This window comes from Schistocerca piceifrons, chromosome 7 (genome assembly GCF_021461385.2).
Source record: "Schistocerca piceifrons isolate TAMUIC-IGC-003096 chromosome 7, iqSchPice1.1, whole genome shotgun sequence".
NCBI lineage: Eukaryota > Metazoa > Arthropoda > Insecta > Orthoptera > Acrididae > Schistocerca > Schistocerca piceifrons.
Window position 1 is genome coordinate 601,678,829 of NC_060144.1, and position 72,089 is coordinate 601,750,917.

Below are 72,089 nucleotides of genomic sequence, written 5' to 3' on the forward strand. Positions count from 1 at the left end.
CGCAATTTCCGTGTGAATTCGTCAATGTTTAAGAGTGAGGGATGCAGTAAAGAACGATTAGTGTATCGGAAATGTGATTGTCGTATCCCAAATGAAAATCCTGTCGTTTCCATAGAAACGTTACTCGATTTAGAAGGAAATGTCTTAGAACACATAGTACTCGTATTTCATAGCGACGGAATTTCCGTGTGAATTCGTCAATGTTTGGGAGTGAGGGATGCAGTAAAGAAGGATTAGTGGATCGGAAATGTGATTGTCGTATCCCAAACGAAAATCCTGTCGTTTCCATAGAAACGTTACTCGATTTAGAAGGAAATGTCTTAGAACACATAGTACTCGTATTTCATAGCGATGCAATTTCCGTGTGAGTTCGTCAATGTGTGGGCGTGAGGGAAGCAGTAAAGGAGGATTAGTGGATCGGAAATGAGATTGTCGTATGCCAAAAGAAAATCCTGTCGTTTCCATAGAAACGTTACTCGATTTGGAAGGAAATGTCTTAGAACACATAGTACTCGTATTTCATAGCGACGGAATTTCCGTGTGAATTCGTCAATGTTTGGGAGTGAGGGATGCAGTAAAGAAGGATTAGTGGATCGGAAATGTGATTGTCGTATCCCAAAAGAAAATCCTGTCGTTTCCATAGAAACGTTACTCGATTTAGAAGGAATTGACTTAGAACACATAGTAGTCGTATTTCATAGCGACGGAATTTCCGTGTGAATTCGTCAATGTTTGGGAGTGAGGGATGCAGTAAAGAAGGATAAGTGGATCGGAAACGTGATTGTCGTATCCCAAAAGAAAATCCTGTCGTTTCCATAGAATCGTTACTCGATTTAGAAGGAAATGTCTTAGAACACATAGTACTCGTATTTCATAGGGACGCAATATCCGTGTGAATTCGTCAATGTGTGGGAGTGAGGGATGCAGTAAAGAAGGATTAGTGGATCGGAAATGAGATTGTCGTATCCCAAAGGAAAATCCTGTCGATTCCATAGAAACGTTACTCGATTTAGAAGGAAATGTCTTAGAACACATAGTACTCGTATTTCATAACGACGCAATTTCCGTGTGAATTCGTCAATGTTTAAGAGTGAGGGATGCAGTAAAGAACGATTAGTGTATCGGAAATGTGATTGTCGTATCCCAAAAGAAAATCCTGTCGTTTCCATAGAAACGTTACTCGATTTAGAAGGAAATGTCTTAGAACACATAGTACTCGTATTTCATAGCGACGGAATTTCCGTGTGAATTCGTCAATGTTTGGGAGTGAGGGATGCAGTAAAGAAGGATTAGTGGATCGGAAATGTGATTGTCGTATCCCAAAAGAAAATCCTGTCGTTTCCATAGAAACGTTACTCGATTTAGAAGGAAATGTCTTAGAACACATAGTACTCGTATTTCATAGCGATGCAATTTCCGTGTGAGTTCGTCAATGTGTGGGCGTGAGGGAAGCAGTAAAGAAGGATTAGTGGATCGGAAATGAGATTGTCGTATGCCAAAAGTAAATCCTGTCGTTTCCATAGAAACGTTACTCGATTTAGAAGGAAATGTCTTAGAACACATAGTACTCGTATTTCATAGCGACGGAATTTCCGTGTGAATTCGTCAATGTTTGGGAGTGAGGGATGCAGTAAAGAAGGATTAGTGGATCGGAAATGTGATTGTCGTATCCCAAAAGAAAATCCTGTCGTTTCCATAGAAACGTTACTCGATTTAGAAGGAAATGTCTTAGAACATATAGTACTCGTATTTCATAGCGACGCAATTTCCGTGTGAATTCGTCAATGTTTGGGAGTGAGGGATGCAGTAAAGTACGATTAGTGGATCGGAAATGTGATTGTCGTATCCCAAAAGAAATTTGTGTCGTTTCCATAGAAACGTTACTCGATTTAGAAGGAAATGTCTTAGAACACATAGTACTCGTATTTCATAGCGACGTAATTTCCGTGTGAATTCGTCAATGTTTGGGAGTGAGGGATGCAGTAAAGAAGGATTAGTGGATCGGAAATGAGATTGTCGTATCCCAAAAGAGAATCCTGTCGATTCCATAGAAACGTTACTCGATTTAGAAGGAAATGTCTTAGAACACATAGTACTCGTATATCATAGCGACGGAATTTCCGTGTGAATTCTAAAATGTTTGGGAGTGAGGGATGCAGTAAAGAAGGATTAGTGGATCGGAAATGTGATTGTCGTATCCCAAAAAAAAATCCTGTCGTTTCCATAGAAACGTTACTCGATTTAGAAGGAAATGTCTTAGAACACATAGTACTCGTATTTCATAGCGACGCAATTTCCGTGTGAATTCGTCAATGTGTGGGAGTGAGGGATGCAGTAAAGAAGGATTAGTGGATCGGAAATGAGATTGTCGTATCCCAGAAGAAAATCCTGTCGTTTCCATAGAAACGTCACTCGATTTAGAAGGAAATGTCTTAGAACACATAGTACTCGTATTTCATAGCGACGGAATTTCCGTGTGAATTCGTCAATGTTTGGGAGTGAGGGATGCAGTAAAGAAGGATTAGTGGATCGGAAATGAGATTGTCGTATCCCAAACGAAAATCCTGTCGTTTCCATTGAAACGTTACTCGATTTAGAAGGAAATGTCTTAGAACACATAGTACTCGTATTTCATAGCGACGGAATTTCCGTGTGAATTCGTCAATGTTTGGGAGTGAGGGATGCAGTAAAGAAGGATTAGTGGATCGGAAACGTGATTGTCGTATCCCAAAAGAAAATCCTGTCGTTTTCATAGAATCGTTACTCGATTTAGAAGGAAATGTCTTAGAACACATAGTACTCTTATTTCATAGGGACGCAATTTCCGTGTGAATTCGTCAATGTGTGGGAGTGAGGGATGCAGTAAAGAAGGATTAGTGGATCGGAAATGAGATTGTCGTATCCCAAAGGAAAATCCTGTCGTTTCCATAGAAACGTTACTCGATTTAGAAGGAAATGTCTTAGAACACATAGTACTCGTATTTCATAGCGACGCAATTTCCGTGTGAATTCGTCAATGTTTGAGAGTGAGGGATGCAGTAAAGAACGATTAGTGTATCGGAAATGTGATTGTCGTATCCCAAAAGAAAATCCTGTCGTTTTCATAGATACGTTACTCGATTTAGAAGGAAATGTCTTAGAACACATAGTACTCGTATTTCATAGCGACGGAATTTCCGTGTGAATTCGTTAATGTTTGGGAGTGAGGGATGCAGTAAAGAAGGATTAGTGGATCGGAAATGTGATTGCCGTATCCCAAAAGAAAATCCTTTCGTTTCCATAGAAACGTTACTCGATTTAGAAGGAAATGTCTTAGAACACATAGTACTCGTATTTCATAGCGACGCAATTTCCGTGTGAATTCGTCAATGTGTAGGAGTGAGGGATGCAGTAAAGAAGGATTAGTGGATCGGAAATGAGATTGTCGTACCCCAAAAGAAAATCCTGTCGTTTCCATAGAAACGTTACTCGATTCAGAAGGAAATGTCTTAGAACACATAGTACTCGTATTTCATAGCAACGGAATTTCCGTGTGAATTCGTCAATGTTTGGGAGTGAGGGATGGAGTAAAGAAGGATTAGTGGATCGGAAATGTGATTGTCGTATCCCAAAAGAAAATCCTGTCGTTTCCATAGAAACGTTACTCGATTTAGAAGGAAATGTCTTAGAACACATAGTACTCGTATTTCATAGCGACGCAATTTCCGTGTGAATTCGTCAATGGGGGGGGTGTGAGGGATGCAGTAAACAAAGATTAGTGGTTCGGAAATGAGATTGTCGTTTCCCAAAAGAAAATCCTGTCGTTTCCATAGAAACGTTACTCGATTTAGAAGGAAATGTCTTAGAACACATAGTACTCGTATTTCATAGCGACGCAATTTCCGTGTGAATTCGTCAATGAGTGGGAGTGAGGGATGCAGTAAAGAAGGATTAGTTTATCGGAACTGAGATTGTCGTATCCCAAAAGAAAATCCTGTCGTTTCCATAGAATCGTTACTCGATTTAGAAGGAGAAGTCATAGAACCCATAGTACTCGTATTTCATAGCGACGCAATTTCCGTGTGAATTCGTCAATGAGTTGGAGTGAGGGATGCAGTAAAGAAGGATTAGTGGATCGGAAATGAGATTGTCGTATCCCAAAAGAAAATCCTGTCGTTTCCATAGAAACGTTACTCGATTTAGAAGGAGAAGTCATAGAACCCATAGTACTCGTATTTCATAGCGACGCAATTTCCGTGTGAATTCGTCAATGAGTTGGAGTGAGGGACGCAGTAAAGAAGGATTAGTGGATCGGAAATGAGATTGTCGTATCCCAAAAGAAAATCCTGTCGTTTCCATAGAAACGTTACTCGATTTAGAAGGAAATGTCTTAGAACACATAGTACTCGTATTTCATAGCGACGCAATTTCCGTGTGAATTCGTCAATGTGTGGGAGTGAGGGATGCAGTAAAGAAGGATTAGTGGATCGGAAATGAGATTGTCGTATCCCAAACGAAATTCCTGTCGTTTCCATAGAAACGTTACTCGATTTAGAAGGAATTGTCTTAGAACACATAGTAGTCGTATTTCATAGCGACGGAATTTCCGTGTGAATTCGTCAATGTTTGGGAGTGAGGGATGCAGTAAAGAAGGATTAGTGGATCGGAAACGTGATTGTCGTATCCCAAAAGAAAATCCTGTCGTTTCCGTAGAATCGTTACTCGATTTAGAAGGAAATGTCTTAGAACACATAGTACTCGTATTTCATAGGGACGCAATATCCGTGTGAATTCGTCAATGTGTGGGAGTGAGGGATGCAGTAAAGAAGGATTAGTGGATCGGAAACGAGATTGTCGTATCCCAAAGGAAAATCCTGTCGATTCCATAGAAACGTTACTCGATTTAGAAGGAAATGTCTTAGAACACATAGTACTCGTATTTCATAGCGACGCAATTTCCATGTGAATTCGTCAATGTTTAAGAGTGAGGGATGCAGTAAAGTACGATTAGTGTATCGAAATGTGATTGTCGTATCCCAAAAGAAAACCCTGTCGTTTCCATAGAAACGTTACTCGATTTAGAAGGAAATGTCTTAGAACACATAGTACTCGTATTTCATAGCGACGGAATGTCCGTGTGAATTCGTCAATGTTTGGGAGTGAGGGATGCAGTAATGAAGGATTAGTGGATCGGAAATGTGATTGTCGTATCCCAAAAGAAAATCCTGTCGTTTCCATAGAAACGTTACTCGATTTAGAAGGAAATGTCTTAGAACACATAGTACTCGTATTTCATAGCGATGCAATTTCCGTGTGAGTTCGTCAATGTGTGGGCGTGAGGGAAGCAGTAAAGAAGGATTAGTGGATCGGAAATGAGATTGTCGTATGCCAAAAGAAAATCCTGTCGTTTCCATAGAAATGTTACTCGATTTAGAAGGAAATGTCTTAGAACACATGGTACTCGTATTTCATAGCGACGGAATTTCCGTGTGAATTCGTCAATGTTTGGGTGTGAGGGATGCAGTAAAGAAGGATTAGTGGATCGGAAATGTGATTGTCGTATCCCAAAAGAAAATCCTGTCGTTTCCATAGAAACGTTACTCGATTTAGAAGGAAATGTCTTAGAACATATAGTACTCGTATTTCATAGCGACGCAATTTCCGTGTGAATTCGTCAATGTTTGGGAGTGAGGGATGCAGTAAAGAACGATTAGTGGATCGGAAATGTGATTGTCGTATCCGAAAAGAAATTTGTGTCGTTTCCATAGAAACGTTACTCGATTTAGAAGGAAATGTCTTAGAACACATAGTACTCGTATTTCATAGCGACGTAATTTCCGTGTGAATTCGTCAATGTTTGGGAGTGAGGGATGCAGTAAAGAAGGATTAGTGGATCGGAAATGAGATTGTCGTATCCCAAAAGAGAATCCTGTCGATTCCATAGAAACGTTACTCGATTTAGAAGGAAATGTCTTAGAACACATAGTACTCGTATATCATAGCGACGGAATTCCCGTGTGAATTCTAAAATGTTTGGGAGTGAGGGATGCAGTAAAGAAGGATTAGTGGATCGGAAATGTGATTGTCGTATCCCAAAAAAAAAATCCTGTCGTTTCCATAGAAACGTTACTCGATTTAGAAGGAAATGTCTTAGAACACATAGTACTCGTATTTCATAGCGACGCAATTTCCGTGTGAATTCGTCAATGTGTGGGAGTGAGGGATGCAGTAAAGAAGGATTAGTGGATCGGAAATGAGATTGTCGTATCCCAAAAGAAATTCCTGTTGTTTCCATAGAAACGTTACTCGATTTAGAAGGAAATGTCTTAGAACACATAGTTCTCGTATTTCATAGCGACGCAATTTCCGTGTGAATTCGTCAATGTGTGGGAGTGAGGGATGCAGTAAAGAAGGATTAGTGGATCGGAAATGAGATTGTCGTATCCCAGAAGAAAATCCTGTCGTTTCCATAGAAACGTTACTCGATTTAGAAGGAAATGTCTTAGAACACATAGTACTCGTATTTCATAGCGACGCAATTTCCGTGTGTATTCGTCAATGGGGGGGGTGTGAGGGATGCAGTAAAGAAGGATTAGTGGTTCGGAAATGAGATTGTCGTTTCCCAAAAGAAAATCCTGTCGTTTCCATAGAAACGTTACTCGATTTAGAAGGAAATGTCTTAGAACACATAGTACTCGTATTTCATAGCGACGGAATTTCCGTGTGAATTCGTCAATGAGTGGGAGTGAGTGATGCAGTAAAGAAGGATTAGTTTATCGGAACTGAGATTGTCGTATCCCAAAAGAAAATCCTGTCGTTTCCATAGAATCGTTACTCGATTTAGAAGGAGAAGTCATAGAACCCATAGTACTCGTATTTCATAGCGACGCAATTTCCGTGTGAATTCGTCAATGAGTTGGAGTGAGGGATGCAGTAAAGAAGGATTAGTGGATCGGAAATGAGATTGTCGTATCCCAAAAGAAAATCCTGTCGTTTCCATAGAAACGTTACTCGATTTAGAAGGAGAAGTCATAGAACCCATAGTACTCGTATTTCATAGCGACGCAATTTCCGTGTGAATTCGTCAATGAGTTGGAGTGAGGGACGCAGTAAAGAAGGATTAGTGGATCGGAAATGAGATTGTCGTATCCCAAAAGAAAATCCTGTCGTTTCCATAGAAACGTTACTCGATTTAGAAGGAAATGTCTTAGAACACATAGGACTCGTATTTCATAGCGACGCTATTTCCGTGTGAATTCGTCAATGTGTGGGAGTGAGGGAAGCAGTAAAGAAGGATTAGTGGATCGGAAATGAGATTGTCGTATCCCAAACGAAATTCCTGTCGTTTCCATAGAAACGTTAGTCGATTTAGAAGGAATTGTCTTAGAACACATAGTAGTCGTATTTCATAGCGACGGAATTTCCGTGTGAATTCGTCAATGTTTGGGAGTGAGGGATGCAGTAAAGAAGGATTAGTGGATCGGAAACGTGATTGTCGTATCCCAAAAGAAAATCCTGTCGTTTCCGTAGAATCGTTACTCGATTTAGAAGGAAATGTCTTAGAACACATAGTACTCGTATTTCATAGGGACGCAATATCCGTGTGAATTCGTCAATGTGTGGGAGTGAGGGATGCAGTAAAGAAGGATTAGTGGATCGGAAATGAGATTGTCGTATCCCAAAGGAAAATCCTGTCGATTCCATAGAAACGTTACTCGATTTAGAAGGAAATGTCTTAGAACACATAGTACTCGTATTTCATAGCGACGCAATTTCCGTGTGAATTCGTCAATGTTTAAGAGTGAGGGATGCAGTAAAGTACGATTAGTGTATCGGAAATGTGATTGTCGTATCCCAAAAGAAAATCCTGTCGTTTCAATAGAAACGTTACTCGATTTAGAAGGAAATGTCTTAGAACACATAGTACTCGTATTTCATAGCGACGGAATGTCCGTGTGAATTCGTCAATGTTTGGGAGTGAGGGATGCAGTAATGAAGGATTAGTGGATCGGAAATGTGATTGTCGTATCCCAAAAGAAAATCCTGTCGTTTCCATAGAAACGTTACTCGATTTAGAAGGAAATGTCTTAGAACACATAGTACTCGTATTTCATAGCGATGCAATTTCCGTGTGAGTTCGTCAATGTGTGGGCGTGAGGGAAGCAGTAAAGAAGGATTAGTGGATCGGAAATGAGATTGTCGTATGCCAAAAGAAAATCCTGTCGTTTCCATAGAAATGTTACTCGATTTAGAAGGAAATGTCTTAGAACACATGGTACTCGTATTTCATAGCGACGGAATTTCCGTGTGAATTCGTCAATGTTTGGGAGTGAGGGATGCAGTAAAGAAGGATTAGTGGATCGGAAATGTGATTGTCGTATCCCAAAAGAAAATCCTGTCGTTTCCATAGAAACGTTACTCGATTTAGAAGGAAATGTCTTAGAACATATAGTACTCGTATTTCATAGCGACGCAATTTCCGTGTGAATTCGTCAATGTTTGGGAGTGAGGGATGCAGTAAAGAACGATTAGTGGATCGGAAATGTGATTGTCGTATCCCAAAAGAAATTTGTGTCGTTTCCATAGAAACGTTACTCGATTTAGAAGGAAATGTCTTAGAACACATAGTACTCGTATTTCATAGCGACGTAATTTCCGTGTGAATTCGTCAATGTTTGGGAGTGAGGGATGCAGTAAAGAAGGATTAGTGGATCGGAAATGAGATTGTCGTATCCCAAAAGAGAATCCTGTCGATTCCATAGAAACGTTACTCGATTTAGAAGGAAATGTCTTAGAACACATAGTACTCGTATATCATAGCGACGGAATTTCCGTGTGAATTCTAAAATGTTTGGGAGTGAGGGATGCAGTAAAGAAGGATTAGTGGATCGGAAATGTGATTGTCGTATCCCAAAAAAAAATCCTGTCGTTTCCATAGAAACGTTACTCGATTTAGAAGGAAATGTCTTAGAACACATAGTACTCGTATTTCATAGCGACGCAATTTCCGTGTGAATTCGTCAATGTGTGGGAGTGAGGGATGCAGTAAAGAAGGATTAGTGGATCGGAAATGAGATTGTCGTATCCCAAAAGAAATTCCTGTTGTTTCCATAGAAACGTTACTCGATTTAGAAGGAAATGTCTTAGAACACATAGTTCTCGTATTTCATAGCGACGCAATTTCCGTGTGAATTCGTCAATGTGTGGGAGTGAGGGATGCAGTAAAGAAGGATTAGTGGATCGGAAATGAGATTGTCGTATCCCAGAAGAAAATCCTGTCGTTTCCATAGAAACGTTACTCGATTTAGAAGGAAATGTCTTAGAACACATAGTACTCGTATTTCATGGCGACGGAATTTCCGTGTGAATTCGTCAATGTTTGGGAGTGAGGGATGCAGTAAAGAAAGATTAGTGTATCGGATATGTGATTGCCGTATCCCAAATGAAAATCCTGTCGTTTCCATAGAAACGTTACTCGATTTAGAAGGAAATGTCTTAGAACACATAGTACTCGTATTTCATAGCGATGCAATTTCCGTGTGAGTTCGTCAATGTGTGGGCGTGAGGGAAGCAGTAAGGAAGGATTAGTGGATCGGAAATGAGATTGTCGTATGCCAAAAGAAAATCCTGTCGTTTCCATAGAAACGTTACTCGATTTAGAAGGAAATGTCTTAGAACACATAGTACTCGTATTTCATAGCGACGGAATTTCCGAGTGAATTCGTCAATGTTTGGGAGTGAGGGATGCAGTAAAGAAGGATTAGTGGATCGGAAATGTGATTGTCGTATCCCAAAAGAAAATCCTGTCGTTTCCATAAAAACGTTACTCGATTTAGAAGGAAATGTCTTAGAACATATAGTACTCGTATTTCATAGCGACGCAATTTCCGTGTGAATTCGTCAATGTTTGGGAGTGAGGGATGCAGTAAAGAACGATTAGTGGATCGGAAATGTGATTGTCGTATCCCAAAAGAAATTTGTGTCGTTTCCATAGAAACGTTACTCGATTTAGAAGGAAATGTCTTAGAACACATAGTACTCGTATTTCATAGCGACGCAATTTCCGTGTGAATTCCTCAATGTTTGGGAATGAGGGATACAGTAAAGAAAGATTAGTGGATCGGAAATGTGATTGTCGTATCCCAAAAGAAAATTCTGTCGTTTCCATAGAAACGTTACTCGATTTAGAAGGAAATGTCTTAGAACACATAGTACTCGTATTTCATAGCGACGGAAGTTCCGTGTGAATTCGTCAATGTTTGGGAGTGAGGGATGCAGTAAAGAAGGATTAGTGGATCGGAAATGAGATTGTCGTATCCCAAAAGAGAATCCTGTCGATTCCATAGAAACGTTACTCGATTTAGAAGGAAATGTCTTAGAACACATAGTACTCGTATATCATAGCGACGGAATTTCCGTGTGAATTCTAAAATGTTTGGGAGTGAGGGATGCAGTAAAGAAGGATTAGTGGATCGGAAATGTGATTGTCGTATCCCAAAAAAAAATCCTGTCGTTTCCATAGAAACGTTACTCGATTTAGAAGGAAATGTCTTAGAACACATAGTACTCGTATTTCATAGCGACGCAATTTCCGTGTGAATTCGTCAATGTGTGGGAGTGAGGGATGCAGTAAAGAAGGATTAGTGGATCGGAAATGAGATTGTCGTATCCCAAAAGAAAATCCTGTTGTTTCCATAGAAACGTTACTCGATTTAGAAGGAAATGTCTTAGAACACATAGTTCTCGTATTTCATAGCGACGCAATTTCCGTGTGAATTCGTCAATGTGTGGGAGTGAGGGATGCAGTAAAGAAGGATTAGTGGATCGGACATGAAATTGTCGTATCCCAGAAGAAAATCCTGTCGTTTCCAAAGAAACGTTACTCGATTTAGAAGGAAATGTCTTAGAACACATAGTACTCGTATTTCATAGCGACGGAATTTCCGTGTGAATTCGTCAATGTTTAGGAGTGAGGGTTGCAGTAAAGAAAGATTAGTGGATCGGAAATGTGATTGCCGTATCCCAAATGAAAATCCTGTCGTTTCCATAGAAACGTTACTCGATTTAGAAGGAAATGTCTTAGAACACATAGTACTCGTATTTCATAGCGACGCAATTTCCGTGTGAATTCCTCAATGTTTGGGAGTGAGGGATACAGTAAAGAAGGATTAGTGGATCGGAAATGTGATTGTCGTATCCCAAAAGAAAATCCTGACGTTTCCATAGAAACGTTACTCGATTTAGATGGAAATGTCTTAGAACACATAGTACTCGTATTTCATAGCGACGGAAGTTCCGTGTGAATTCGTCAATGTTTGGGAGTGAGGGATGCAGGAAAGAAGGACTAGTGGATCGGAAATGTGATTGTCGTATCCCAAAAGAAAATCCTGTCGTTTCATTAGAAACGTTACTCGAATTAGAAGGAAATGTCTTAGAACACATAGTACTCGTATCTCATAGCGACGGAATTTCCGTGTGAATTCGTCAATGTTTGGGAGTGAGGGATGCAGTAAAGAAGGATTAGTGGATCGGAAATGTGATTGTCGTATCCCAAAAGAAAATCCTGTCGTTTCCATAGAAACGTTACTCGATTTAGAAGGAAATGTCTTAGAACACATAGTACTCGTATTTCATAGCGACGGATTTTCCGTGTGAATTCGTCAATGTTTGGGTATGAGGGATGCAGTAAAGAAGGATTAGTGGATCGGAAATGTGATTGTCGTATCCAAAAAGAAAATCCTGTCGTTTCCATAGAAACGTTACTCGATTTAGAAGGAAATGTCTTAGAACACATAGTACTCGTATTTCATAGCGACGCAATTTCCGTGTGAGTTCGTCAATGTGTGGGAGTGGGGGATGCAGTAAAGAAGGATTAGTGGATCGGAAGTGAGATTGTCGTATCCCAAAAGAAAATCCTGTCGTTTCCATAGAAACGTTACTCGATTTAGAAGGACATGTCTTAGAACACATAGTACTCGTATTTCATAGCGACGCAATTTCCGTGTGAATTCGTCAATGTGTGGGAGTGAGGGATGCAGTAAAGAAGGATTAGTGGATCGGAAATGAGATTGTCGTATCCCAAACGAAAATCCTGTCGTTTCCATAGAAACGTTACTCGATTTAGAAGGAAATGTCGTAGAACACATAGTAGTCGTATTTCATAGCGACGGAATTTCCGTGTGAATTCGTCAATGTTTGGGAGTGAGGGATGCAGTAAAGAAGGATTAGTGGATCGGAAACGTGATTGTCGTATCCCAAAAGATAATCCTGTCGTTTCCATAGAAACGTTACTCGATTTAGAAATAAATGTCTTAGAACACATAGTACTCGTATTTCATAGGGACGGAATTTCCGTGTGAGTTCGTCAATGTTTGGGAGTGAGGGATGCAGTAAAGAAGGATTAGTGGATCGGAAATGTGATTGTCGTATCCTAAAGGAAAATCCTGTCGTTTCCATAGAAACGTTACTCGATTTAGAAGGAAATGTCTTAGAACAGATAGTACTCGTATTTCATAGCGACGCAATTTCCGTGTGAATTCGTCAATGTGTGGGAGTGAGGGATGCAGTAAAGAAGGATTAGTGGATCGGAAATGAGATTGTCGTATCCCAAAAGAAAATCCTGTCGTTTCCATAGAAACGTTACTCGATTTAGAAGGAAATGTCTTAGAACACATAGTACTCGTATTTCATAGCGACGTAATTTCCGTGTGAATTCGTCAATGTTTGGGAGTGAGGGATGCAGTAAAGAAGGATTAGTGGATCGGAAATGAGATTGTCGTATCTCAAAAGAGAATCCTGTCGATTCCATAGAAACGTTACTCGATTTAGAAGGAAATGTCTTAGAACACATAGTACTCGTATTTCATAGCGACGCAATTTCCGTGTGAATTCGTCAATGTGTGGGAGTGAGGGATGCAGTAAAGAAGGATTAGTGGATCGGAAATGAGATTGTCGTATCCCAAAAGAGAATCCTGTTGTTTCCATAGAAACGTTACTCGATTTAGAAGGAAATGTCTTAGAACACATAGTTCTCGTATTCCATAGCGACGCAATTTCCGTGTGAATTCGTCAATGTGTGGGAGTGAGGGATGCAGTAAAGAAGGATTAGTGGATCGGACATGAAATTGTCGTATCCCAGAAGAAAATCCTGTCGTTTCCAAAGAAACGTTACTCGATTTAGAAGGAAATGTCTTAGAACACATAGTACTCGTATTTCATAGCGACGGAATTTCCGTGTGAATTCGTCAATGTTTAGGAGTGAGGGATGCAGTAAAGAAAGATTAGTGGATCGGAAATGTGATTGCCGTATCCCAAATGAAAATCCTGTCGTTTCCATAGAAACGTTACTCGATTTAGAAGGAAATGTCTTAGAACACATCGTACTCGTATTTCATAGCGACGCAATTTCCGTGTGAATTCCTCAATGTTTGGGAGTGAGGGATACAGTAAAGAAGGATTAGTGGATCGGAAATGTGATTGTCGTATCCCAAAAGAAAATCCTGTCGTTTCCATAGAAACGTTACTCGATTTAGAAGGAAATGTCTTAGAACACATAGTACTCGCATTTCATAGCGACGGAAGTTCCGTGTGAATTCGTCAATGTTTGGGAGTGAGGGATGCAGGAAAGAAGGATTAGTGGATCGGAAATGTGATTGTCGTATCCCAAAAGAAAATCCTGTCGTTTCATTAGAAACGTTACTCGAATTAGAAGGAAATGTCTTAGAACACATAGTACTCGTATCTCATAGCGACGGAATTTCCGTGTGAATTCGTCAATGTTTGGGAGTGAGGGATGCAGTAAAGAAGGATTAGTGGATCGGAAATGTGATTGTCGTATCCCAAAAGAAAATCCTGTCGTTTCCATAGAAACGTTACTCGATTTAGAAGGAAATGTCTTAGAACACATAGTACTCGTATTTCATAGCGACGGATTTTCCGTGTGAATTCGTCAATGTTTGGGTATGAGGGATGCAGTAAAGAAGGATTAGTGGATCGGAAATGTGATTGTCGTATCCAAAAAGAAAATCCTGTCGTTTCCATGGAAACGTTACTCGATTTAGAAGGAAATGTCTTAGAACACATAGTACTCGTATTTCATAGCGACGCAATTTCCGTGTGAGTTCGTCAATGTGTGGGAGTGGGGGATGCAGTAAAGAAGGATTAGTGGATCGGAAGTGAGATTGTCGTATCCCAAAAGAAAATCCTGTCGTTTCCATAGAAACGTTACTCGATTTAGAAGGAAATGTCTTAGAACACATAGTACTCGTATTTCATAGCGACGGATTTTCCGTGTGAATTCGTCAATGTTTGGGTATGAGGGATGCAGTAAAGAAGGATTAGTGGATCGGAAATGTGATTGTCGTATCCCAAAAAGAATCCTGTCGTTTCCATAGAAACGTTACTCAATTTAGAAGGAAATGTCTTAGAGCACATAGGACTCGTATTTCAAAGCGACGGAATTTCCGTGTGAATTCGTCAATGAGTTGGAGTGAGGGATGCAGTAAAGATGGATTAGTGGATCGGAAATGAGATTCTCGTATCCCAAAAGAAAATCCTGTCGTTTCCATAGAAACGTTACTCGATTTAGAAGGACATGTCTTAGAACACATAGTACTCGTATTTCATAGCGACGCAATTTCCGTGTGAATTCGTCAATGTGTGGGAGTGAGGGATGCAGTAAAGAAGGATTAGTGGATCGGAAATGAGATTGTCGTATCCCAAACGAAAATCCTGTCGTTTCCATAGAAACGTTACTCGATTTAGAAGGAAATGTCGTAGAACACATAGTAGTCGTATTTCATAGCGACGAAATTTCCGTGTGAATTCGTCAATGTTTGGGAGTGAGGGATGCAGTAAAGAAGGATTAGTGGATCGGAAACGTGATTGTCGTATCCCAAAAGATAATCCTGTCGTTTCCATAGAAACGTTACTCGATTTAGAAATTAATGTCTTAGAACACATAGTACTCGTATTTCATAGGGACGGAATTTCCGTGTGAGTTCGTCAATGTTTGGGAGTGAGGGATGCAGTAAAGAAGGATTAGTGGATCGGAAATGTGATTGTCGTATCCTAAGGGAAAATCCTGTCGTTTCCATAGAAACGTTACTCGATTTAGAAGGAAATGTCTTAGAACAGATAGTACTCGTATTTCATAGCGACGCAATTTCCGTGTGAATTCGTCAATGTGTGGGAGTGAGGGATGCAGTAAAGAAGGATTAGTGGATCGGAAATGAGATTGTCGTATCCCACAAGAAAATCCTGTCGTTTCCATAGAAACGTTACTCGATTTAGAAGGAAATGTCTCAGAACACATAGTACTCGTATTTCATAGCGACGGAATTTCCGTGTGAATTCGTCAATGTTTGGGAGTGAGGGATGCAGTAAAGAAGGATTAGTGGATCGGAAATGTGATTGTCGTATCCCAAAAAGAATCCTGTCGTTTCCATAGAAACGTTACTCAATTTAGAAGGAAATGACTTAGAACACATAGGACTCGTATTTCATAGCGACGGAATTTCCGTGTGAATTCGTCAATGTGTGGGAGTGAGGGATGCAGTAAAGAAGGATTAGTGGATCGGAAATGAGATTGTCGTATCCCAAAAGAAAATCCTGTCGTTTCCATAGAAACATTACTCGATTTAGAAGGAGAAGTCATAGAACCCATAGTACTCGTATTTCATAGCGACGCAATTTCCGTGTGAATTCGGCAATGAGTTGGAGTGAGGGATGCAGTAAAGATGGATTAGTGGATCGGAAATGAGATTGTCGTATCCCAAAAGAAAATCCTGTCGTTTCCATAGAAACGTTACTCGATTTAGAAGGAAATGTCTTAGAACACATAGTACTCGTATTTCATAGCGACGCAATTTCCGTGTGAATTCGTCAATATGTGGGAGTGAGGGATGCAGTAAAGAAGGATTAGTGGATCGGAAATGAGATTGTCGTATCCCAAACGAAAATCCTGTCGTTTCCATAGAAATGTTACTCGATTTAGAAGGAAATGTCTTAGAACGCATAGTAGTCGTATTTCATAGCGACGGAATTTCCGTGTGAATTCGTCAGTGTTTGGGAGTGAGGGATGCAGTAAAGAAGGATTAGTGGATCGGAAACGTGATTGTCGTATCCCAAAAGAAAATCCTGTCGTTTCCATAGAATCGTTACTCGATTTAGAAGGAAATGTCTTAGAACACATAGTACTCGTATTTCATAGGGACGCAATTTCCGTGTCAATTCGTCAATGTGTGGGAGTGAGGGATGCAGTAAAGAAGGATTAGTGGATCGGAAATGAGATTGTCCTATCCCAAAGGAAAATCCTGTCGTTTCCATAGAAACGTTACTCGATTTAGAAGGAAATGTCTTAGAACACATAGTACTCGTATTTCATAGCGACGCAATTTCCGTGTGAATTCGTCAATGTTTGGGAGTGAGGGATGCAGTAAAGAAGGATTAGTGGATCGGAAATGTGATTGTCGTATCCCAAAAGAAAATCCTGTCGTTTCCATAGAAACGTTACTCGATTTAGAAGGAAATGTCTTAGAACACATAGTACTCGTATTTCATAGCGACGGAAGTTCCGTGTGAATTCGTCAATGTTTGGGAGTGAGGGATGCAGGAAAGAAGGATTAGTGGATCGGAAATGTGATTGTCGTATCCCAAAAGAAAATCCTGTCGTTTCATTAGAAACGTTACTCGAATTAGAAGGAAATGTCTTAGAACACATAGTACTCGTATCTCGTAGCGACGGAATTTCCGTGTGAATTCGTCAATGTTTGGGAGTGAGGGATGCAGTAAAGAAGGATTAGTGGATCGGAAATGTGATTGTCGTATCCCAAAAGAAAATCCTGTCGTTTCCATAGAAACGTTACTCGATTTAGAAGGAAATGTCTTAGAACACATAGTACTCGTATTTCATAGCGACGGATTTTCCGTGTGAATTCGTCAATGTTTGGGTATGAGGGATGCAGTAAAGAAGGATTAGTGGATCGGAAATGTGATTGTCGTATCCAAAAAGAAAATCCTGTCGTTTCCATAGAAACGTTACTCGATTTAGAAGGAAATGTCTTAGAACACATAGTACTCGTATTTCATAGCGACGCAATTTCCGTGTGAGTTCGTCAATGTGTGGGAGTGGGGGATGCAGTAAAGAAGGATTAGTGGATCGGAAGTGAGATTGTCGTATCCCAAAAGAAAATCCTGTCGTTTCCATAGAAACGTTACTCGATTTAGAAGGAAATGTCTTAGAACACATAGTACTCGTATTTCATAGCGACGGATTTTCCGTGTGAATTCGTCAATGTTTGGGTATGAGGGATGCAGTAAAGAAGGATTAGTGGACCGGAAATGTGATTGTCGTATCCCAAAAAGAATCCTGTCGTTTCCATAGAAACGTTACTCAATTTAGAAGGAAATGTCTTAGAACACATAGGACTCGTATTTCACAGCGACGGAATTTCCGTGTGAATTCGTCAATGAGTTGGAGTGAGGGATGCAGTAAAGATGGATTAGTGGATCGGAAATGAGATTCTCGTATCCCAAAAGAAAATCCTGTCGTTTCCATAGAAACGTTACTCGATTTAGAAGGACATGTCTTAGAACACATAGTACTCGTATTTCATAGCGACGCAATTTCCGTGTGAATTCGTCAATGTGTGGGAGTGAGGGATGCAGTAAAGAAGGATTAGTGGATCGGAAATGAGATTGTCGTATCCCAAACGAAAATCCTGTCGTTTCCATAGAAACGTTACTCGATTTAGAAGGAATTGTCGTAGAACACATAGTAGTCGTATTTCATAGCGACGGAATTTCCGTGTGAATTCGTCAATGTTTGGGAGTGAGGGATGCAGTAAAGAAGGATTAGTGGATCGGAAACGTGATTGTCGTATCCCAAAAGAAAATCCTGTCGTTTCCATAGAAACGTTACTCGATTTAGAAATAAATGTCTTAGAACACATAGTACTCGTATTTCATAGGGACGGAATTTCCGTGTGAATTCGTCAATGTTTGGGAGTGAGGGATGCAGTAAAGAAGGATTAGTGGATCGGAAATGAGATTGTCGTATCCCAAACGAAAATCCTGTCGTTTCCATAGAAATGTTACTCGATTTAGAAGGAAATGTCTTAGAACGCATAGTAGTCGTATTTCATAGCGACGGAATTTCCGTGTGAATTCGTCAGTGTTTGGGAGTGAGGGATGCAGTAAAGAAGGATTAGTGGATCGGAAACGTGATTGTCGTATCCCAAAAGAAAATCCTGTCGTTTCCATAGAATCGTTACTCGATTTAGAAGGAAATGTCTTAGAACACATAGTACTCGTATTTCATAGGGACGCAATTTCCGTGTCAATTCGTCAATGTGTGGGAGTGAGGGATGCAGTAAAGAAGGATTAGTGGATCGGAAATGAGATTGTCCTATCCCAAAGGAAAATCCTGTCGTTTCCATAGAAACGTTACTCGTTTTAGAAGGAAATGTCTTAGAACACATAGTACTCGTATTTCATAGCGACGCAATTTCCGTGTGAATTCGTCAATGTTTGGGAGTGAGGGATGCAGTAAAGAAGGATTAGTGGATCGGAAATGTGATTGTCGTATCCCAAAAGAAAATCCTGTCGTTTCCATAGAAACGTTACTCGATTTAGAAGGAAATGTCTTAGAACACATAGTACTCGCATTTCATAGCGACGGAAGTTCCGTGTGAATTCGTCAATGTTTGGGAGTGAGGGATGCAGGAAAGAAGGATTAGTGGATCGGAAATGTGATTGTCGTATCCCAAAAGAAAATCCTGTCGTTTCATTAGAAACGTTACTCGAATTAGAAGGAAATGTCTTAGAACACATAGTACTCGTATCTCGTAGCGACGGAATTTCCGTGTGAATTCGTCAATGTTTGGGAGTGAGGGATGCAGTAAAGAAGGATTAGTGGATCGGAATTGTGGTTGTCGTATCCCAAAAGAAAATCCTGTCGTTTCCATAGAAACGTTACTCGATTTAGAAGGAAATGTCTTAGAACACATAGTACTCGTATTTCATAGCGACGGATTTTCCGTGTGAATTCGTCAATGTTTGGGTATGAGGGATGCAGTAAAGAAGGATTAGTGGATCGGAAATGTGATTGTCGTATCCAAAAAGAAAATCCTGTCGTTTCCATAGAAACGTTACTCGATTTAGAAGGAAATGTCTTAGAACACATAGTACTCGTATTTCATAGCGACGCAATTTCCGTGTGAGTTCGTCAATGTGTGGGAGTGGGGGATGCAGTAAAGAAGGATTAGTGGATCGGAAGTGAGATTGTCGTATCCCAAAAGAAAATCCTGTCGTTTCCATAGAAACGTTACTCGATTTAGAAGGAAATGTCTTAGAACACATAGTACTCGTATTTCATAGCGACGGATTTTCCGTGTGAATTCGTCAATGTTTGGGTATGAGGGATGCAGTAAAGAAGGATTAGTGGACCGGAAATGTGATTGTCGTATCCCAAAAAGAATCCTGTCGTTTCCATAGAAACGTTACTCAAATTAGAAGGAAATGTCTTAGAACACATAGGACTCGTATTTCACAGCGACGGAATTTCCGTGTGAATTCGTCAATGAGTTGGAGTGAGGGATGCAGTAAAGATGGATTAGTGGATCGGAAATGAGATTCTCGTATCCCAAAAGAAAATCCTGTCGTTTCCATAGAAACGTTACTCGATTTAGAAGGACATGTCTTAGAACACATAGTACTCGTATTTCATAGCGACGCAATTTCCGTGTGAATTCGTCAATGTGTGGGAGTGAGGGATGCAGTAAAGAAGGATTAGTGGATCGGAAATGAGATTGTCGTATCCCAAACGAAAATCCTGTCGTTTCCATAGAAACGTTACTCGATTTAGAAGGAATTGTCGTAGAACACATAGTAGTCGTATTTCATAGCGACGGAATTTCCGTGTGAATTCGTCAATGTTTGGGAGTGAGGGATGCAGTAAAGAAGGATTAGTGGATCGGAAACGTGATTGTCGTATCCCAAAAGAAAATCCTGTCGTTTCCATAGAAACGTTACTCGATTTAGAAATAAATGTCTTAGAACACATAGTACTCGTATTTCATAGGGACGGAATTTCCGTGTGAATTCGTCAATGTTTGGGAGTGAGGGATGCAGTAAAGAAGGATTAGTGGATCGGAAATGTGATTGTCGTATCCTAAAGGAAAATCCTGTCGTTTCCATAGAAACGTTACTCGATTTAGAAGGAAATGTCTTAGAACAGATAGTACTCGTATTTCATAGCGACGCAATTTCCGTGTGAATTCGTCAATGTGTGGGAGTGAGGGATGCAGTAAAGAAGGATTAGTGGATCGGAAATGAGATTGTCGTATCCCAAAAGAAAATCCTGTCGTTTCCATAGAAACGTTACTCGATTTAGAAGGAAATGTCTTAGAACACATAGTACTCGTATTTCATAGCGACGGAATTTCCGTGTGAATTCGTCAATGTTTGGGAGTGAGGGATGCAGTAAAGAAGGATTAGTGGATCGGAAATGTGATTGTCGTATCCCAAAAAGAATCCTGTCGTTTCCATAGAAACGTTACTCAATTTAGAAGGAAATGACTTAGATCACATAGGACTCGTATTTCATAGCGACGGAATTTCCGTGTGAATTCGTCAATGTGTGGGAGTGAGGGATGCAGTAAAGAAGGATTAGTGGATCGGAAATGAGATTGTCGTATCCCAAAAGAAAATCCTGTCGTTTCCATAGAAACATTACTCGATTTAGAAGGAGAAGTCATAGAACCCATAGCACTCGTATTTCATAGCGACGCAATTTCCGTGTGAATTCGGCAATGAGTTGGAGTGAGGGATGCAGTAAAGATGGATTAGTGGATCGGAAATGAGATTGTCGTATCCCAAAAGAAAATCCTGTCGTTTCCATAGAAACGTTACTCGATTTAGAAGGAAATGTCTTAGAACACATAGTACTCGTATTTCATAGCGACGCAATTTCCGTGTGAATTCGTCAATATGTGGGAGTGAGGGATGCAGTAAAGAAGTATTAGTGGATCGGAAATGAGATTGTCGTATTCCAAACGAAAATCCTGTCGTTTCCATAGAAATGTTACTCGATTTAGAAGGAAATGTCTTAGAACACATAGTAGTCGTATTTCATAGCGACGGAATTTCCGTGTGAATTCGTCAGTGCTTGGGAGTGAGGGATGCAGTAAAGAAGGATTAGTGGATCGGAAACGTGATTGTCGTATCCCAAAAGAAAATCCTGTCGTTTCCATAGAATCGTTACTCGATTTAGAAGGAAATGTCATAGAACACATAGTACTCGTATTTCATAGGGACGCAATTTCCGTGTGAATTCGTCAATGTGTGGGAGTGAGGGATGCAGTAAAGAAGGATTAGTGGATCGGAAATGAGATTGTCGTATCCCAAAGGAAAATCCTGTCGTTTCCATAGAAACATTACTCGATTTAGAAGGAAATGTCTTAGAACACATAGTACTCGTATTTCATAGCGACGCAATTTCCGTGTGAATTCGTCAATGTTTGAGAGTGAGGGATGCAGTAAAGAACGATTAGTGTATCGGAAATGTGATTGTCGTATCCCAAAAGAAAATCCTGTCGTTTCCATAGAAACGTTACTCGATTTAGAAGGAAATGTCTTAGAACACATAGTACTCGTATTTCATAGCGACGGAATTTCCGTGTGAATTCGTCAATGTTTGGGAGTGAGGGATGCAGTAAAGAAGGATTAGTGGATCGGAAATGTGATTGTCGTATCCCAAAAGAAAATCCTGTCGTTACCATAGAAACGTTACTCGATTTAGAAGGAAATGTCTTAGAACACATAGTACTCGTATTTCATAGCGACGGAATTTCCGTGTGAATTCGTCAATGTTTGGGAGTGAGGGATGCAGTAAAGAAGGATTAGTGGATCGGAAATGTGATTGTCGTATCCCAAAAGAAAATCCTGTCGTTTCCATAGAAACGTTACTCGATTTAGAAGGAAATGTCTTAGAACATATAGCACTCGTATTTCATAGCGACGCAATTTCCGTGTGAATTCGTCAATGTTTGGGAGTGAGGGATGCAGTGAAGAACGATTAGTGGATCGGAAATATGATTGTCGTATCCCAAAAGAAATTTGTGTCGTTTCCATAGAAACGTTACTCGATTTAGAAGGAAATGTCTTAGAACACATAGTACTCGTATATTATAGCGACGGAATTTCCGTGTGAATTCTAAAATGTTTGGGAGTGAGGGATGCAGTAAAGAAGGATTAGTGGATCGGAAATGTGATTGTCGTATCCCAAAAGAAAATCCTGTCGTTTCCATAGAAACGTTACTCGATTTAGAAGGAAATGTCTTAGAACACATAGTACTCGTATTTCATAGCGACGCAATTTCCGTGTGAATTCGTCAATGTGTGGGAGTGGGGGATGCAGTAAAGAAGGATTAGTGGATCGGAAATGAGATTGTCGTATCCCAAAAGAAAATCCTGTCGTTTCCATAGAAACGTTACTCGATTTAGAAGGAAATGTCTTAGAACACATAGTTCTCGTATTTCATAGCGACGCAATTTCCGTGTGAATTCGTCAATGTGTGGGAGTGAGGGATGCAGTAAAGAAGGATTAGTGGATCGGAAATGAGATTGTTGTATCCCGGAAGAAAATCCTGTCGTTTCCATAGAAACGTTACTCGATTTAGAAGGAAATGTCTTAGAACACATAGTACTCGTATTTCATAGCGACGGAATTTCCGTGTGAATTCGTCAATGTTTGGGAGTGAGAGATGCAGTAAAGAAAGATTAGTAGATCGGAAATGTGATTGCCGTATCCCAAATGAAAATCCTGTCGTTTCCATAGAAACGTTACTCGATTTAGAAGGAAATGTCTTAGAACACATAGTACTCGTATTTCATAGCGACGCAATTTCCGTGTGAATTCGTCAATGTTTGGGAGTGAGGGATGCAGTAAAGAAGGATTAGTGGATCGGAAATGTGATTGTCGTATCCCAAAAGAATATCCTGTCGTTTCCATAGAAACGTTACTCGATTTAGAAGGAAATGTCTTAGAACACATAGTACTCGTATTTCATAGCGACGGAAGTTCCGTGTGAATTCGTCAATGTTTGGGAGTGAGGGATGCAGTAAAGAAGGATTAGTGGATCGGAAATGTGATTGTCGTATCCCAAAAGAAAATCCTGTCGTTTCCATAGAAACGTTACTCGAATTAGAAGGATATGTCTTAGAATACATAGTACTCGTATCTCATAGCGACGGAATTTCCGTGTGAATTCGTCAATGTTTGGGAGTGAGGGATGCAGTAAAGAAGGATTAGTGGATCGGAAATGTGATTGTCGTATCCCAAAAGAAAATCCTGTCGTTTCCATAGAAACGTTACTCGATTTAGAAGGAAATGTCTTAGAACACATAGTACTCGTATTTCATAGCGACGCAATTTCCGTGTGAATTCGTCAATGTGTGGGAGTGAGGGATGCAGTAAAGAAGGATTAGTGGATCGGAAATGTGATTGTCGTATCCCAAAAGAAAATCCTGTCGTTCCATAGAAACGTTACTCGATTTAGAAGGAAATGTCTTAGAACTCATAGTACTCGTATTTCACAGCGACCGAATTTCCGTGTGAATTCGTCAATGTTTGATAGTGAGGGATGCAGTAATGAAGGATTAGTGGATCGGAAATGTGATTGTCGTATCCAAAAAGAAAATCCTGTCGTTTCCATAGAAACGTTACTCGATTTAGTAGGAAATGTCTTAGAACACATAGTACTCGTATTTCATAGCGACGCAATTTTCGTGTGAATTCGTCAATGTTTGAGAGTGAGGGATGCAGTAAAGAACGATTAGTGTATCGGAAATGTGATTGTCGTATCCCAAAAGAAAATCCTGTCGTTTCCATAGAAACGTTACTCGATTTAGAAGGAAATGTCTTAGAACACATAGTACTCGTATTTCATAGCGACGGAATTTCCGTGTGAATTCGTCAATGTTTGGGAGTGAGGGATGCAGTAAAGAAGGATTAGTGGATCGGAAATGTGATTGTCGTATCCCAAAAGAAAATCCTGTCGTTACCATAGAAACGTTACTCGATTTAGAAGGAAATGTCTTAGAACACATAGTACTCGTATTTCATAGCGACGGAATTTCCGTGTGAATTCGTCAATGTTTGGGAGTGAGGGATGCAGTAAAGAAGGATTAGTGGATCGGAAATGTGATTGTCGTATCCCAAAAGAAAATCCTGTCGTTTCCATAGAAACGTTACTCGATTTAGAAGGAAATGTCTTAGAACATATAGCACTCGTATTTCATAGCGACGCAATTTCCGTGTGAATTCGTCAATGTTTGGGAGTGAGGGATGCAGTGAAGAACGATTAGTGGATCGGAAATATGATTGTCGTATCCCAAAAGAAATTTGTGTCGTTTCCATAGAAACGTTACTCGATTTAGAAGGAAATGTCTTAGAACACATAGTACTCGTATATTATAGCGACGGAATTTCCGTGTGAATTCTAAAATGTTTGGGAGTGAGGGATGCAGTAAAGAAGGATTAGTGGATCGGAAATGTGATTGTCGTATCCCAAAAGAAAATCCTGTCGTTTCCATAGAAACGTTACTCGATTTAGAAGGAAATGTCTTAGAACACATAGTACTCGTATTTCATAGCGACGCAATTTCCGTGTGAATTCGTCAATGTGTGGGAGTGGGGGATGCAGTAAAGAAGGATTAGTGGATCGGAAATGAGATTGTCGTATCCCAAAAGAAAATCCTGTCGTTTCCATAGAAACGTTACTCGATTTAGAAGGAAATGTCTTAGAACACATAGTTCTCGTATTTCATAGCGACGCAATTTCCGTGTGAATTCGTCAATGTGTGGGAGTGAGGGATGCAGTAAAGAAGGATTAGTGGATCGGAAATGAGATTGTTGTATCCCGGAAGAAAATCCTGTCGTTTCCATAGAAACGTTACTCGATTTAGAAGGAAATGTCTTAGAACACATAGTACTCGTATTTCATAGCGACGGAATTTCCGTGTGAATTCGTCAATGTTTGGGAGTGAGAGATGCAGTAAAGAAAGATTAATAGATCGGAAATGTGATTGCCGTATCCCAAATGAAAATCCTGTCGTTTCCATAGAAACGTTACTCGATTTAGAAGGAAATGTCTTAGAACACATAGTACTCGTATTTCATAGCGACGCAATTTCCGTGTGAATTCGTCAATGTTTGGGAGTGAGGGATGCAGTAAAGAAGGATTAGTGGATCGGAAATGTGATTGTCGTATCCCAAAAGAATATCCTGTCGTTTCCATAGAAACGTTACTCGATTTAGAAGGAAATGTCTTAGAACACGTAGTACTCGTATTTCATAGCGACGGAAGTTCCGTGTGAATTCGTCAATGTTTGGGAGTGAGGGATGCAGTAAAGAAGGATTAGTGGATCGGAAATGTGATTGTCGTATCCCAAAAGAAAATCCTGTCGTTTCCATAGAAACGTTACTCGAATTAGAAGGAAATGTCTTAGAATACATAGTACTCGTATCTCATAGCGACGGAATTTCCGTGTGAATTCGTCAATGTTTGGGAGTGAGGGATGCAGTAAAGAAGGATTAGTGGATCGGAAATGTGATTGTCGTATCCCAAAAGAAAATCCTGTCGTTTCCATAGAAACGTTACTCGATTTAGAAGGAAATGTCTTAGAACACATAGTACTCGTATTTCATAGCGACGCAATTTCCGTGTGAATTCGTCAATGTGTGGGAGTGAGGGATGCAGTAAAGAAGGATTAGTGGATCGGAAATGTGATTGTCGTATCCCAAAAGAAAATCCTGTCGTTCCATAGAAACGTTACTCGATTTAGAAGGAAATGTCTTAGAACTCATAGTACTCGTATTTCACAGCGACCGAATTTCCGTGTGAATTCGTCAATGTTTGGGAGTGAGGGATGCAGTAATGAAGGATTAGTGGATCGGAAATGTGATTGTCGTATCCAAAAAGAAAATCCTGTCGTTTCCATAGAAACGTTACTCGATTTAGTAGGAAATGTCTTAGAACACATAGTACTCGTATTTCATAGCGACGCAATTTCCGTGTGAGTTCGTCAATGTGTGGGAGTGGGGGATGCAGTAAAGAAGGATTAGTGGGTCGGAAATGAGATTGTCGTATCCCAAAAGAAAATCCTGTCGTTTCCATAGAAACGTTACTCGATTTAGAAGGAAATGTCTTAGAACACATAGTACTCGTATTTCATAGCGACGGAATTTCCGTGTGAATTCGTCAATGTGTGGGAGTGAGGGATGCAGTAAAGAAGGATTAGTGGATCGTAAATGTGATTGTCGTATCCCAAAAGAAAATCCTGTCGTTTCCATAGAAACGTTACTCGATTTAGAAGGAAATGTCTTAGAACAGATAGTACTCGTATTTCATAGCGACGCAATTTCCGTGTGAATTCGTCAATGTGTGGGAGTGAGGGATGCAGTAAAGAAGGATTAGTGGATCGGAAATGAGATTGTCGTATCCCAAAAGAAAATCCTTTTGTTTCCATAGAAACGTTACTCGATTTAGAAGGAAATGTCTTAGAACACATAGTACTCGTATTTCATAGCGACGGAATTTCCGTGTGAATTCGTCAATGTTTGGGAGTGAGGGATGCAGTAAAGAAGGATTAGTGGATCGGAAATGTGATTGTCGTATCCCAAAAAGAATCCTGTCGTTTCCATAGAAACGTTACCCAATTTAGAAGGAAATGTCTTAGAACACATAGGACTCGTATTTCATAGCGACGGAATTTCCGTGTGAATTCGTCAATGTGTGGGAGTGAGGGATGCAGTAAAGAAGGATTAGTGGATCGGAAATGAGATTGTCGTATCCCAAAAGAAAATCCTGTCGTTTCCATAGAAACGTTACTCGATTTAGAAGGAAATGTCTTAGAACATATAGTACTCGTATTTCATAGCGACGCAATTTCCGTGTGAATTCGTCAATGTTTGGGAGTGAGGGATGCAGTGAAGAACGATTAGTGGATCGGAAATGTGATTGTCGTATCCCAAAAGAAATTTGTGTCGTTTCCATAGAAACGTTACTCGATTTAGAAGGAAATGTCTTAGAACACATAGTACTCGTATTTCATAGCGACGTAATTTCCGTGTGAATTCGTCAATGTTTGGGAGTGAGGGATGCAGTAAAGAAGGATTAGTGGATCGGAAATGAGATTGTCGTATCGCAAAAGAGAATCCTGTCGTTTCCATAGAAACGTTACTCGATTTAGAAGGAAATGTCTTAGAACACATAGTACTCGTATATTATAGCGACGGAATTTCCGTGTGAATTCTAAAATGTTTGGGAGTGAGGGATGCAGTAAAGAAGGATTAGTGGATCGGAAATGTGATTGTCGTATCCCAAAAGAAAATCCTGTCGTTTCCATAGAAACGTTACTCGATTTAGAAGGAAATGTCTTAGAACACATAGTACTCGTATTTCATAGCGACGCAATTTCCGTGTGAATTCGTCAATGTGTGGGAGTGGGGGATGCAGTAAAGAAGGATTAGTGGATCGGAAATGAGATTGTCGTATCCCAAAAGAAAATCCTGTCGTTTCCATAGAAACGTTACTCGATTTAGAAGGAAATGTCTTAGAACACATAGTTCTCGTATTTCATAGCGACGCAATTTCCGTGTGAATTCGTCAATGTGTGGGAGTGAGGGATGCAGTAAAGAAGGATTAGTGGATCGGAAATGAGATTGTTGTATCCCAGAAGAAAATCCTGTCGTTTCCATAGAAACGTTACTCGATTTAGAAGGAAATGTCTTAGAACACATAGTACTCGTATTTCATAGCGACGGAATTTCCGTGTGAATTCGTCAATGTTTGGGAGTGAGAGATGCAGTAAAGAAAGATTAGTAGATCGGAAATGTGATTGCCGTATCCCAAATGAAAATCCTGTCGTTTCCATAGAAACGTTACTCGATTTAGAAGGAAATGTCTTAGAACACATAGTACTCGTATTTCATAGCGACGCAATTTCCGTGTGAATTCGTCAATGTTTGGGAGTGAGGGATGCAGTAAAGAAGGATTAGTGGATCGGAAATGTGATTGTCGTATCCCAAAAGAAAATCCTGTCGTTTCCACAGAAACGTTACTCGATTTAGAAGGAAATGTCTTAGAACACATAGTACTTGTATTTCATAGCGACGGAAGTTCTGTGTGAATTCGTCAATGTTTGGGAGTGAGGGATGTAGTAAAGAAGGATTAGTGGATCGGAAATGTGATTGTCGTATCCCAAAAGAAAATCCTGTCGTTTCCATAGAAACGTTACTCGAATTAGAAGGAAATGTCTTAGAACACATAGTACTCGTATTTCATAGCGACGCAATTTCCGTGTGAGTTCGTCAATGTGTGGGAGTGGGGGATGCAGTAAAGATGGATTAGTGGATCGGAAATGAGATTGTCGTATCCCAAAAGAAAATCCTGTCGTTTCCATAGAAACGTTACTCGATTTAGAAGGAAATGTCTTAGAACACATAGTACTCGTATTTCATAGCGACGGAATTTCCGTGTGAATTCGTCAATGTGTGGGAGTGAGGGATGCAGTAAAGAAGGATTAGTGGATCGTAAATGTGATTGTCGTATCCCAAAAGAAAATCCTGTCGTTTCCATAGAAACGTTACTCGATTTAGAAGGAAATGTCTTAGAACAGATAGTACTCGTATTTCATAGCGACGCAATTTCCGTGTGAATTCGTCAATGTGTGGGAGTGAGGGATGCAGTAAAGAAGGATTAGTGGATCGGAAATGAGATTGTCGTATCCCAAAAGAAAATCCTTTTGTTTCCATAGAAACGTTACTCGATTTAGAAGGAAATGTCTTAGAACACATAGTACTCGTATTTCATAGCGACGGAATTTCCGTGTGAATTCGTCAATGTTTGGGAGTGAGGGATGCAGTAAAGAAGGATTAGTGGATCGGAAATGTGATTGTCGTATCCCAAAAAGAATCCTGTCGTTTCCATAGAAACGTTACCCAATTTAGAAGGAAATGTCTTAGAACACATAGGACTCGTATTTCATAGCGACGGAATTTCCGTGTGAATTCGTCAATGTGTGGGAGTGAGGGATGCAGTAAAGAAGGATTAGTGGATCGGAAATGAGATTGTCGTATCCCAAAAGAAAATCCTGTCGTTTCCATAGAAACGTTACTCGATTTAGAAGGAAATGTCTTAGAACATATAGTACTCGTATTTCATAGCGACGCAATTTCCGTGTGAATTCGTCAATGTTTGGGAGTGAGGGATGCAGTGAAGAACGATTAGTGGATCGGAAATGTGATTGTCGTATCCCAAAAGAAATTTGTGTCGTTTCCATAGAAACGTTACTCGATTTAGAAGGAAATGTCTTAGAACACATAGTACTCGTATTTCATAGCGACGTAATTTCCGTGTGAATTCGTCAATGTTTGGGAGTGAGGGATGCAGTAAAGAAGGATTAGTGGATCGGAAATGAGATTGTCGTATCGCAAAAGAGAATCCTGTCGTTTCCATAGAAACGTTACTCGATTTAGAAGGAAATGTCTTAGAACACATAGTACTCGTATATTATAGCGACGGAATTTCCGTGTGAATTCTAAAATGTTTGGGAGTGAGGGATGCAGTAAAGAAGGATTAGTGGATCGGAAATGTGATTGTCGTATCCCAAAAGAAAATCCTGTCGTTTCCATAGAAACGTTACTCGATTTAGAAGGAAATGTCTTAGAACACATAGTACTCGTATTTCATAGCGACGCAATTTCCGTGTGAATTCGTCAATGTGTGGGAGTGGGGGATGCAGTAAAGAAGGATTAGTGGATCGGAAATGAGATTGTCGTATCCCAAAAGAAAATCCTGTCGTTTCCATAGAAACGTTACTCGATTTAGAAGGAAATGTCTTAGAACACATAGTTCTCGTATTTCATAGCGACGCAATTTCCGTGTGAATTCGTCAATGTGTGGGAGTGAGGGATGCAGTAAAGAAGGATTAGTGGATCGGAAATGAGATTGTTGTATCCCAGAAGAAAATCCTGTCGTTTCCATAGAAACGTTACTCGATTTAGAAGGAAATGTCTTAGAACACATAGTACTCGTATTTCATAGCGACGGAATTTCCGTGTGAATTCGTCAATGTTTGGGAGTGAGAGATGCAGTAAAGAAAGATTAGTAGATCGGAAATGTGATTGCCGTATCCCAAATGAAAATCCTGTCGTTTCCATAGAAACGTTACTCGATTTAGAAGGAAATGTCTTAGAACACATAGTACTCGTATTTCATAGCGACGCAATTTCCGTGTGAATTCGTCAATGTTTGGGAGTGAGGGATGCAGTAAAGAAGGATTAGTGGATCGGAAATGTGATTGTCGTATCCCAAAAGAAAATCCTGTCGTTTCCACAGAAACGTTACTCGATTTAGAAGGAAATGTCTTAGAACACATAGTACTTGTATTTCATAGCGACGGAAGTTCTGTGTGAATTCGTCAATGTTTGGGAGTGAGGGATGTAGTAAAGAAGGATTAGTGGATCGGAAATGTGATTGTCGTATCCCAAAAGAAAATCCTGTCGTTTCCATAGAAACGTTACTCGAATTAGAAGGAAATGTCTTAGAACACATAGTACTCGTATTTCATAGCGACGCAATTTCCGTGTGAGTTCGTCAATGTGTGGGAGTGGGGGATGCAGTAAAGATGGATTAGTGGATCGGAAATGAGATTGTCGTATCCCAAAAGAAAATCCTGTCGTTTCCATAGAAACGTTACTCGATTTAGAAGGAAATGTCTTAGAACACATAGTACTCGTATTTCATAGCGACGGAATTTCCGTGTGAATTCGTCAATGTGTGGGAGTGAGGGATGCAGTAAAGAAGGATTAGTGGATCGTAAATGTGATTGTCGTATCCCAAAGGAAAATCCTGTCGTTTCCATAGAAACGTTACTCGATTTAGAAGGAAATGTCTTAGATCAGATAGTACTCGTATTTCATAGCGACGCAATTTCCGTGTGAATTCGTCAATGTGTGGGAGTGAGGGATGCAGTAAAGAAGGATTAGTGGATCGGAAATGAGATTGTCGTATCCCAAAAGAAAATCCTGTCGTTTCCATAGAAACGTTACTCGATTTAGAAGGAAATGTCTTAGAACACATAGTACTCGTATTTCATAGCGACGGAATTTCCGTGTGAATTCGTCAATGTTTGGGAGTGAGGGATGCAGTAAAGAAGGATTAGTGGATCGGAAATGTGATTGTCGTATCCCAAAAAGAATCCTGTCGTTTCCATAGAAACGTTACTCAATTTAGAAGGAAATGTCTTAGAACACATAGGACTCGTATTTCATAGCGACGGAATTTCCGTGTGAATTCGTCAATGTGTGGGAGTGAGGGATGCAGTAAAGAAGGATTAGTGGATCGGAAATGAGATTGTCGTATCCCAAAAGAAAATCCTGTCGTTTCCATAGAAACGTTACTCGATTTAGAAGGAAATGTCTTAGAACACATAGTACTCGTATTTCATAGCGACGGAAGTTCCGTGTGAATTCGTCAATGTTTGGGAGTGAGTGATGCAGTAAAGAAGGATTAGTGGATCGGAAATGTGAATGTCGTATCCCAAAAGAAAATCCTGTCGTTTCCATAGAAACGTTACTCGATTGAGAAGGAAATGTCTTAGAACACATAGTACTCGTATTTCATAGCGACGCAATTTCCGTGTGAATTCGTCAATGTTTGGGAGTGGGGGATGCAGTAAAGAAGGATTAGTGGATCGGAAATGTGATTGTCGTATCTCAAAAGAAAATCCTGTCGTTTCCATAGAAACGTTACTCGATTTAGGAGGAAATGTCCTAGAACACATAGTACTCGTATTTCATAGCGACGGAATTTCCGTGTGAATTCGTCAATGTTTGGGAGTGAGGGATGCAGTAAAGAAGGATTAGTGGATCGGAAATGTGATTGTCGTAACCCAAAGGAAAATCCTGTCGTTTCCATAGAAACGTTACTCGATTTAGAACGAAATGTCTTAGAACACATAGTACTCGTATTTCATAGGGACGCAATTTCCGTGTGAATTCGTCAATGTGTGGGAGTGAGGGATGCAGTAAAGAAGGATTAGTGGATCGGAAATGAGATTGTCGTATCCCAAAAGAAAATCCTGTCGTTTCCATAGAAACGTTACTCGATTTAGAAGGAAATGTCTTAGAACACATAGTACTCGTATTTCATAGCGACGGAATTTCCGTGTGAATTCTAAAATGTTTGGGAGTGAGGGATGCAGTAAAGAAGGATTAGTGGATCGGAAATGTGATTGTCGTATCCCAAAAAAAATCCTGTCGTTTCCATAGAAACGTTACTCGATTTAGAAGGAAATGTCTTAGAACACATAGGACTCGTATTTCATAGCGACGCAATTTCCGTGTGAATTCGTCAATGTGTGGGAGTGAGGGATGCAGTAAAGAAGGATTAGTGGATCGGAAATGAGATTGTCGTATCCCAAATGAAAATCCAGTCGATTCCATAGAAACGTTACTCGATTTAGAAGGAAATGTCTTAGAACACATAGTACTCGTATTTCATAGCGACGGAAATTCCGTGTGAATTCGTCAATGTTAACGAGTGAGGTATGCAATAAAGAAGGATTAGTGGATCATAAATGTGATTGCCGTATCCCAAAAGAAAATCCAGTCGTTTAGATAGAAACGTTACTCGATTTAGCAGGAAATGTCCTAGAACACATAGTACTCGTATTTCTTAGCGACAGAAATTCCGTGTGAATTCGTCAATTTTTGGGAGTGAGGGATGCAGTAAAGAAGGATTAGTGGATCGGAAATGTGATTGCCGTATCCCAAAAGAAAAACCTTTCGTTTCCATAGAAACGTTACTCGATTTAGAAGGAAATGTCTTGGAACACATAAAACTCGTATTTCATAGCGACGCAATTTCCGTGTGAATTCGTCAATGTGTGGGAGTGAGGGATGCAGTAAAGAAGGATTAGTGGATCGGAAATGAGATTGTTGTATCCCAAAAGAAAATCCTGTCGTTTTCATAGAAACGTTACTCGGTTTAGAAGGAAATGTCTTAGAACACAGTGTTCTCGTATTTCATAGCGACGCAATTTCTGTGTGAATTCGTCAATGTGTGGGAGTGAGGGATGCAGTAAAGAAGGATTAGTGGATCGGAAATGAGATTGTCGTATCCCAAAAGAAAATCCTTTCGTTTTCATAGAAACGTTACTCGATTTAGAAGGAAATGTCTTAGAACACATAGTACTCGTATTTCATAGCGACGGAGTTTCCGTGTGAATTCGTCAATGTTTGGGAGTGAGGGATGCAGTAAAGAAGGATTAGTGGATCGGAAATGTGATTGCCGTATCCCAAAAGAAAAACCTTTCGTTTCCATAGAAACGTTACTCGATTTAGAAGGAAATGTCTTAGAACACATAAAACTCGTATTTCATAGCGACGGAAGTTCCGTGTGAATTCGTCAATGTTTGGGAGTGAGTGATGCAGTAACGAAGGATTAGTGGATCGGAAATGTGATTGTCGTATCCCAAAAGAAAATCCTGTCGTTTCCATAGAAACGTTACTCGATTTAGAAGGAAATGTCTTAGAACACATAGTACTCGTATTTCATAGCGACGCAATTTCCGTGTGAATTCGTCAATGTTTGGGAGTGGGGGATGCAGTAAAGAAGGATTAGTGGATCGGAAATGTGATTGTCGTATCCCAAAAGAAAATCCTGTCGTTTCCATAGAAACGTTACTCGATTTAGGAGGAAATGTCCTAGAACACATAGTACTCGTATTTCATAGCGACGGAATTTCCGTGTGAATTCGTCAATGTTTGGGAGTGAGGGATGCAGTAAAGAAGGATTAGTGGATCGGAAATGTGATTGTCGTCTCCCTAAGGAAAATCCTGTCGTTTCCATAGAAACGTTACTCGATTTAGAAGGAAATGTCTTAGAACACATAGTACTCGTATTTCATAGGGACGCAATTTCCGTGTGAATTCGTCAATGTGTGGGAGTGAGGGATGCAGTAGAGAAGGATTAGTGGATCGGAAATGAGATTGTCGTATCCCAAAAGAAAATCCTGTCGTTTCCATAGAAACGTTACTCGATTTAGAAGGAAATGTCTTAGAACACATAGTACTCGTATTTCATAGCGACGGAATTTCCGTGTGAAATCTAAAATGTTTGGGAGTGAGGGATGCAGTAAAGAAGGATTAGTGGATCGGAAATGTGATTGTCGTATCCCAAAAAAAATCCTGTCGTTTCCATAGAAACGTTACTCGATTTAGAAGGAAATGTCTTAGAACACATAGGACTCGTATTTCATAGCGACGCAATTTCCGTGTGAATTCGTCAATGTGTGGGAGTGAGGGATGCAGTAAAGAAGGATTAGTGGATCGGAAATGAGATTGTCGTATCCCAAATGAAAATCCTGTCGATTCCATAGAAACGTTACTCGATTTAGAAGGAAATGTCTTAGAACACATAGTACTCGTATTTTATAGCGACGGAAGTTCCGTGTGAATTCGTCAATGTTAACGAGTGAGGTATGCAATAAAGAAGGATTAGTGGATCGGAAATGTGATTGCCGTATCCCAAAAGAAAATCCAGTCGTTTAGATAGAAACGTTACTCGATTTAGCAGGAAATGTCCTAGAACACATAGTACTCGTATTTCATAGCGACGGAATTTCCGTGTGAATTCGTCAATGTTTGGGAGTGAGGGATGCAGTAAAGAAGGATTAGTGGACCGGAAATGTGATTGCCGTATCCCAAAAGAAAAACCTTTCGTTTCCATAGAAACGTTACTCGATTTAGAAGGAAATGTCTTAGAACACATAAAACTCGTATTTCATAGCGACGCAATTTCCGTGTGAATTCGTCAATGTGTGGGAGTGAGGGATGCAGTAAAGAAGGATTAGTGGATCGGAAATGAGATTGTCGTATCCCAAAAGAAAATCCTGTCGTTTCCATAGAAACGTTACTCGATTTAGAAGGAAATGTCTTAGAACACATAGTTCTCGTATTTCATAGCGACGCAATTTCTGTGTGAATTCGTCACTGTGTGGGAGTGAGGGATGCAGTAAAGAAGGATTAGTGGATCGGAAATGAGATTGTCGTATCCCAAAAGAAAATCCTGTCGTTTTCATAGAAACGTTACTCGATTTAGAAGGAAATGTCTTAGAACACATAGTACTCGTATTTCATAGCGACGGAGTTTCCGTGTGAATTCGTCAATGTTTGGGAGTGAGGGATGCAGTAAAGAAGGATTAGTGGATCGGAAATGTGATTGCCGTATCCCAAAAGAAAAACCTTTCGTTTCCATAGAAACGTTACTCGATTTAGAAGGAAATGTCTTAGAACACATAAAACTCGTATTTCATAGCGACGCAATTTCCGTGTGAATTCGTCAATGTGTGGGTGTGAGGGATGCAGTAAAGAAGGATTAGTGGATCGGAAATGAGATTGTCGTATCCCAAAAGAAAATCCTGTCGTTTCCATAGAAACGTTACTCGATTTAGAAGGAAATGTCTTAGAACACATAGTACTCGTATTTCATAGCAACGGAATTTCCGTGTGAATTCGTCAATGTTTGGGAGTGAGGGATGAAGTAAAGAAGGATTAGTCGATCGGAAATGTGATTGTCGTATCCCAAAAGAAAATCCTGTCGTTTCCATAGAAACGTTACTCGATTTAGAAGGAAATGTCTTAGAACACATAGTACTCGTATTTCATAGCGACGGAGTTTCCGTGTGAATTCGTCAATGTTTGGGAGTGAGGGATGCAGTAAAGAAGGATTAGTGGATCGGAAATGTGATTGCCGTATCCCAAAAGAAAAACCTTTCGTTTCCATAGAAACGTTACTCGATTTAGAAGGAAATGTCTTAGAACACATAAAACTCGTATTTCATAGCGACGCAATTTCCGTGTGAATTCTTCAATGTGTGGGAGTGAGGGATGCAGTAAAGAAGGATTAGTGGATCGGAAATGAGATTGTCGTATCCCAAAAGAAAATCCTGTCGTTTCCATAGAAACGTTACTCGATTTATAAGGAGAAGTCATAGAACCCATAGTACTCGTATTTCATAGCGACGCAATTTCCGTGTGAATTCGCCACTGAGTTGGAGTGAGGGATGCAGTAAAGAAGGATTAGTGGATCGGAAATGAGATTGTCGTATCCCAAAAAGAATCCTGTCGTTTCCATAGAAACGTTACTCAATTTAGAAGGAAATGTCTTAGAACACATAGGACTCGTATTTCATAGCGACGGAATTTCCGTGTGAATTCGTCAATGTGTGGGAGTGAGGGATGCAGTAAAGAAGTATTAGTGGATCGGAAATGAGATTGTCGTATCCCAAAAGAAAATCCTGTCGTTTCCATAGAAACGTTACTCGATTTAGAAGGAAATGTCTTAGAACACATAGTACTCGAATTTCATAGCGACGGAATTTCCGTGTGAATTCGTCAATGTTTGGGAGTGAGTGATGCAGTAAAGAAGGATTAGTGGATCGGAAATGTGATTGTCGTATCCCAAAAGAAAATCCTGTCGTTTCCATAGAAACGTTACTCGATTTAGAAGGAAATGTCTTAGAACACATAGTACTCGTATTTCATAGCGACGCAATTTCCGTGTGAATTCGTCAATGTTTGAGAGTGGGGGATGCAGTAAAGAAGGATTAGTGGATCGGAAATGTGATTGTCGTATCCCAAAAGAAAATCCTGTCGTTTCCATAGAAACGTTACTCGATTTAGGAGGAAATGTCCTAGAACACATAGTACTGGTATTTCATAGCGACGGAATTTCCGTGTGAATTCGTCAATGTTTGGGAGTGAGGGATGCAGTAAAGAAGGATTAGTGGATCGGAAATGTGATTGTCGTATCCCAAAGGAAAATCCTGTCGTTTCCATAGAAACGTTACTCGATTTAGAAGGAAATGTCTTAGAACACATAGTACTCGTATTTCATAGGGACGCAATTTCCGTGTGAATTCGTCAATGTGTGGGAGTGAGGGATGCAGTAAAGAAGGATTAGTGGATCGGAAATGAGATTGTCGTATCCCAAAAGAAAATCCTGTCGTTTTCATAGAAACGTTACTCGATTTAGAAGGAAATGTCTTAGAACACATAGTACTCGTATTTCATAGCGACGGAGTTTCCGTGTGAATTCGTCAATGTTTGGGAGTGAGGGATGCAGTAAAGAAGGATTAGTGGATCGGAAATGTGATTGCCGTATCCCAAAAGAAAAACCTTTCGTTTCCATAGAAACGTTACTCGATTTAGAAGGAAATGTCTTAGAATACATAAAACTCGTATTTCATAGCGACGCAATTTCCGTGTGAATTCGTCAATGTGTGGGAGTGAGGGATGCAGTAAAGAAGGATTAGTGGATCGGAAATGAGATTGTCGTATCCCAAAAGAAAATCCTGTCGTTTCCATAGAAACGTTACTCGATTTAGAAGGAAATGTCTTAGAACACATAGTACTCGTATTTCATAGCAACGGAATTTCCGTGTGAATTCGTCAATGTTTGGGAGTGAGGGATGCAGTAAAGAAGGATTAGTGGATCGGAAATGTGATTGTCGTATCCCAAAAGAAAATCCTGTCGTTTCCATAGAAACGTTTTTGATTTAGAAGGAAATGTCTTAGAACACATAGTACTCGTATTTCATAGCGACGGAGTTTCCGTGTGAATTCGTCAATGTTTGGGAGTGAGGGATGCAGTAAAGAAGGATTAGTGGATCGGAAATGTGATTGCCGTATCCCAAAAGAAAAACCTTTCGTTTCCATAGAAACGTTACTGGATTTAGAAGGAAATGTCTTAGAACACATAAAACTCGTATTTCATAGCGACGCAATTTCCGTGTGAATTCGTCAATGTGTGGGAGTGAGGGATGCAGTAAAGAAGGATTAGTGGATCGGAAATGAGATTGTCGTATCCCAAAAGAAAATCCTGTCGTTTCCATAGAAACGTTACTCGATTTAGAAGGAGAAGTCATAGAACCCATAGTACTCGTATTTCATAGCGACGCAATTTCCGTGTGAATTCGCCACTGAGATGGAGTGAGGGATGCAGTAAAGAAGGATTAGTGGATCGGAAATGAGATTGTCGTATCCCAAAAAGAATCCTGTCGTTTCCATAGAAACGTTACTCAATTTAGAAGGAAATGTCTTAGAACACATAGTACTCGTATTTCATAGCGACGGAATTTCCGTGTGAATTCGTCAATGTGTGGGAGTGAGGGATGCAGTAAAGAAGGATTAGTGGATCGGAAATGTGATTGCCGTATCCCAAAAGAAAAACCTTTCGTTTCCATAGAAACGTTACTCGATTTAGAAGGAAATGTCTTAGAACACATAAAACTCGTATTTCATAGCGACGCAATTTCCGTGTGAATTCGTCAATGTGTGGGAGTGAGGGATGCAGTAAAGAAGGATTAGTGGATCGGAAATGAGATTGTCGTATCCCAAAAGAAAATCCTGTCGTTTCCATAGAAACGTTACTCGATTTATAAGGAGAAGTCATAGAACCCATAGTACTTGTATTTCATAGCGACGCAATTTCCGTGTGAATTCGCCACTGAGTTGGAGTGAGGGATGCAGTAAAGAAGGATTAGTGGATCGGAAATGAGATTGTCGTATCCCAAAAAGAATCCTGTCGTTTCCATAGAAACGTTACTCAATTTAGAAGGAAATGTCTTAGAACACATAGGACTCGTATTTCATAGCGACGGAATTTCCGTGTGAATTCGTCAATGTGTGGGAGTGAGGGATGCAGTAAAGAAGGATTAGTGGATCGGAAATGAGATTGTCGTATCCCAAAAGAAAATCCTGTCGTTTCCATAGAAACGTTACTCGATTTAGAAGGAAATGTCTTAGAACACATAGTACTCGAATTTCATAGCGACGGAATTTCCGTGTGAATTCGTCAATGTATGTGAGTGAGTGATGCAGTAAAGAAGGATTAGTGGATCGGAAATGTGATTGTCGTATCCCAAAAGAAAATCCTGTCGTTTCCATAGAAACGTTACTCGATTTAGAAGGAAATGTCTTAGAACACATAGTACTCGTATTTCATAGCGACGCAATTTCCGTGTGAATTCGTCAATGTTTGAGAGTGGGGGATGCAGTAAAGAAGGATTAGTGGATCGGAAATGTGATTGTCGTATCCCAAAAGAAAATCCTGTCGTTTCCATAGAAACGTTACTCGATTTAGGAGGAAATGTCCTAGAACACATAGTACTGGTATTTCATAGCGACGGAATTTCCGTGTGAATTCGTCAATGTTTGGGAGTGAGGGATGCAGTAAAGAAGGATTAGTGGATCGGAAATGTGATTGTCGTATCCCAAAGGAAAATCCTGTCGTTTCCATAGAAACGTTACTCGATTTAGAAGGAAATGTCTTAGAACACATAGTACTCGTATTTCATAGGGACGCAATTTCCGTGTGAATGCGTCAATGTGTGGGAGTGAGGGATGCAGTAAAGAAGGATTAGTGGATCGGAAATGAGATTGTCGTATCCCAAAAGAAAATCCTGTAGTTTCCATAGAAACGTTACTCGATTTAGAAGGAAATGTCTCAGAACACATAGTAGTCGTATTTCATAGCGACGGAATTTCCGTGTGAATTCTAAAAGGTTTGGGAGTGAGGGATGCAGTAAAGAAGGATTAGTGGATCGGAAATGTGATTGTCGTATCCCAAAAAAAATCCTGTCGTTTCCATAGAAACGTTACTCGATTTAGAAGGAAATGTCTTAGAACACATAGGACTCGTATTTCATAGCGACGCAATTTCCGTGTGAATTCGTCAATGTGTGGGAGTGAGGGATGCAGTAAAGAAGGATTAGTGGATCGGAAATGAGATTGTCGTATCCCAAATGAAAATCCTGTCGATTCCATAGAAACGTTACTCGATTTAGAAGGAAATGTCTTAGAACACATAGTACTCGTATTTCATAGCGACGGAAGTTCCGTGTGAATTCGTCAATGTTAACGAGTGAGGTATGCAATAAAGAAGGATTAGTGGATCGGAAATGTGATTGCCGTATCCCAAAAGAAAATCCAGTCGTTTAGATAGAAACGTTACTCGATTTAGCAGGAAATGTCCTAGAACACATAGTACTCGTATTTCATAGCGACGGAATTTCCGTGTGAATTCGTCAATGTTTGGGAGTGAGGGATGCAGTAAAGAAGGATTAGTGGATCGGAAATGTGATTGCCGTATCCCAAAAGAAAAACCTTTCGTTTCCATAGAAACGTTACTCGATTTAGAAGGAAATGTCTTAGAACACATAAAACTCGTATTTCATAGCGACGCAATTTCCGTGTGAATTCGTCAATGTGTGGGAGTGAGGGATGCAGTAAAGAAGGATTAGTGGATCGGAAATGAGATTGTCGTATCCCAAAAGAAAATCCTGTCGTTTCCATAGAAACGTTACTCGATTTAGAAGGAAATGTCTTAGAACACATAGTTCTCGTATTTCATAGCGACGCAATTTCTGTGTGAATTCGTCAATGTGTGGGAGTGAGGGATGCAGTAAAGAAGGATTAGTGGATCGGAAATGAGATTGTCGTATCCCAAAAGAAAATCCTGTCGTTTTCATAGAAACGTTACTCGATTTAGAAGGAAATGTCTTAGAACACATAGTACTCGTATTTCATAGCGACGGAGTTTCCGTGTGAATTCGTCAATGTTTGGGAGTGAGGGATGCAGTAAAGAAGGATTAGTGGATCGGAAATGTGATTGCCGTATCCCAAAAGAAAAACCTTTCGTTTCCATAGAAACGTTACTCGATTTAGAAGGAAATGTCTTAGAACACATAAAACTCGTATTTCATAGCGACGAAATTTCCGTGTGAATTCGTCAATGTGTGGGAGTGAGGGATGCAGTAAAGAAGGATTAGTGGATCGGAAATGAGATTGTCGTATCCCAAAAGAAAATCCTGTCGTTTCCATAGAAACGTTACTCGATTTAGAAGGAAATGTCTTAGAACACATAGTACTCGTATTTCATAGCAACGGAATTTCCGTGTGAATTCGTCAATGTTTGGGAGTGAGGGATGCAGTAAAGAAGGATTAGTGGATCGGAAATGTGATTGTCGTATCCCAAAAGAAAATCCTGTCGTTTCCATAGAAACGTTACTCGATTTAGAAGGAAATGTCTTAGAACACATAGTACTCGTATTTCATAGCGACGGAATTTCCGTGTGAATTCGAAAATGGGGGGGTGTGAGGGATGCAGTAAAGAAGGATTAGTGGTTCGGAAATGAGATTGTCGTATCCCAAAAGAAAATCCTGTCGTTTCCAGAGAAACGTTACTCGATTTAGAAGGAAATGTCTTAGAACACATAGTACTCGTATTTCATAGCGACGGAATTTCCGTGTGAATTCGTCAATGAGTGGGAGTGAGGGATGCAGTAAAGAAGGATTATTTTATCGGAAATGAGATTGTCGTATCCCAAAAGAAAATCCTGTCGTTTCCATAGAAACGTTACTCGATTTAGAAGGAGAAGTCATAGAACCCATAGTACTCGTATTTCATAGCGACGCAATTTCCGTGTGAATTCGCCACTGAGTTGGAGTGAGGGATGCAGTAAAGAAGGATTAGTGGATCGGAAATGAGATTGTCGTATCCCAAAAGAAAATCCTGTCGTTTCCATAGAAACGTTACTCGATTTAGAAGGAGAAGTCATAGAATCCATAGTACTCGTATTTCATAGCGACGCAATTTCCGTGTGAATTCATCAATGAGTTGGAGTGAGGGATGCAGTAAAGAAGGATTAGTGGATCGGAAATGAGATTGTCGTATCCCAAAAGAAAATCCTGTCGTTTCCATTGAAACGTTACTCGATTTAGAAGGAAATGTCTTAGAACACATAGTACTTGTATTTCATAGCGACGCAATTTCCGTGTGAATTCGTCAATGTTTGAGAGTGGGGGATGCAGTAAAGAAGGATTAGTGGATCGGAAATGTGATTGTCGTATCCCAAAAGAAAATCCTGTCGTTTCCATAGAAACGTTACTCGATTTAGGAGGAAATGTCCTAGAACACATAGTACTGGTATTTCATAGCGACGGAATTTCCGTGTGAATTCGTCAATGTTTGGGAGTGAGGGATGCAGTAAAGAAGGATTAGTGGATCGGAAATGTGATTGTCGTATCCCAAAGGAAAATCCTGTCGTTTCCATAGAAACGTTACTCGATTTAGAAGGAAATGTCTTAGAACACATAGTACTCGTATTTCATAGGGACGCAATTTCCGTGTGAATGCGTCAATGTGTGGGAGTGAGGGATGCAGTAAAGAAGGATTAGTGGATCGGAAATGAGATTGTCGTATCCCAAAAGAAAATCCTGTAGTTTCCATAGAAACGTTACTCGATTTAGAAGGAAATGTCTTAGAACACATAGTTCTCGTATTTCATAGCGACGCAATTTCTGTGTGAATTCGTCAATGTGTGGGAGTGAGGGATGCAGTAAAGAAGGATTAGTGGATCGGAAATGAGATTGTCGTATCCCAAAAGAAAATCCTGTCGTTTTCATAGAAACGTTACTCGATTTAGAAGGAAATGTCTTAGAACACATAGTGCTCGTATTTCATAGCGACGGAAGTTCCGTGTGAATTCGTCAATGTTAACGAGTGAGGTATGCAATAAAGAAGGATTAGTGGATCGGAAATGTGATTGCCGTATCCCAAAAGAAAATCCAGTCGTTTAGATAGAAACGTTACTCGATTTAGCAGGAAATGTCCTAGAACACATAGTACTCGTATTTCATAGCGACGGAATTTCCGTGTGAATTCGTCAATGTTAACGAGTGAGGGATGCAGTAAAGAAGGATTAGTGGATCGGAAATGTGATTGCCGTATCCCAAAAGAAAAACCTTTCGTTTCCATAGAAACGTTACTTGATTTAGAAGGAAATGTCTTAGAACACATAAAACTCGTATTTCATAGCGACGCAATTTCCGTGTGAATTCGTCAATGTGTGGGAGTGAGGGATGCAGTAAAGAAGGATTAGTGGATCGGAAATGAGATTGTCGTATCCCAAAAGAAAATCCTGTCGTTTCCATAGAAACGTTACTCGATTTAGAAGGAAATGTCTTAGAACACATAGTTCTCGTATTTCATAGCGACGCAATTTCTGTGTGAATTCGTCAATGTGTGGGAGTGAGGGATGCAGTAAAGAAGGATTAGTGGATCGGAAATGAGATTGTCGTATCCCAAAAGAAAATCCTGTCGTTTTCATAGAAACGTTACTCGATTTAGAAGGAAATGTCTTAGAACACATAGTACTCGTATTTCATAGCGACGGAGTTTCCGTGTGAATTCGTCAATGTTTGGGAGTGAGGGATGCAGTAAAGAAGGATTAGTGGATCGGAAATGTGATTGCCGTATCCCAAAAGAAAAACCTTTCGTTTCCATAGAAACGTTACTCGATTTAGAAGGAAATGTCTTAGAACACATTAAACTCGTATATCATAGCGACGCAATTTCCGTGTGAATTCGTCAATGTGTGGGAGTGAGGGATGCAGTAAAGAAGGATTAGTGGATCGGAAATGAGATTGTCGTATCCCAAAAGAAAATCCTGTCGTTTCCATAGAAACGTTACTCGATTTAGAAGGAAATGTCTTAGAACACATAGTACTCGTATTTCATAGCAACGGAATTTCCGTGTGAATTCGTCAATGTTTGGGAGTGAGGGATGCAGTAAAGAAGGATTAGTGGATCGGAAATGTGATTGTCGTATCCCAAAAGAAAATCCTGTCGTTTCCATAGAAACGTTACTCGATTTAGAAGGAAATGTCTTAGAACACATAGTACTCGTATTTCATAGCGACGGAATTTCCGTGTGAATTCGAAAATGGGGGGGTGTGAGGGATGCAGTAAAGAAGGATTAGTGGTTCGGAAATGAGATTGTCGTATCCCAAAAGAAAATCCTGTCGTTTCCATAGAAACGTTACTCGATTTAGGAGGAAATGTCTTAGAACACATAGTACTCGTATTTCATAGCGACGGAATTTCCGTGTGAATTCGTCAATGAGTGGGAGTGAGGGATGCAGTAAAGAAGGATTATTTTATCGGAAATGAGATTGTCGTATCCCAAATGAAAATCCTGTCGTTTCCATAGAAACGTTACTCGATTTAGAAGGAGAAGTCATAGAACCCATAGTACTCGTATTTCATAGCGACGCAATTTCCGTGTGAATTCGCCACTGAGTTGGAGTGAGGGATGCAGTAAAGAAGGATTAGTGGATCGGAAATGAGATTGTCGTATCCCAAAAGAAAATCCTGTCGTTTCCATAGAAACGTTACTCGATTTAGAAGGAGAAGTCATAGAATCCATAGTACTCGTATTTCATAGCGACGCAATTTCCGTGTGAATTCGTCAATGAGTTGGAGTGAGGGATGCAGTAAAGAAGGATTAGTGGATCGGAAATGAGATTGTCGTATCCCAAAAGAAAATCCTGTCGTTTCCATTGAAACGTTACTCGATTTAGAAGGAAATGTCTTAGAACACATAGTACTCGTATTTCATAGCGACGCAATTTCCGTGTGAATTCGTCAATGTGTGGGAGTAAGGTATGCAGTAAAGAAGGATTAGTGGATCGGAAATGAGATTGTCGTATCCCAAACGAAAATCCTGTCGTTTCCATAGAAACGTTACTCGATTTAGAAGGAAATGTCTTAGAACACATAGTAGTCGTATTTCATAGCGACGGAATTTCCGTGTGAATTCGTCAATGTTTGGGAGTGAGGGATGCAGTAAAGAAGGATTAGTGGATCGGAATCGTGATTGTCGTATCCCAAAAGAAAATCCTGTCGTTTCCATAGAATCGTTACTCGATTTAGAAGGAAATGTCTTAGAACACATAGTACTCGTATTTCATAGGGACGCAATTTCCGTGTGAATTCGTCATTGTGTGGGAGTGAGGGATGCAGTTAAGAAGGATTAGTGGATCGGAAATGAGATTGTCGTATCCCAAAGGAAAATCCTGTCGTTTCCATAGATACGTTACTCGATTTAGAAGGAAATGTCTTAGAACACATAGTACTCGTATTTCATAGCGACGCAATTTCCGTGTGAATTCGTCAATGTTTGAGAGTGAGGGATGCAGTAAAGAACGATTAGTGTATCGGAAATGTGATTGTCGTATCCCAAAAGAAAATCCTGTCGTTTCCATAAAAACGTTACTCGATTTAGAAGGAAATGTCTTAGAACACATAGTACTCGTATTTCATAGCGACGGAATTTCCGTGTGAATTCGTCAATGTTTGGGAGTGAGGGATGCAGTAAAGAAATATTAGTGGATCGGAAATGTGATTGTCGTATCCCAAAAGAAAATCCTGTCGTTCCCATAGTAACGTTACTCGATTTAGAAGGAAATGTCTTAGAACACATAGTACTCGTATTTCATAGCGACGCAATTTCCGAGTGAGTTCGTCAATGTGTGGGCGTGAGGGATGCAGTAAAGAAGGATTAGTGGATCGGAAATGAGATTGTCGTATCCCAAAAGAAAATCCTGTCGTTTCCATAGAAACGTTACTTGATTTAGAAGGAAATGTCTTAGAACACATAGTACTCGTATTGCATAGCGACGGAATTTCCGTGTGAATTCGTCAATGTTTGGGAGTGAGGGATGCAGTAAAGAAGGATTAGTGGATCGGAAATGTGATTGTCGTATCCCAAAAGAAAATCCTGTCGTTTCCATAGAAACGTTACTCGATTTAGAAGGAAATGTCTTAGAACACATAGTTCTCGTATTTCATAGCGACGCAATTTCTGTGTGAATTCGTCAATGTGTGGGAGTGAGGGATGCAGTAAAGAAGGATTAGTGGATCGGAAATGAGATTGTCGTATCCCAAAAGAAAATCCTGTCGTTTCCATAGAAACGTTACTCGATTTAGAAGGAAATGTCTTAGAACACATAGTTCTCGTATTTCATAGCGACGCAATTTCTGTGTGAATTCGTCAATGTGTGGGAGTGAGGGATGCAGTAAAGAAGGATTAGTGGATCGGAAATGAGATTGTCGTATCCCAAAAGAAAATCCTGTCGTTTCCATAGAAACGTTACTCGATTTAGAAGGAAATGTCTTAGAACACATAGTACTCGTATTTCATAGCAACGGAATTTCCGTGTGAATTCGTCAATGTTTGGGAGTGAGGGATGCAGTAAAGAAGGATTAGTGGATCGGAAATGTGATTGTCGTATCCCAAAAGAAAATCCTGTCGTTTCCATAGAAACGTTACTCGATTTAGAAGGAAATGTCTTAGAACACATAGTACTCGTATTTCATAGCGACGGAATTTCCGTGTGAATTCGTCAATGGGGGGGTGTGAGGGATGCAGTAAAGAAGGATTAGTGATTCGGAAATGAGATTGTCGTATCCCAAAAGAAAATCCTGTCGTTTCCATAGAAACGTTACTCGATTTAGAAGGAAATGTCTTAGAACACATAGTACTCGTATTTCATGGCGACGGAATTTCCGTGTGAATTCGTCAATGAGTGGGAGTGAGGGATGCAGTAAAGAAGGATTATTTTATCGGAAATGAGATTGTCGTATCCCAAAAGAAAATCCTGTCGTTTCCATAGAAACGTTACTCGATTTAGAAGGAGAAGTCATAGAACCCATAGTACTCGTATTTCATAGCGACGCAATTTCCGTGTGAATTCGCCACTGAGTTGGAGTGAGGGATGCAGTAAAGAAGGATTAGTGGATCGGAAATGAGATTGTCGTATCCCAAAAGAAAATCCTGTCGTTTCCATAGAAACGTTACTCGATTTAGAAGGAGAAGTCATAGAAACCATAGTACTCGTATTTCATAGCGACGCAATTTCCGTGTGAATTCGTCAATGAGTTGGAGTGAGGGATGCAGTAAAGAAGGATTAGTGGATCGGAAATGAGATTGTCGTATCCCAAAAGAAAATCCTGTCGTTTCCATTGAAACGTTACTCGATTTAGAAGGAAATGTCTTAGAACACATAGTACTCGTATTTCATAGCGACGCAATTTCCGTGTGAATTCGTCAATGTGTGGGAGTAAGGTATGCAGTAAAGAAGGATTAGTGGATCGGAAATGAGATTGTCGTATCCCAAACGAAAATCCTGTCGTTTCCATAGAAACGTTACTCGATTTAGAAGGAAATGTCTTAGAACACATAGTAGTCGTATTTCATAGCGACGGAATTTCCGTGTGAATTCGTCAATGTTTGGGAGTGAGGGATGCAGTAAAGAAGGATTAGTGGATCGGAAACGTGATTGTCGTATCCCAAAAGAAAATCCTGTCGTTTCCATAGAATCGTTACTCGATTTAGATGGAAATGTCTTAGAACACATAGTACTCGTATTTCATAGGGACGCAATTTCCGTGTGAATTCGTCATTGTGTGGGAGTGAGGGATGCAGTTAAGAAGGATTAGTGGATCGGAAATGAGATTGTCGTATCCCAAAGGAAAATCCTGTCGTTTCCATAGATACGTTACTCGATTTAGAAGGAAATGTCTTAGAACACATAGTACTCGTATTTCATAGCGACGCAATTTCCGTGTGAATTCGTCAATGTTTGAGAGTGAGGGATGCAGTAAAAAACGATTAGTGTATCGGAAATGTGATTGTCGTATCCCAAAAGAAAATCCTGTCGTTTCCATAAAAACGTTACTCGATTTAGAAGGAAATGTCTTAGAACACATAGTACTCGTATTTCATAGCGACGGAATTTCCGTGTGAATTCGTCAATGTTTGGGAGTGAGGGATGCAGTAAAGAAATATTAGTGGATCGGAAATGTGATTGTCGTATCCCAAAAGAAAATCCTGTCGTTTCCATAGTAACGTTACTCGATTTAGAAGGAAATGTTTTAGAACACATAGTACTCGTATTTCATAGCGACGCAATTTCCGAGTGAGTTCGTCAATGTGTGGGCGTGAGGGATGCAGTAAAGAAGGATTAGTGGATCGGAAATGAGATTGTCGTATCCCAAAAGAAAATCCTGTCGTTTCCATAGAAACGTTACTCGATTTAGAAGGAAATGTCTTAGAACACATAGTACTCGTATTGCATAGCGACGGAATTTCCGTGTGAATTCGTCAATGTTTGGGAGTGAGGGATGCAGTAAAGAAGGATTAGTGGATCGGAAATGTGATTGTCGTATCCCAAAAGAAAATCCTGTCGTTTCCATAGAAACGTTACTCGATTTAGAAGGAAATGTCTTAGAACATATAGTACTCGTATTTCTAGCGACGCAATTTCCTTGTGAATTCGTCAATGTGTGGGCGTGAGGGATGCAGTAAAGAAGGATTAGTGGATCGGAAATGAGATTGTCGTATCCCAAAAGAAAATCCTGTCGTTTCCTTAGAAACGTTACTCGATTTAGAAGGAAATGTCTTAGAACACATAGTACTCGTATTGCATAGCGACGGAATTTCCGTGTGAATTCGTCAATGTTTGGGAGTGAGAGATGCAGTAAAGAAGGATTAGTGGATCGGAAATGAGATTGTCGTATCCCAAAAGAAAATCCTGTCGTTTCCATAGAAACGTTACTCGATTTAGGAGGAAATGTCCTAGAACACATAGTACTCGTATTTCATAGCGACGGAATTTCCGTGTGAATTCGTCAATGTTTGGGAGTGAGAGATGCAGTAAAGAAGGATTAGTGGATCGGAAATGTGATTGTCGTATCCCAAAGGAAAATCCTGTCGTTTCCATAGAAACGTTACTCGATTTAGAAGGAAATGTCTTAGAACACATAGTACTCGTATTTCATAGCGACGCAATTTCCGTGTGAATTCGTCAATGTTTGGGAGTGAGGGATGCAGTAAAGAAGGATTAGTGGATCGGAAATGTGATTGTCGCATCCCAAAAGAAAATCCTGTCGTTTCCATAGAAACGTTACTCGATTTAGAAGGAAATGTCTTAGAACACATAGTACTCGTATTTCATAGCGACGGAATTTCCGTGTGAATTCTGAAATGTTTGGGAGTGAGGGATGCAGTAAAGAAGGATTAGTGGATCGGAAATGTGATTGTCGTATCCCAAAAAAAATCCTGTCGTTTCCATAGAAACGTTACTCGATTTAGAAGGAAATGTCTTAGAACACATAGTACTCGTATTGCATAGCGACGGAATTTCCGTGTGAATTCGTCAATGTTTGGGAGTGAGGGATGCAGTAAAGAAGGATTAGTGGATCGGAAATGAGATTGTCGTATCCCAAAGGAAAATCCTGTCGTTTCCATAGATACGTTACTCGATTTAGAAGGAAATGTCTTAGAACACATAGTACTCGTATTTCATAGCGACGCAATTTCCGTGTGAATTCGTCAATGTTTGAGAGTGAGGGATGCAGTAAAGAACGATTAGTGTATCGGAAATGTGATTGTCGTATCCCAAAAGAAAATCCTGTCGTTTCCATAAAAACGTTACTCGATTTAGAAGGAAATGTCTTAGAACACATAGTACTCGTATTTCATAGCGACGGAATTTCCGTGTGAATTCGTCAATGTTTGGGAGTGAGGGATGCAGTAAAGAAATATTAGTGGATCGGAAATGTGATTGTCGTATCCCAAAAGAAAATCCTGTCGTTTCCATAGTAACGTTACTCGATTTAGAAGGAAATGTCTTAGAACACATAGTACTCGTATTTCATAGCGACGCAATTTCCGAGTGAGTTCGTCAATGTGTGGGCGTGAGGGATGCAGTAAAGAAGGATTAGTGGATCGGAAATGAGATTGTCGTATCCCAAAAGAAAATCCTGTCGTTTCCATAGAAACGTTACTCGATTTAGAAGGAAATGTCTTAGAACACATAGTACTCGTATTGCATAGCGACGGAATTTCCGTGTGAATTCGTCAATGTTTGGGAGTGAGGGATGCAGTAAAGAAGGATTAGTGGATCGGAAATGTGATTGTCGTATCCCAAAAGAAATTCCTGTCGTTTCCATAGAAACGTTACTCGATTTAGAAGGAAATGTCTTAGAACATATAGTACTCGTATTTCGTAGCGACGCAATTTCGATGTGAATTCGTCAATGTGTGGGCGTGAGGGATGCAGTAAAGAAGGATTAGTGGATCGGAAATGAGATTGTCGTATCCCAAAAGAAAATCCTGTCGTTTCCATAGAAACGTTACTCGATTTAGAAGGAAATGTCTTAGAACACATAGTACTCGTATTTCATAGCGACGGAAGTTCCGTGTGAATTCGTCAATGTTTGGGAGTGAGTGATGCAGTAAAGAAGGATTAGTGGATCGGAAATGTGATTGTCGTATCCCAAAAGAAAATCCTGTCGTTTCCATAGAAACGTTACTCGATTTAGAAGGAAATGTCTTAGAACACATAGTACTCGTATTTCATAGCGACGCAATTTCCGTGTGAATTCGTCAATGTTTGGGAGTGGGGGATGCAGTTAAGAAGGATTAGTGGATCGGAAATGTGATTGTCGTATCCCAAAAGAAAATCCTGTCGTTTCCATAGAAACGTTACTCGATTTAGAAGGAAATGTCTTAGAACACATAGTACTCGTATTTCATAGCGACGGAAGTTCCGTGTGAATTCGTCAATGTTAACGAGTGAGGTATGCAATAAAGAAGGATTAGTGGATCGGAAATGTGATTGCCGTATCCCAAAAGAAAATCCAGTCGTTTAGATAGAAACGTTACTCGATTTAGCAGGAAATGTCCTAGAACACATAGTACTCGTATTTCATAGCGACGGAATTTCCGTGTGAATTCGTCAATGTTTGGGAGTGAGGGGTGCAGTAAAGAAGGATTAGTGGATCGGAAATGTGATTGCCGTATCCCAAAAGAAAAACCTTTCGTTTCCATAGAAACGTTACTCGATTTAGAAGGAAATGTCTTAGAACACATAAAACTCGTATTTCATAGCGACGCAATTTCCGTGTGAATTCGTCAATGTGTGGGAGTGAGGGATGCAGTAAAGAAGGATTAGTGGATCGGAAATGAGATTGTCGTATCCCAAAAGAAAATCCTGTCGTTTCCATAGAAACGTTACTCGATTTAGAAGGAAATGTCTTAGAACACATAGTTCTCGTATTTCATAGCGACGCAATTTCTGTGTGAATTTGTCAATGTGTGGGAGTGAGGGATGCAGTAAAGAAGGATTAGTGGATCGGAAATGAGATTGTCGTATCCCAAAAGAAAATCCTGTCGTTTTCATAGAAACGTTACTCGATTTAGAAGGAAATGTCTTAGAACACATAGTACTCGTATTTCATAGCGACGGAGTTTCCGTGTGAATTCGTCAATGTTTGGGAGTGAGGGATGCAGTAAAGAAGGATTAGTGGATCGGAAATGTGATTGCCGTATCCCAAAAGAAAAACCTTTCGTTTCCATAGAAACGTTACTCGATTTAGAAGGAAATGTCTTAGAACACATAAAACTCGTATTTCATAGCGACGCAATTTCCGTGTGAATTCGTCAATGTGTGGGAGTGAGGGATGCAGTAAAGAAGGATTAGTGGATCGGAAATGAGATTGTCGTATCCCAAAAGAAAATCCTGTCGTTTCCATAGAAACGTTACTCGATTTAGAAGGAAATGTCTTAGAACACATAGTACTCGTATTTCATAGCAACGGAATTTCCGTGTGAATTCGTCAATGTTTGGGTGTGAGGGATGCAGTAAAGAAGGATTAGTCGATCGGAAATGTGATTGTCGTATCCCAAAAGAAAATCCTGTCGTTTCCATAGAAACGTTACTCGATTTAGAAGGAAATGTCTTAGAACACATAGTACTCGTATTTCATAGCGACGGAGTTTCCGTGTGAATTCGTCAATGTTTGGGAGTGAGGGATGCAGTAAAGAAGGATTAGTGGATCGGAAATGTGATTGCCGTATTCCAAAAGAAAAACCTTTCGTTTCCATAGAAACGTTACTCGATTTAGAAGGAAATGTCTCAGAACACATAGTAGTCGTATTTCATAGCGACGGAATTTCCGTGTGAATTCTAAAATGTTTGGGAGTGAGGGATGCAGTAAAGAAGGATTAGTGGATCGGAAATGTGATTGTCGTATCCCAAAAAAAATCCTGTCGTTTCCATAGAAACGTTACTCGATTTAGAAGGAAATGTCTTAGAACACATAGGACTCGTATTTCATAGCGACGCAATTTCCGTGTGAATTCGTCAATGTGTGGGAGTGAGGGATGCAGTAAAGAAGGATTAGTGGATCGGAAATGAGATTGTCGTATCCCAAATGAAAATCCTGTCGATTCCATAGAAACGTTACTCGATTTAGAAGGAAATGTCTTAGAACACATAGTACTCGTATTTCATAGCGACGGAAGTTCCGTGTGAATTCGTCAATGTTAACGAGTGAGGTATGCAATAAAGAAGGATTAGTGGATCGGAAATGTGATTGCCGTATCCCAAAAGAAAATCCAGTCGTTTAGATAGAAACGTTACTCGATTTAGCAGGAAATGTCCTAGAACACATAGTACTCGTATTTCATAGCGACGGAATTTCCGTGTGAATTCGTCAATGTTTGGGAGTGAGGGATGCAGTAAAGAAGGATTAGTGGATCGGAAATGTGATTGCCGTATCCCAAAAGAAAAACCTTTCGTTTCCATAGAAACGTTACTCGATTTAGAAGGAAATGTCTTAGAACACATAAAACTCGTATTTCATAGCGACGCAATTTCCGTGTGAATTCGTCAATGTGTGGGAGTGAGGGATGCAGTAAAGAAGGATTAGTGGATCGGAAATGAGATTGTCGTATCCCAAAAGAAAATCCTGTCGTTTCCATAGAAACGTTACTCGATTTAGAAGGAAATGTCTTAGAACACATAGTTCTCGTATTTCATAGCGACGCAATTTCTGTGTGAATTCGTCAATGTGTGGGAGTGAGGGATGCAGTAAAGAAGGATTAGTGGATCGGAAATGAGATTGTCGTATCCCAAAAGAAAATCCTGTCGTTTTCATAGAAACGTTACTCGATTTAGAAGGAAATGTCTTAGAACACATAGTACTCGTATTTCATAGCGACGGAGTTTCCGTGTGAATTCGTCAATGTTTGGGAGTGAGGGATGCAGTAAAGAAGGATTAGTGGATCGGAAATGTGATTGCCGTATCCCAAAAGAAAAACCTTTCGTTTCCATAGAAACGTTACTCGATTTAGAAGGAAATGTCTTAGAACACATAAAACTCGTATTTCATAGCGACGCAATTTCCGTGTGAATTCGTCAATGTGTGGGAGTGAGGGATGCAGTAAAGAAGGATTAGTGGATCGGAAATGAGATTGTCGTATCCCAAAAGAAAATCCTGTCGTTTCCATAGAAACGTTACTCGATTTAGAAGGAAATGTCTTAGAACACATAGTACTCGTATTTCATAGCAACGGAATTTCCGTGTGAATTCGTCAATGTTTGGGAGTGAGGGATGCAGTAAAGAAGGATTAGTGGATCGGAAATGTGATTGTCGTATCCCAAAAGAAAATCCTGTCGTTTCCATAGAAACGTTACTCGATTTAGAAGGAAATGTCTTAGAACACATAGTACTCGTATTTCATAGCGACGGAATTTCCGTGTGAATTCGAAAATGGGGGGGTGTGAGGGATGCAGTAAAGAAGGATTAGTGGTTCGGAAATGAGATTGTCGTATCCCAAAAGAAAATCCTGTCGTTTCCATAGAAACGTTACTCGATTTAGGAGGAAATGTCTTAGAACACATAGTACTCGTATTTCATAGCGACGGAATTTCCGTGTGAATTCGTCAATGAGTGGGAGTGAGGGATGCAGTAAAGAAGGATTATTTTATCGGAAATGAGATTGTCGTATCCCAAAAGAAAATCCTGTCGTTTCCATAGAAACGTTACTCGATTTAGAAGGAGAAGTCATAGAACCCATAGTACTCGTATTTCATAGCGACGCAATTTCCGTGTGAATTCGCCACTGAGTTGGAGTGAGGGATGCAGTAAAGAAGGATTAGTGGATCGGAAATGAGATTGTCGTATCCCAAAAGAAAATCCTGTCGTTTCCATAGAAACGTTACTCGATTTAGAAGGAGAAGTCATAGAATCCATAGTACTCGTATTTCATAGCGACGCAATTTCCGTGTGAATTCGTCAATGAGTTGGAGTGAGGGATGCAGTAAAGAAGGATTAGTGGATCGGAAATGAGATTGTCGTATCCCAAAAGAAAATCCTGTCGTTTCCATTGAAACGTTACTCGATTTAGAAGGAAATGTCTTAGAACACATAGTACTCGTATTTCATAGCGACGCAATTTCCGTGTGAATTCGTCAATGTGTGGGAGTAAGGTATGCAGTAAAGAAGGATTAGTGGATCGGAAATGAGATTGTCGTATCCCAAACGAAAATCCTGTCGTTTCCATAGAAACGTTACTCGATTTAGAAGGAAATGTCTTAGAACACATAGTAGTCGTATTTCATAGCGACGGAATTTCCGTGTGAATTCGTCAATGTTTGGGAGTGAGGGATGCAGTAAAGAAGGATTAGTGGATCGGAATCGTGATTGTCGTATCCCAAAAGAAAATCCTGTCGTTTCCATAGAATCGTTACTCGATTTAGAAGGAAATGTCTTAGAACACATAGTACTCGTATTTCATAGGGACGCAATTTCCGTGTGAATTCGTCATTGTGTGGGAGTGAGGGATGCAGTTAAGAAGGATTAGTGGATCGGAAATGAGATTGTCGTATCCCAAAGGAAAATCCTGTCGTTTCCATAGATACGTTACTCGATTTAGAAGGAAATGTCTTAGAACACATAGTACTCGTATTTCATAGCGACGCAATTTCCGTGTGAATTCGTCAATGTTTGAGAGTGAGGGATGCAGTAAAGAACGATTAGTGTATCGGAAATGTGATTGTCGTATCCCAAAAGAAAATCCTGTCGTTTCCATAAAAACGTTACTCGATTTAGAAGGAAATGTCTTAGAACACATAGCACTCGTATTTCATAGCGACGGAATTTCCGTGTGAATTCGTCAATGTTTGGGAGTGAGGGATGCAGTAAAGAAATATTAGTGGATCGGAAATGTGATTGTCGTATCCCAAAAGAAAATCCTGTCGTTTCCATAGTAACGTTACTCGATTTAGAAGGAAATGTCTTAGAACACATAGTACTCGTATTTCATAGCGACGCAATTTCCGAGTGAGTTCGTCAATGTGTGGGCGTGAGGGATGCAGTAAAGAAGGATTAGTGGATCGGAAATGAGATTGTCGTATCCCAAAAGAAAATCCTGTCGTTTCCATAGAAACGTTACTCGATTTAGAAGGAAATGTCTTAGAACACATAGTACTCGTATTGCATAGCGACGGAATTTCCGTGTGAATTCGTCAATGTTTGGGAGTGAGGGATGCAGTAAAGAAGGATTAGTGGATCGGAAATGTGATTGTCGTATCCCAAAAGAAAATCCTGTCGTTTCCATAGAAACGTTACTCGATTTAGAAGGAAATGTCTTAGAACACATAGTTCTCGTATTTCATAGCGACGCAATTTCTGTGTGAATTCGTCAATGTGTGGGAGTGAGGGATGCTGTAAAGAAGGATTAGTGGATCGGAAATGAGATTGTCGTATCCCAAAAGAAAATCCTGTCGTTTCCATAGAAACGTTACTCGATTTAGAAGGAAATGTCTTAGAACACATAGTTCTCGTATTTCATAGCGACGCAATTTCTGTGTGAATTCGTCAATGTGTGGGAGTGAGGGATGCAGTAAAGAAGGATTAGTGGATCGGAAATGAGATTGTCGTATCCCAAAAGAAAATCCTGTCGTTTTCATAGAAACGTTACTCGATTTAGAAGGAAATGTCTTAGAACACATAGTACTCGTATTTCATAGCGACGGAGTTTCCGTGTGAATTCGTCAATGTTTGGGAGTGAGGGATGCAGTAAAGAAGGATTAGTGGATCGGAAATGTGATTGCCGTATCCCAAAAGAAAAACCTTTCGTTTCCATACAAACGTTACTCGATTTAGAAGGAAATGTCTTAGAACACATAAAACTCGTATTTCATAGCGACGCAATTTCCGTGTGAATTCGTCAATGTGTGGGAGTGAGGGATGCAGTAAAGAAGGATTAGTGGATCGGAAATGAGATTGTCGTATCCCAAAAGAAAATCCTGTCGTTTCCATAGAAACGTTACTCGATTTAGAAGGAAATGTCTTAGAACACATAGTACTCGTATTTCATAGCAACGGAATTTCCGTGTGAATTCGTCAATGTTTGGGAGTGAGGGATGCAGTAAAGAAGGATTAGTGGATCGGAAATGTGATTGTCGTATCCCAAAAGAAAATCCTGTCGTTTCCATAGAAACGTTACTCGATTTAGAAGGAAATGTCTTAGAACACATAGTACTCGTATTTCATAGCGACGGAATTTCCGTGTGAATTCGTCAATGGGGGGGTGTGAGGGATGCAGTAAAGAAGGATTAGTGGTTCGGAAATGAGATTGTCGTATCCCAAAAGAAAATCCTGTCGTTTCCATAGAAACGTTACTCGATTTAGAAGGAAATGTCTTAGAACACATAGTACTCGTATTTCATGGCGACGGAATTTCCGTGTGAATTCGTCAATGAGTGGGTGTGAGGGATGCAGTAAAGAAGGATTATTTTATCGGAAATGAGATTGTCGTATCCCAAAAGAAAATCCTGTCGTTTCCATAGAAACGTTACTCGATTTAGAAGGAGAAGTCATAGAACCCATAGTACTCGTATTTCATAGCGACGCAATTTCCGTGTGAATTCGCCACTGAGTTGGAGTGAGGGATGCAGTAAAGAAGGATTAGTGGATCGGAAATGAGATTGTCGTATCCCAAAAGAAAATCCTGTCGTTTCCATAGAAACGTTACTCGATTTAGAAGGAGAAGTCATAGAAACCATAGTACTCGTATTTCATAGCGACGCAATTTCCGTGTGAATTCGTCAATGAGTTGGAGTGAGGGATGCAGTAAAGAAGGATTAGTGGATCGGAAATGAGATTGTCGTATCCCAAAAGAAAATCCTGTCGTTTCCATTGAAACGTTACTCGATTTAGAAGGAAATGTCTTAGAACACATAGTACTCGTATTTCATAGCGACGCAATTTCCGTGTGAATTCGTCAATGTGTGGGAGTAAGGTATGCAGTAAAGAAGGATTAGTGGATCGCAAATGAGATTGTCGTATCCCAAACGAAAATCCTGTCGTTTCCATAGAAACGTTACTCGATTTAGAAGGAAATGTCTTAGAACACATAGTAGTCGTATTTCATAGCGACGGAATTTCCGTGTGAATTCGTCAATGTTTGGGAGTGAGGGATGCAGTAAAGAAGGATTAGTGGATCGGAAACGTGATTGTCGTATCCCAAAAGAAAATCCTGTCGTTTCCATAGAATCGTTACTCGATTTAGATGGAAATGTCTTAGAACACATAGTACTCGTATTTCATAGGGACGCAATTTCCGTGTGAATTCGTCATTGTGTGGGAGTGAGGGATGCAGTTAAGAAGGATTAGTGGATCGGAAATGAGATTGTCGTATCCCAAAGGAAAATCCTGTCGTTTCCATAGATACGTTACTCGATTTAGAAGGAAATGTCTTAGAACACATAGTACTCGTATTTCATAGCGACGCAATTTCCGTGTGAATTCGTCAATGTTTGAGAGTGAGGGATGCAGTAAAAAACGATTAGTGTATCGGAAATGTGATTGTCGTATCCCAAAAGAAAATCCTGTCGTTTCCATAAAAACGTTACTCGATTTAGAAGGAAATGTCTTAGAACACATAGTACTCGTATTTCATAGCGACGGAATTTCCGTGTGAATTCGTCAATGTTTGGGAGTGAGGGATGCAGTAAAGAAATATTAGTGGATCGGAAATGTGATTGTCGTATCCCAAAAGAAAATCCTGTCGTTTCCATAGTAACGTTACTCGATTTAGAAGGAAATGTTTTAGAACACATAGTACTCGTATTTCATAGCGACGCAATTTCCGAGTGAGTTCGTCAATGTGTGGGCGTGAGGGATGCAGTAAAGAAGGATTAGTGGATCGGAAATGAGATTGTCGTATCCCAAAAGAAAATCCTGTCGTTTCCATAGAAACGTTACTCGATTTAGAAGGAAATGTCTTAGAACACATAGTACTCGTATTGCATAGCGACGGAATTTCCGTGTGAATTCGTCAATGTTTGGGAGTGAGGGATGCAGTAAAGAAGGATTAGTGGATCGGAAATGTGATTGTCGTATCCCAAAAGAAAATCCTGTCGTTTCCATAGAAACGTTACTCGATTTAGAAGGAAATGTCTTAGAACATATAGTACTCGTATTTCGTAGCGACGCAATTTCCTTGTGAATTCGTCAATGTGTGGGCGTGAGGGATGCAGTAAAGAAGGATTAGTGGATCGGAAATGAGATTGTCGTATCCCAAAAGAAAATCCTGTCGTTTCCTTAGAAACGTTACTCGATTTAGAAGGAAATGTCTTAGAACACATAGTACTCGTATTGCATAGCGACGGAATTTCCGTGTGAATTCGTCAATGTTTGGGAGTGAGAGATGCAGTAAAGAAGGATTAGTGGATCGGAAATGAGATTGTCGTATCCCAAAAGAAAATCCTGTCGTTTCCATAGAAACGTTACTCGATTTAGGAGGAAATGTCCTAGAACACATAGTACTCGTATTTCATAGCGACGGAATTTCCGTGTGAATTCGTCAATGTTTGGGAGTGAGAGATGCAGTAAAGAAGGATTAGTGGATCGGAAATGTGATTGTCGTATCCCAAAGGAAAATCCTGTCGTTTCCATAGAAACGTTACTCGATTTAGAAGGAAATGTCTTAGAACACATAGTACTCGTATTTCATAGCGACGCAATTTCCGTGTGAATTCGTCAATGTTTGGGAGTGAGGGATGCAGTAAAGAAGGATTAGTGGATCGGAAATGAGATTGTCGTATCCCAAAAGAAAATCCTGTCGTTTCCATAGAAACGTTACTCGATTTAGAAGGAAATGTCTTAGAACACATAGTACTCGTATTTCATAGCGACGGAATTTCCGTGTGAATTCTGAAATGTTTGGGAGTGAGGGATGCAGTAAAGAAGGATTAGTGGATCGGAAATGTGATTGTCGTATCCCAAAAAAAATCCTGTCGTTTCCATAGAAACGTTACTCGATTTAGAAGGAAATGTCTTAGAACACATAGTACTCGTATTGCATAGCGACGGAATTTCCGTGTGAATTCGTCAATGTTTGGGAGTGAGGGATGCAGTAAAGAAGGATTAGTGGATCGGAAATGAGATTGTCGTATCCCAAAGGAAAATCCTGTCGTTTCCATAGATACGTTACTCGATTTAGAAGGAAATGTCTTAGAACACATAGTACTCGTATTTCATAGCGACGCAATTTCCGTGTGAATTCGTCAATGTTTGAGAGTGAGGGATGCAGTAAAGAACGATTAGTGTATCGGAAATGTGATTGTCGTATCCCAAAAAAAAATCCTGTCGTTTCCATAAAAACGTTACTCGATTTAGAAGGAAATGTCTTAGAACACATAGTACTCGTATTTCATAGCGACGGAATTTCCGTGTGAATTCGTCAATGTTTGGGGGTGAGGGATGCAGTAAAGAAATATTAGTGGATCGGAAATGTGATTGTCGTATCCCAAAAGAAAATCCTGTCGTTTCCATAGTAACGTTACTCGATTTAGAAGGAAATGTCTTAGAACACATAGTACTCGTATTTCATAGCGACGCAATTTCCGAGTGAGTTCGTCAATGTGTGTGCGTGAGGGATGCAGTAAAGAAGGATTAGTGGATCGGAAATGAGATTGTCGTATCCCAAAAGAAAATCCTGTCGTTTCCATAGAAACGTTACTCGATTTAGAAGGAAATGTCTTAGAACACATAGTACTCGTATTGCATAGCGACGGAATTTCCGTGTGAATTCGTCAATGTTTGGGAGTGAGGGATGCAGTAAAGAAGGATTAGTGGATCGGAAATGTGATTGTCGTATCCCAAAAGAAATTCCTGTCGTTTCCATAGAAACGTTACTCGATTTAGAAGGAAATGTCTTAGAACATATAGTACTCGTATTTCGTAGCGACGCAATTTCGATGTGAATTCGTCAATGTGTGGGCGTGAGGGATGCAGTAAAGAAGGATTAGTGGATCGGAAATGAGATTGTCGTATCCCAAAAGAAAATCCTGTCGTTTCCATAGAAACGTTACTCGATTTAGAAGGAAATGTCTTAGAACACATAGTACTCGTATTTCATAGCGACGGAAGTTCCGTGTGAATTCGTCAATGTTTGGGAGTGAGTGATGCAGTAAAGAAGGATTAGTGGATCGGAAATGTGATTGTCGTATCCCAAAAGAAAATCCTGTCGTTTCCATAGAAACGTTACTCGATTTAGAAGGAAATGTCTTAGAACACATAGTACTCGTATTTCATAGCGACGCAATTTCCGTGTGAATTCGTCAATGTTTGGGAGTGGGGGATGCAGTTAAGAAGGATTAGTGGATCGGAAATGTGATTGTCGTATCCCAAAAGAAAATCCTGTCGTTTCCATAGAAACGTTACTCGATTTAGAAGGAAATGTCTTAGAACACATAGTACTCGTATTTCATAGCGACGGAAGTTCCGTGTGAATTCGTCAATGTTAACGAGTGAGGTATGCAATAAAGAAGGATTAGTGGATCGGAAATGTGATTGCCGTATCCCAAAAGAAAATCCAGTCGTTTAGATAGAAACGTTACTCGATTTAGCAGGAAATGTCCTAGAACACATAGTACTCGTATTTCATAGCGACGGAATTTCCGTGTGAATTCGTCAATGTTTGGGAGTGAGGGATGCAGTAAAGAAGGATTAGTGGATCGGAAATGTGATTGCCGTATCCCAAAAGAAAAACCTTTCGTTTCCATAGAAACGTTACTCGATTTAGAAGGAAATGTCTTAGAACACATAAAACTCGTATTTCATAGCGACGCAATTTCCGTGTGAATTCGTCAATGTGTGGGAGTGAGGGATGCAGTAAAGAAGGATTAGTGGATCGGAAATGAGATTGTCGTATCCCAAAAGAAAATCCTGTCGTTTCCATAGAAACGTTACTCGATTTAGAAGGAAATGTCTTAGAACACATAGTTCTCGTATTTCATAGCGACGCAACATCTGTGTGAATTTGTCAATGTGTGGGAGTGAGGGATGCAGTAAAGAAGGATTAGTGGATCGGAAATGAGATTGTCGTATCCCAAAAGAAAATCCTGTCGTTTTCATAGAAACGTTACTCGATTTAGAAGGAAATGTCTTAGAACACATAGTACTCGTATTTCATAGCGACGGAGTTTCCGTGTGAATTCGTCAATGTTTGGGAGTGAGGGATGCAGTAAAGAAGGATTAGTGGATCGGAAATGTGATTGCCGTATCCCAAAAGAAAAACCTTTCGTTTCCATAGAAACGTTACTCGATTTAGAAGGAAATGTCTTAGAACACATAAAACTCGTATTTCATAGCGACGCAATTTCCGTGTGAATTCGTCAATGTGTGGGAGTGAGGGATGCAGTAAAGAAGGATTAGTGGATCGGAAATGAGATTGTCGTATCCCAAAAGAAAATCCTGTCGTTTCCATAGAAACGTTACTCGATTTAGAAGGAAATGTCTTAGAACACATAGTACTCGTATTTCATAGCAACGGAATTTCCGTGTGAATTCGTCAATGTTTGGGTGTGAGGGATGCAGTAAAGAAGGATTAGTCGATCGGAAATGTGATTGTCGTATCCCAAAAGAAAATCCTGTCGTTTCCATAGAAACGTTACTCGATTTAGAAGGAAATGTCTTAGAACACATAGTACTCGTATTTCATAGCGACGGAGTTTCCGTGTGAATTCGTCAATGTTTGGGAGTGAGGGATGCAGTAAAGAAGGATTAGTGGATCGGAAATGTGATTGCCGTATTCCAAAAGAAAAACCTTTCGTTTCCATAGAAACGTTACTCGATTTAGAAGGAAATGTCTTAGAACACATAAAACTCGTATTTCATAGCGACGCAATTTCCGTGTGAATTCGTCAATGTGTGGGAGTGAGGGATGCAGTAAAGAAGGATTAGTGGATCGGAAATGAGATTGTCGTATCCCAAAAGAAAATCCTGTCGTTTCCATAGAAACGTTACTCGATTTAGAAGGAGAAGTCATAGAACCCATAGTACTCGTATTTCATAGCGACGCAATTTCCGTGTGAATTCGCCACTGAGTTGGAGTGAGGGATGCAGTAAAGAAGGATTAGTGGATCGGAAATGAGATTGTCGTATCCCAAAAAGAATCCTGTCGTTTCCATAGAAACGTTACTCAATTTAGAAGGAAATGTCTTAGAACACATAGGACTCGTATTTCATAGCGACGGAATTTCCGTGTGAATTCGTCAATGTGTGGGAGTGAGGGATGCAGTAAAGAAGGATTAGTGGATCGGAAATGAGATTGTCGTATCCCAAAAGAAAATCCTGTCGTTTCCATAGAAACGTTACTCGATTTAGAAGGAAATGTCTTAGAACATATAGTACTCGTATTTCATAGCGACGCAATTTCCGTGTGAATTCGTCAATGTTTGGGAGTGAGGGATGGAGTGAAGAACGATTAGTGGATCGGAAATGTGATTGTCGTATCCCAAAAGAAATTTGTGTCGTTTCCATAGAAACGTTACTCGATTTAGAAGGAAATGTCTTAGAACACATAGTACTCGTATTTCATAGCGACGTAATTTCCGTGTGAATTCGTCAATGTTTGGGAGTGAGGGATGCAGTAAAGAAGGATTAGTGGATCGGAAATGAGATTGTCGTATCGCAAAAGAGAATCCTGTCGTTTCCATAGAAACGTTACTCGATTTAGAAGGAAATGTCTTAGAACACATAGTACTCGTTTATTATAGCGACGGAATTTCCGTGTGAATTCTAAAATGTTTGGGAGTGAGGGATGCAGTAAAGAGGGGATTAGTGGATCGGAAATGTGATTGTCGTATCCCAAAAGAAAATCCTGTCGTTTCCATAGAAACGTTACTCGATTTAGAAGGAAATGTCTTAGAACACATAGTACTCGTATTTCATAGCGACGCAATTTCCGTGTGAATTCGTCAATGTGTGGGAGTGGGGGATGCAGTAAAGAAGGATTAGTGGATCGGAAATGAGATTGTCGTATCCCAAAAGAAAATCCTGTCGTTTCCATAGAAACGTTACTCGATTTAGAAGGAAATGTCTTAGAACACATAGTTCTCGTATTTCATAGCGACGCAATTTCCGTGTGAATTCGTCAATGTGTGGGAGTGAGGGATGCAGTAAAGAAGGATTAGTGGATCGGAAATGTGATTGTCGTATCCCAAAAGAAAATCCTGTCGTTTCCATAGAAACGTTACTCGATTTAGAAGGAAATGTCTTAGAACACATAGTACTTGTATTTCATAGCGACGGAAGTTCTGTGTGAATTCGTCAATGTTTGGGAGTGAGGGATGTAGTAAAGAAGGATTAGTGGATCGGAAATGTGATTGTCGTATCCCAAAAGAAAATCCTGTCGTTTCCATAGAAACGTTACTCGAATTAGAAGGAAATGTCTTAGAACACATAGTACTCGTATCTCATAGCGACGGAATTTCCGTGTGAATTCGTCAATGTTTGGGAGTGAGGGATGCAGTAAAGAAGGATTAGTGGATCGGAAATGTGATTGTCGTATCCCAAAAGAAAATCCTGTCGTTTCCATAGAAACGTTACTCGATTTAGAAGGAAATGTCTTAGAACACATAGTACTCGTATTTCATAGCGACGCAATTTTCGTGTGAATTCGTCAATGTGTGGGAGTGAGGGATGCAGTAAAGAAGGATTAGTGGATCGGAAATGTGATTGTCGTATCCCAAAAGAAAATCCTGTCGTTTCCATAGAAACGTTACTCGATTTAGAAGGAAATGTCTTAGAACACATAGTACTCGTATTTCACAGCGACCGAATTTCCGTGTGAATTCGTCAATGTTTGGGAGTGAGGGATGCAGTAAAGAAGGATTAGTGGATCGGAAATGTGATTGTCGTATCCAAAAAGAAAATCCTGTCGTTTCCATAGAAACGTTACTCGATTTAGTAGGAAATGTCTTAGAACACATAGTACTCGTATTTCATAGCGACGCAATTTCCGTGTGAGTTCGTCAATGTGTGGGAGTGGGGGATGCTGTAAAGAAGGATTAGTGGATCGGAAATGAGATTGTCGTATCCCAAAAGAAAATCCTGTCGTTTCCATAGAAACGTTACTCGATTTAGAAGGAAATGTCTTAGAACACATAGTACTCGTATTTCATAGCGACGGAATTTCCGTGTGAATTCGTCAATGTGTGGGAGTGAGGGATGCAGTAAAGAAGGATTAGTGGATCGTAAATGTGATTGTCGTATCCCAAAAGAAAATCCTGTCGTTTCCATAGAAACGTTACTCGATTTAGAAGGAAATGTCTTAGAACAGATAGTACTCGTATTTCATAGCGACGCAATTACCGTGTGAATTCGTCAATGTGTGGGAGTGAGGGATGCAGTAAAGAAGGATTAGTGGATCGGAAATGAGATTGTCGTATCCCAAAAGAAAATCCTGTCGTTTCCATAGAAACGTTACTCGATTTAGAAGGAAATGTCTTAGAACACATAGTACTCGTATTTCATAGCGACGGAATTTCCGTGTGAATTCGTCAATGTTTGGGAGTGAGGGATGCAGTAAAGAAGGATTAGTGGATCGGAAATGTGATTGTCGTATCCCAAAAAGAATCCTGTCGTTTCCATAGAAACGTTACTCAATTTAGAAGGAAATGTCTTAGAACACATAGGACTCGTATTTCATAGCGACGGAATTTCCGTGTGAATTCGTCAATGTGTGGGAGTGAGGGATGCAGTAAAGAAGGATTAGTGGATCTAAAATGAGATTGTCGTATCCCAAAAGAAAATCCTGTCGTTTCCATAGAAACGTTACTCGATTTAGAAGGAAATGTCTTAGAACACATAGTACTCGTATTTCATAGCGACGGAAGTTCCGTGTGAATTCGTCAATGTTTGGGAGTGAGTGATGCAGTAAAGAAGGATTAGTGGATCGGAAATGTGATTGTCGTATCCCAAAAGAAAATCCTGTCGTTTCCATAGAAACGTTACTCGATTTAGAAGGAAATGTCTTAGAACACATAGTACTCGTATTTCATAGCGACGCAATTTCCGTGTGAATTCGTCAATGTTTGGGAGTGGGGGATGCAGTAAAGAAGGATTAGTGGATCGGAAATGTGATTGTCGTATCTCAAAAGAAAATCCTGTCGTTTCCATAGAAACGTTACTCGATTTAGGAGGAAATGTCCTAGAACACATAGTACTCGTATTTCATAGCGACGGAATTTCCGTGTGAATTCGTCAATGTTTGGGAGTGAGGGATGCAGTAAAGAAGGATTAGTGGATCGGAAATGTGATTGTCGTAACCCAAAGCAAAATCCTGTCGTTTCCATAGAAACGTTACTCGATTTAGAACGAAATGTCTTACAACACATAGTACTCGTATTTCATAGGGACGCAATTTCCGTGTGAATTCGTCAATGTGTGGGAGTGAGGGATGCAGTAAAGAAGGATTAGTGGATCGGAAATGAGATTGTCGTATCCCAAAAGAAAATCCTGTCGTTTCCATAGAAACGTTACTCGATTTAGAAGGAAATGTCTTAGAACACATAGTACTCGTATTTCATAGCGACGCAATATCCGTGTGAATTCTAAAATGTTTGGGAGTGAGGGATGCAGTAAAGAAGGATTAGTGGATCGGAAATGTGATTGTCGTATCCCAAAAAAAATCCTGTCGTTTCCATAGAAACGTTACTCGATTTAGAAGGAAATGTCTTAGAACACATAGGACTCGTATTTCATAGCGACGCAATTTCCGTGTGAATTCGTCAATGTGTGGGAGTGAGGGATGCAGTAAAGAAGGATTAGTGGATCGGAAATGAGATTGTCGTATCCCAAATGAAAATCCTGTCGATTCCATAGAAACGTTACTCGATTTAGAAGGAAATGTCTTAGAACACATAGTACTCGTATTTCATAGCGACGGAAGTTCCGTGTGAATTCGTCAATGTTAACGAGTGAGGTATGCAATAAAGAAGGATTAGTGGATCGGAAATGTGATTGCCGTATCCCAAAAGAAAATCCAGTCGTTTAGATAGAAACGTTACTCGATTTAGCAGGAAATGTCCTAGAACACAAAGTACTCGTATTTCATAGCGACAGAAATTCCGTGTGAATTCGTCAATTTTTGGGAGTGAGGGATGCAGTAAAGAAGGATTAGTGGATCGGAAATGTGATTGCCGTATCCCAAAAGAAAAACCTTTCGTTTCCATAGAAACGTTACTCGATTTAGAAGGAAATGTCTTAGAACACATAAAACTCGTATCTCATAGCGACGCAATTTCCGTGTGAATTCGTAAATGTGTGGGAGTGAGGGATGCAGTAAAGAAGGATTAGTGGATCGGAAATGAGATTGTCGTATCCCAAAAGAAAATCCTGTCGTTATCATAGAAACGTTACTCGATTTAGAAGGAAATGTCTTAGAACACATAGTTCTCGTATTTCATAGCGACGCAATTTCTGTGTGAATTCGTCAATGTGTGGGAGTGAGGGATGCAGTAAAGAAGGATTAGTGGATCGGAAATGAGATTGTCGTATCCCTAAAGAAAATCCTTTCGTTTTCATAGAAACGTTACTCGATTTAGAAGGAAATGTCTTAGAACACATAGTACTCGTATTTCATAGCGACGGAGTTTCCGTGTGAATTCGTCAATGTTTGGGAGTGAGGGATGCAGTAAAGAAGGATTAGTGGATCGGAAATGTGATTGCCGTATCCCAAAAGAAAAACCTTTCGTTTCCATAGAAACGTTACTCGATTTAGAAGGAAATGTCTTAGAACACATAAAACTCGTATTTCATAGCGACGGAAGTTCCGTGTGAATTCGTCAATGTTTGGGAGTGAGTGATGCAGTAACGAAGGATTAGTGGATCGGAAATGTGATTGTCGTATCCCAAAAGAAAATCCTGTCGTTTCCATAGAAACGTTACTCGATTTAGAAGGAAATGTCTTAGAACACATAGTACTCGTATTTCATAGCGACGCAATTTCCGTGTGAATTCGTCAATGTTTGGGAGTGGGGGATGCAGTAAAGAAGGATTAGTGGATCGGAAATGTGATTGTCGTATCCCAAAAGAAAATCCTGTCGTTTCCATAGAAACGTTACTCGATTTAGGAGGAAATGTCCTAGAACACATAGTACTCGTATTTCATAGCGACGGAAGTTCCGTGTGAATTCGTCAATGTTGGGGAGTGAGGGATGCAGTAAAGAAGGATTAGTGGATCGGAAATGTGATTGTCGTCTCCCAAAGGAAAATCCTGTCGTTTCCGTAGAAACGTTACTCGATTTAGAAGGAAATGTCTTAGAACACATAGTACTCGTATTTCATAGGGACGCAATTTCCGTGTGAATTCGTCAATGTGTGGGAGTGAGGGATGCAGTAAAGAAGGATTAGTGGATCGGAAATGAGATTGTCGTATCCCAAAAGAAAATCCTGTCGTTTCCATAGAAACGTTACTCGATTTAGAAGGAAATGTCTTAGAACATATAGTACTCGTATTTCATAGCGACGGAATTTCCGTGTGAATTCTAAAATGTTTGGGAGTGAGGGATGCAGTAAAGAAGGATTAGTGGATCGGAAATGTGATTGTCGTATCCCAAAAAAAATCCTGTCGTTTCCATAGAAACGTTACTCGATTTAGAAGGAAATGTCTTAGAACACATAGGACTCGTATTTCATAGCGACGCAATTTCCGTGTGAATTCGTCAATGTGTGGGAGTGAGGGATGCAGTAAAGAAGGATTAGTGGATCGGAAATGAGATTGTCGTATCCCAAATGAAAATCCTGTCGATTCCATAGAAACGTTACTCGATTTAGAAGGAAATGTCTTAGAACACATAGTACTCGTATTTTATAGCGATGGAAGTTCCGTGTGAATTCGTCAATGTTAACGAGTGAGGTATGCAATAAAGAAAGATTAGTGGATCGGAAATGTGATTGCCGTATCCCAAAAGAAAATCTAGTCGTTTAGATAGAAACGTTACTCGATTTAGCAGGAAATGTCCTAGAACACAGAGTACTCGTATTTCATAGCGACGGAATTTCCGTGTGAATTCGTCAATCTTTGGGAGTGAGGGATGCAGTAAAGAAGGATTAGTGGATCGGAAATGTGATTGCCGTATCCCAAAAGAAAAACCTTTCGTTTCCATAGAAACGTTACTCGATTTAGAAGGAAATGTCTTAGAACACATAAAACTCGTATTTCATAGCGACGCAATTTCCGTGTGAATTCGTCAATGTGTGGGAGTGAGGGATGCAGTAAAGAAGGATTAGTGGATCGGAAATGAGATTGTCGTATCCCAAAAGAAAATCCTGTCGTTTCCATAGAAACGTTACTCGATTTAGAAGGAAATGTCTTAGAACACATAGTTCTCGTATTTCATAGCGACGCAATTTCTGTGTGAATTCGTCAATGTGTGGGAGTGAGGGATGCAGTAAAGAAGGATTAGTGGATCGGAAATGAGATTGTCGTATCCCAAAAGAAAATCCTGTCGTTTTCATAGAAACGTTACTCGATTTAGAAGGAAATGTCTTAGAACACATAGTACTCGTATTTCATAGCGACGGAGTTTCCGTGTGAATTCGTCAATGTTTGGGAGTGAGGGATGCAGTAAAGAAGGATTAGTGGATCGGAAATGTGATTGCCGTATCCGAAAAGAAAAACCTTTCGTTTCCATAGAAACGTTACTCGATTTAGAAGGAAATGTCTTAGAACACATAAAACTCGTATTTCATAGCGACGCAATTTCCGTGTGAATTCGTCAATGTGTGGGAGTGAGGGATGCAGTAAAGAAGGATTAGTGGATCGGAAATGAGATAGTCGTATCCCAAAAGAAAATCCTGTCGTTTCCATAGAAACGTTACTCGATTAAGAAGGAAATGTCTTAGAACACATAGTACTCGTATTTCATAGCAACGGAATTTCCGTGTGAATTCGTCAATGTTTGGGAGTGAGGGATGCAGTAAAGAAGGATTAGTCGATCGGAAATGTGATAGTCGTATCCCAAAAGAAAATCCTGTCGTTTCCATAGAAACGTTACTCGATTTAGAAGGAAATGTCTTAGAACACATAGTACTCGTATTTCATAGCGACGGAGTTTCCGTGTGAATTCGTCAATGTTTGGGAGTGAGGGATGCAGTAAAGAAAAATTAGTGGATCGGAAATGTGATTGCCGTATCCCAAAAGAAAAACCTTTCGTTTCCATAGAAACGTTACTCGATTTAGAAGGAAATGTCTTAGAACACATAAAACTCGTATTTCATAGCGACGCAATTTCCGTGTGAATTCGTCAATGTGTGGGAGTGAGGGATGCAGTAAAGAAGGATTAGTGGATCGGAAATGAGATTGTCGTATCCCAAAAGAAAATCCTGTCGTTTCCATAGAAACGTTACTCGATTTAGAAGGAGAAGTCATAGAACCCATAGTACTCGTATTTCATAGCGACGCAATTTCCGTGTGAATTCGCCACTGAGTTGGAGTAAAGGATGCAGTAAAGAAGGATTAGTGGATCGGAAATGAGATTGTCGTATCCCAAAAAGAATCCTGTCGTTTCCATAGAAACGTTACTCAATTTAGAAGGAAATGTCTTAGAACACATAGGACTCGTATTTCATAGCGACGGAATTTCCGTGTGAATTCGTCAATGTGTGGGAGTGAGGGATGCAGTAAAGAAGGATTAGCGGATCGGAAATGAGATTGTCGTATCCCAAAAGAAAATCCTGTCGTTTCCATAGAAACGTTACTCGATTTAGAAGGAAATGTCTTAGAACACATAGTACTCGAATTTCATAGCGACGGAAGTTCCGTGTGAATTCGTCAATGTTTGGGAGTGAGTGATGCAGTAAAGTAGGATTAGTGGATCGGAAATGTGATTGTCGTATCCCAAAAGAAAATCCTGTCGTTTCCATAGAAACGTTACTCGATTTAGAAGGAAATGTCTTAGAACACATAGTACTCGTATTTCATAGCGACGCAATTTCCGTGTGAATTCGTCAATGTTTGGGAGTGGGGGATGCAGTAAAGAAGGATTAGTGGATCGGAAATGTGATTGTCGCATCCCAAAAGAAAATCCTGTCGTTTCCATAGAAACGTTACTCGATTTAGGAGGAAATGTCCTAGAACACATAGTACTCGTATTTCATAGCGACGGAATTTCCGTGTGAATTCGTCAATGTTTGGGAGTGAGGGATGCAGTAAAGAAGGATTAGTGGATCGGAAATGTGATTGTCGTATCCCAAAGGAAAATCCTGTCGTTTCCATAGAAACGTTACTCGATTTAGAAGGAAATGTCTTAGAACACATAGTACTCGTATTTCATAGGGACGCAATTTCCGTGTGAATTCGTCAATGTGTGGGAGTGAGGGATGCAGTAAAGAAGGATTAGTGGATCGGAAATGAGATTGTCGTATCCCAAAAGAAAATCCTGTCGTTTCCATAGAAACGTTACTCGATTTAGAAGGAAATGTCTCAGAACACATAGTAGTCGTATTTCATAGCGACGGAATTTCCGTGTGAATTCTAAAATGTTTGGGAGTGAGGGATGCAGTAAAGAAGGATTAGTGGATCGGAAATGTGATTGTCGTATCCCAAAAAAAATCCTGTCGTTTCCATAGAAACGTTACTCGATTTAGAAGGAAATGTCTTAGAACACATAGGACTCGTATTTCATAGCGACGCAATTTCCGTGTGAATTCGTCAATGTGTGGGAGTGAGGGATGCAGTAAAGAAGGATTAGTGGATCGGAAATGAGATTGTCGTATCCCAAATGAAAATCCTGTCGATTCCATAGAAACGTTACTCGATTTAGAAGGAAATGTCTTAGAACACATAGTACTCGTATTTCATAGCGACGGAAGTTCCGTGTGAATTCGTCAATGTTAACGAGTGAGGTATGCAATAAAGAAGGATTAGTGGATCGGAAATGTGATTGCCGTATCCCAAAAGAAAATCCAGTCGTTTAGATAGAAACGTTACTCGATTAAGCAGGAAATGTCCTAGAACACAAAGTACTCGTATTTCATAGCGACAGAAATTCCGTGTGAATTCGTCAATGTTTGGGAGTGAGGGATGCAGTAAAGAAGGATTAGTGGATCGGAAATGTGATTGCCGTATCCCAAAAGAAAAACCTTTCGTTTCCATAGAAACGTTACTCGATTTAGAAGGAAATGTCTTAGAACACATAAAACTCGTATTTCATAGCGACGGAAGTTCCGTGTGAATTCGTCAATGTTTGGGAGTGAGTGATGCAGTAACGAAGGATTAGTGGATCGGAAATGTGATTGTCGTATCCCAAAAGAAAATCCTGTCGTTTCAATAGAAACGTTACTCGATTTAGAAGGAAATGTCTTAGAACACATAGTACTCGTATTTCATAGCGACGCAATTTCCGTGTGAATTCGTCAATGTTTGGGAGTGGGGGATGCAGTAAAGAAGGATTAGTGGATCGGAAATGTGATTGTCGTATCCCAAAAGAAAATCCTGTCGTTTCCATATAAACGTTACTCGATTTAGGAGAAAATGTCCTAGAACACATAGTACTCGTATTTCATAGCGACGGAAGTTCCGTGTGAATTCGTCAATGTTTGGGAGTGAGGGATGCAGTAAAGAAGGATTAGTGGATCGGAAATGTGATTGTCGTCTCCCAAAGGAAAATCCTGTCGTTTCCGTAGAAACGTTACTCGATTTAGAAGGAAATGTCTTAGAACACATAGTACTCGTATTTCATAGGGACGCAATTTCCGTGTGAATTCGTCAATGTGTGGGAGTGAGGGATGCAGTAAAGAAGGATTAGTGGATCGGAAATGAGATTGTCGTATCCCAAAAGAAAATCCTGTCGTTTCCATAGAAACGTTACTCGATTTAGAAGGAAATGTCTTAGAACATATAGTACTCGTATTTCATAGCGACGGAATTTCCGTGTGAATTCTAAAATGTTTGGGAGTGAGGGATGCAGTAAAGAAGGATTAGTGGATCGGAAATGTTATTGTCGTATCCCAAAAAAAATCCTGTCGTTTCCATAGAAACGTTACTCGATT